This window comes from Gossypium raimondii, chromosome 10 (assembly GCF_025698545.1).
Source record: "Gossypium raimondii isolate GPD5lz chromosome 10, ASM2569854v1, whole genome shotgun sequence".
Taxonomy (NCBI): Eukaryota; Viridiplantae; Streptophyta; class Magnoliopsida; order Malvales; family Malvaceae; genus Gossypium; species Gossypium raimondii.
Genome location: NC_068574.1, coordinates 18969733 through 19041821, shown reverse-complemented (window position 1 = coordinate 19041821; position 72089 = coordinate 18969733). Strand labels below are relative to the sequence as shown.

At 33.0% G+C, this 72089-nt stretch overlaps 5 protein-coding genes across 7 annotated transcripts in view; 3 read left to right on the top strand and 2 right to left on the bottom strand.

Annotated features, from left to right (window-relative positions):
• The window catches only part of LOC105778019 (berberine bridge enzyme-like 8), a 1926-nt gene extending 1844 nt beyond the window's left edge, over nucleotides 1-82 (top strand). Inside the window, exon 1 of the mRNA XM_012601567.2 lies at nucleotides 1-82. This exon is cut by the window's left edge and continues 1844 nt beyond it. The gene's annotated coding sequence lies outside the window, so the exon portion shown is untranslated.
• Nucleotides 83-38528: 38446 nt separating this feature from the next.
• LOC105778573 (aspartate aminotransferase, mitochondrial) lies at nucleotides 38529-41541 on the top strand. 2 transcript variants are annotated; one of them, XM_052621823.1, is made up of 10 exons: nucleotides 38529-38953; nucleotides 39035-39120; nucleotides 39407-39531; nucleotides 39659-39810; nucleotides 39962-40066; nucleotides 40154-40326; nucleotides 40606-40765; nucleotides 40864-40959; nucleotides 41049-41143; nucleotides 41256-41541. In XM_052621823.1, exons 1-10 carry the CDS (start codon nucleotides 38651-38653, stop codon nucleotides 41437-41439), a joined length of 1479 nt encoding a protein of 492 aa, XP_052477783.1. In that variant the 5' UTR covers nucleotides 38529-38650; the 3' UTR covers nucleotides 41440-41541. The 2 variants fall into 2 exon arrangements, with proteins under 2 accessions (XP_052477783.1, XP_052477784.1); XM_052621824.1 differs by having other exon boundaries at nucleotides 39407-39609; nucleotides 39701-39810.
• Nucleotides 41542-42983: 1442 nt separating this feature from the next.
• Nucleotides 42984-43995, bottom strand: LOC105774929 (uncharacterized). Its single transcript, XM_012597496.2, has one exon. It carries the CDS (start codon nucleotides 43820-43822, stop codon nucleotides 43277-43279), a length of 546 nt encoding a protein of 181 aa, XP_012452950.1. The 5' UTR covers nucleotides 43823-43995; the 3' UTR covers nucleotides 42984-43276.
• Nucleotides 43996-48656: 4661 nt separating this feature from the next.
• On the top strand, nucleotides 48657-52079 carry LOC105777683 (uncharacterized). 2 transcript variants are annotated; one of them, XM_012601051.2, is made up of 6 exons: nucleotides 48657-48803; nucleotides 49378-49488; nucleotides 50216-50403; nucleotides 50569-50766; nucleotides 51085-51144; nucleotides 51770-52079. In XM_012601051.2, exons 1-6 carry the CDS (start codon nucleotides 48791-48793, stop codon nucleotides 51899-51901), a joined length of 702 nt encoding a protein of 233 aa, XP_012456505.1. In that variant the 5' UTR covers nucleotides 48657-48790; the 3' UTR covers nucleotides 51902-52079. The 2 variants fall into 2 exon arrangements, with proteins under 2 accessions (XP_012456505.1, XP_012456506.1); XM_012601052.2 differs by lacking the exon at nucleotides 48657-48803 and adding an exon at nucleotides 48847-49007.
• A 7170-nt stretch (nucleotides 52080-59249) lies between these two features.
• Nucleotides 59250-61096, bottom strand: LOC105778291 (CBL-interacting serine/threonine-protein kinase 14). The gene has a single exon (XM_012601973.2). The coding sequence runs from the start codon at nucleotides 60827-60829 to the stop codon at nucleotides 59546-59548; it is 1284 nt and encodes a 427-aa protein (XP_012457427.1). The 5' UTR covers nucleotides 60830-61096; the 3' UTR covers nucleotides 59250-59545.
• Nucleotides 61097-72089: the final 10993 nt, after the last annotated feature.

Here is a 72089-nt window from a genome sequence, read left to right as displayed (position 1 = left end):
TTTTGTTGGTTGGATAAGAAGGAAAATAATTGTGAGCTCACTTGTATTTAAATAAATCATTTATGAATATTGTTTGATATAATTTTGTAAAGTTCACAATATTTTATTTTTACGGCATGTTTTGGGGTATAATTGATTTCCATCATTAATGTCACGGTTCTCAATGTCCAATATTCTAGTATTTTCATTGAGATTTGTGGCAGCGATAATTGTTTAGGGTATGGCTTCTATCCTTACACCGACTTAGCTTTTTGGTAGTTTGTCACACTTTATTAAGCCATATGTGGTCTCTTTGTAATGGCCGGAAATTATCAATACACACTAAAATACAAACACTTAGCGCTAAATGCTTGACTCGGTTAAATCGAGTAAAATAATTTGAGTTAATTAAATTGATAAATCTTAATTTATTATTTTAGTTTGATTTTAAAAATTTTTGAATTGAGTAAAATAAAATAAGATTTGAATCGAATTGAATTGAATAAAGTAAAATTATTTGAATTAAGTTAAAATATTTAAACATATCAAATTAAAATTTTATTACCAATTAATTTCATGTTATAACACATATATCTGAAACCAAATTTATTTAAAATTCTTTCAAAGTAAAATAAGAAGAAAAAATACTAAACTTGAATTGGTAATTTAATTGCTTATACCCTCAAATTTATAATTTTGAAGAAAAAAATTAAAGTTATATATTTTTAGAATTTTTATTTTTTCATATTTATAATTTCTAAAAAATAAATGCACAACTACTTTGATCAAAGTTTCCTTACCTGCCTTTGGAAGGCTTTTTTACCTGTATATTATAAAATAAAATAAAAATACTTAAATGGTATTGTCGAAACCATTTTTTTGAAATTTGAAAAATGGGGATCGGCTTTGAAAATAAAAATAAGGAAATGGGAGTCGCCACCGATCTTTTATTAAGGTGTGATCGGTTCACCATTAAAATTAAATTTTAGGTCTGCGAGATTTAAGAAAATAGGTCCGGGAGTCAGTTACGTACGAGGAAGGGTTAGCACCCTCGTAACGCCCAAAATTGGTACCGAATCGATTGTTTAATGTCTTAATGTCTAAATTTTGAAAAGATTTTAAAATGTGATCCTTTTATCTTGAATTTGAATAAACCGCGGTGAATAATAAGAGGCACTCATTTCGAATAAATTGCCACACTCAGTGAGTTAGGGTGCGACAATTCAATCATCAAAATTAAGCATGTCTTTTTAATTTTTATAATCCGTGTCTTTTGAGAAGGTCATTTGGTCATTTAAGTCTAACGAGAAATCAAAATCCAGTGAGTTAGGGTTCAATTTCTCGAAATTCCTAAACATCAAACATTGCCTTTATTTTAAAATCAGGATAACAGAATGTCACATTCAGTAAGGTAGGATCCAACATCCTGAAATCCTAGATGCTTCGTTTTTAAATTGTACGGTTTTAATAAAATAAGCACATAGCGATCTAAATTCATCGAGAAGAATTGAAACCCAGTAAGTTAGGGTACAATTCTCTCAAGAAATATAAACGCTAGGTTTTTATTGTGAAATAGAATGATTGTTGTGCTTTAAAATAAAACAATTCTTACAAACGAATTATGATAGAAGAGCGAAACATAATGCAAGAGATAAATAGCAGCTTAAACGTACACTAAGGAGCAATTAAGCAAGTAATAGGCAAATACAAACAAGATTAACACCAATAATCTTAATCATTTTAAGCAAATATCAAAATCAATATTCAAAAGCTAAATAAATTTATTACCAAATAATTTTTAAAAGATACTTCAAGATAAAAAGATCCTATATATAAAAGTTCTAAAATATATTACGATGCAAGTTAAGAATAGATTTGAAATAAAATAACCATTGAATAGTTGAATTTGAAATATATTCAAGCGAATTTCATACATATATTAATTTAATAAAAGCAATACATATAAGATAAAAACATTACAGTAATAATACATATATACATAAATATTAAAGTATATAAAGGATTCAAAGTGAGTTCTTTTCTTTTTAAAAATAAAATCAATTTGAAATGAACACATAAACACATCAATAACATTTTAATAGGCATAATAAGGTCAGAATAATGATATACCAAAGAAAAGAATAATTTAATAAGTCATACATAAGAATACTAGCATTAAGAAAAATGTTACATCAAACATGTAGTTCATATATATAAAAAGGGTGAATTTTAAGATATAATATGAAATAAAACATTAAAATACATACAAGTTATATCAAATTTTCATAAAATATATATATTAACAAATGATGAATTAAATAATAAGATGTTACATTTGAAAACAAAAGTTTATAATGAATTTCTAAAAATAATGTCTAATAAATTTAAAATAATATTAATTTGAAATATTAAAATGATACTAAAAATAAACTACGTCAAAATAAAAACTAATTTAATTTTAAATTAAGTTAATAAAAGCTTAGTCGAAATTGAAATGAAATAAAATAAAAAACGAAATAAAAGAAAATAATGGAACAAAATTACATTGAAATTAAAACAAAATTTAATTGGTAGCAAACATAAATAAAAGTAAAAGGAAGATAAAATTTGTAATGGATTAAAACCGAGGACTAAAAGCGCAAATAAACGATAAGTGCAAGGATTCAAATCGATTGATAAAACGACGTCGTTTGTCTTTGGATCGAAATGAAAATAAAATAAAATGTGTGGTACGATTTTAAAACACGAAGAAGAAACGATTTGAAATAAAATCTAATGCGAAGGACTTATTATGCAATAAACCCATGAACAAAAGCACGCGGATCCCGCCTTCGGTCGGGTCACCGCTGGTTGCAAGCCTCTAAACGCGTCGTTTATAACATTCTATAGAGACTAAATTAAACCCTAAAATCAGCAGATGTTTTGATCGTTTTTAAAAAAAAACTAAAGACCTCAATGCTTCCAAGCGCCGCTCCGTCCTTCTGTATCCCCGTCCGATCTTCGACGATGACAAACTGGACAAGGATTCGGCGCCGCGACAAAGGTAATAACCTTTAACTCTTCTTCTGTTTCGTTTTCTTAGGCGGTAAATAAAACAAATCACAGAACTAAAAAACGAAAGAGGAACAGAAAAAAAAAACTCAAAATCACCTTCTCAAATCTGATTTTTTTTCTTTTCTTGATTTTTTTCTGTATTTTAGTGTGAGTAATTAAAAAGAGGAATCCTCAGTACATCAAGAAATAAGGCTTTTATAGCCAAAAAATGAAAAAAAAACTCTATTCTATTTTCTTTTTCTTTTTCTGTTATCCTTATTTTCTCTGCATTTTTTTTGTTGTTTTCTGTTTGCTGCGTTGTTCTTGTTCCATTTGTTACAGGTACGGCCTGGAGGAGGTACGTGTGGACCTGGCGCGGAGGCGCAGCACGCGCGGGGTCTGACTCTGCTGTGGCGCGAGGGCAAAAAAACTGCTGCTGCTGAGGCGCGAGAGTATTTCAGAAACCCTAGGGGTTTTTGGGATTCGGGCCGTTTAGTTTGGCCTTAATTGGGTTCAGGCTGTAGCTGGGTTTAGGCTTGTTGGGCTATTCGGGTCTTAATATTTGGGCTTGAATTTTGGGTTTAATAATTTGGGGTTTAGTGGGTCTGAGTATTTAGTTTGGGCTTTTGGGTTTTATTAAATTTGTAATACTGGACTATATTATTTGGACCATTGGACCTTAAATTATAATTTTATTTATTTGGCTTTTTATTTTTATTTACATGTTTTTTTTATATGCATGTGGGCCGGGCATAAATTGGGTATTACAGGTATATCAGACAGATTATGTACCGAAATGGTACATCCAAGCAAGTGGAGGGTGGTGCATAGGCAGCATCACCCTAAAAATCTAACATGTTTGACTATATATATATATATATATATATATATATAAATAGTAGTGCCTACTTGATAGGCGACACCACATTTGCACCGGAATAGTATAGAACCCGTATTTTTATACGGACGTAGTGCGGGGGTATGGTGCCTACTTGATAGGCAGCACCAGTGACCCCTATTTGATAGGCGGCACCAATACCAAATCCCCCTCATCCTGCTCAATACTAAATGTCTGTTAAAAAAAAAGTAGAACATAAGGAAGAAGAGAGGGAGAAGAAAGAAAGAAAGAAAAGGTATTTTTATTTTTATTGTTATTTTCAAATAGAATAAATTATGATGAGAAAAAAATATTTTGTTAGTATTATATAGTTTGTTTAGTGTTATTTTTTTGTTTTGTTTTAAAGTTATTTTGTTTATTGTGATTTGTTAGATTATAAATGTAAATTTATATTAATTTTAAAGTTATTTTGTTAGTAAGTTTTGTGTTTAGATTAATTATTTGTTTAAGGTTTATTGTGATTTGTTAGGTTATGAATCTTATGTTTTAAAATTTTTAATATATTTGAAAGTTATTTTGTTAGTAACTATTATAAAGTAATTGTTAGTTAGTGATAACAACAGAAAAAAATAAATAAATACTGAAAATCGAAATAAAAATATTTTCTGTCATAGATATTGTTAGAAATGGCAATAAATTTGATATTGCCTCATGAGACAATAACTTCAGCACAAAGGGAGAATGTTGATAAGATGAAGAGAGAATTGCAAGATTACAGAATGAAACCAGAAAAAGACATCGTTCAACACCTTATTACTGTAAATCAAAAGATGCAAAAAATGTTATGGAAGGGTCATGAACTGATTAAAAAGAATAAAGTGCAATACTTAACCCTTAGAGGGACATTAATAGAATGGGAGCATCAAATCATTTTAGACCAACTTTGGAAGATATTGGTACCACGAACCTATTGGAATCTAGTTATATACTTCGTTAAGTTTATAATCTCTTATGGTGCAAGGAAAATAGTGAGACAAAGTGTAGGTTCAGAAAAGTTGACTGGGAAGCAAAATGTGTTTGACATACTATGGATGGATAAATTAGTTGTTAGGAAATTACCAAGAGAATTTCTAAATTCAATACCCATTATAAAGATTGAAGAGGAAGAAGATCCTGAGGAATTTCCAAATTGGATTGTCGAAGATGAATTTGAAGATAATTCAAAATTTAATATAGAGAATTTCCCAGAGGAAGATATAAGATCGGAGATGGAAGAAAACGTAGAAATGAATTTAAGTGGTTAAATGTAAAGATAAATGTTGTTTATGTACAAAATGATAACTGAAAAAGTCTGAACTTATGAATGAAAAAAAATTGCATATTGATATAATTTTGGTCTCTTTTTATTCATTAAACTTTTTATGTAAGTATTTTTTTTGCTGTTAGAAATTGTTTTGAGAATTTTTATTTATTTTTTAACTGATTGAGTATTGAAAATGAATAATCAGTTTTTCGTATGTGTTTATTTCGATGGAATAATCTTAACAACAGCCGTTGGATGTATATTTGAATGTCGCCAACAAATAACAATGTGATTTAATAGAAATGTCTCGTTCGATGATATGAAGGAAAATATTAGCACAAAAATTGTTAAACGTTGTGGGAGAAGGATCTCGAAACTTTTTTACAAGTTTCCAGTTTCGACTGATCCCATCAAATTAGAGGTGAGAAAAACTCGATTCGACTCGAAAAAATCGGAAAGAAATTCAAATTTCAAGTTAAACGAATCGAGTTATTCGAGTTAATCGAAGCAACTCGAATTTTTTTTCGAATTTCGAGTTCGAATCGAGTTGAGTTTTTGAATTCGAATAATTCGAATAATTCGAATAATTCGAATATCAAACTATAATATTTTTCATTTTTACCCTAAACTCCCAAACTTTTTTACTTTTCCCTCAAAACTTTTACTCCTTCCCACTTTCCCCCCAAAACTTTTACTCCCCTCCCCTCCCAACCCCCCAATCTATCCAAAATCCATTTCCCACCAAAATTTTACTCTTCCATTTACTTTTTCTCAAAATTTTACTCCCAAAAACCCTCAAAACCTTTTATTTTCCCCCCAAATTTTTACTCCCTCCCACTTTTCTCCTAAAACTTTTATTCTCTTCCCATCCCACCTCCCATCTACCCCAAACCCTCCCCCTCCAAATTTTTTTAATATTTTCCCTCCAAAATTTTACTCCCCCTATTTACTTTCCCTCAAACTTTTATTCCCAAAACTTTTATTTTCCCCTAAACTTTTACTTCTCACCCTTTACTCTCAAATAAAAATCAAAATTATCCAAAAAAATCACTAAATATAAATAGTAATAATTTTATTTATATATACTATCTATATTATTAAATTAAATTTTAAATTTTAAATTTTAAATTATTTATATTATTGAATTGTTTAGTCATATTGAATATTTATATTAAAATTGAATTCTTAATTATGCCATAAAATATTAGTGTTAAAATTTTATATTGGTATCAATTTCACATTTTATTTTTAAAATAAATTTTATTAAAAATCATATTTTTATATTTAATATATTTTTAATTCCAAAATACATAGTGACAAGAATCAAGATAATTGAAACAACTAAGCAAACAAATAAGCTAACTAGTATATAAAAATTAATAAATAAATTATGAGGTGATGAAAGTTAATAAAAAATTTGATTAAGTTGGACAAATTTTATTACGATGGGTAACAATGGTTATAAGGACCTAAAATTATTTTTTAAAATTTAACTCGAACAAATATATTCGATTCGATTCGATTCGAATTCCATCTCACTCGACTCGATTCGAGAAAACTTCAAATAAAGTTAGGATGATAAAATGAGATTCGAAAACTCGATTAACTCAAAAAATTTTGATTCGATTTGATTCGATTCGATCGAATACTCACCCCTACATCAAATTCATTGAAATAGAACTTGTAGATGATGAAGACGTGGAGATAATGATCGCTTTTTATTGTGGGAATCGGAGTGACCAAAATGCGCCGATTCAGTTATTTGCTGAGTTAGTTGGTATGGAGCCAACTGAAGATCTTACTGTATTAGGTGAAGAACATGGAGCTCAAGAACCGTGTATGGTGGCTCCAATATCGTACGTTGATAGTCAATCGACTATACACAAGATCAATATCGATCTTAATGTTGCACCGGATATTGATGTGGTTGGTGATGATGGATACGATAGTAGTGATCCTTGTGATCACGATGTCGATAATGATAGTGATCCCGATGTGGACAAGATCCCCGATAATATTGACGATGAATACGTGAATGACGATGGAAACATTAATACGTCTTCAGTTGGGAACTAGATTCGACGTATTGTGATACACAATAATCCTGGGGCACACATGTCGCTCATAGACCCTGATGCGGCGCATGTAGCCGAGTTCCCAGAGTACCCTGAAATACTACCTGCTCACTAGCTGGCTGTAGATTCTGATCCTAAGGAGTTGTTCGTAGGCCAGAGATTTGAAAATAAGGAAGAGTGCGTATTTTCTATTAAGCGGTATAACATGAATATATCAGTGGACTACAAAGTCGCAGTGTCTAAACCGACATTATATATTGGGGAGTGTTGGAAGTCTGTAGAAGGCTACAATTGACGGGACAAGCCGCATTTATTCAAAAGTAACATATGTGAAAGATACGAAAATTTGTTGGGCCTCACACATGTACATCAACATGTATGACAGAAGATCATCGAAAACTTGATTCCAATACTATCTGTACGTGTATCATGCCAATGGTGAAGGACATACCGACCATTAAAGTTTTGGTACTGATTACCGAAATACAGGCACGATTCTAATATCGAGTATCATACCGAAAGGCATGGATAGCTAAACAGCCGGCAATAAAGCAGTTGTACGGGGATTTCGATGCGTCGTACAATGAGCTACAGGGATGGATAGCCGTTATGCGGGAGAACATGTCTGGGACTGTCATTGAGTTACAGGCACGACCTTATTACGGCCCGGATAACCAACAACAACCAGGAAAAAGAATTTTCCATCGGATGTTCTAGGCGTTTGATCTATGTGTGTGCGTATTTCCCAATTGTAAGCTGTTTGTGCAAGTAGATGGGACTTGGCTATACAGAAAATATACACAGATCCTACTTCTTGTGATTGCTTAAGACGGGAACAAGAACGTGCTCCCGATAGGATTTGCCATCGTAGATAAAGAGAATATGGAATCGTGGGAATTCTTCCTTACTAACTTGTTGAGGTATGTTATTAGCAACGATAATATTTGCATCATCTTCAATAAAGGGAAAGGATTAATAACTGCTATTAGGCGTTCCGGTGTGCCATGGATATCCATTTACTACATTCGGCAAATCGCGACTAACTTCCATCGAGATTATAAGAATGCAGACTGGCAGAGACAAGTTGTGAGAATGGGTAAAGGATAACCTTATCTTTTCAATATAAGTTTTAATGTTTTAGGGCAGTACTGTAACTTATCTTTTCTTAATAAATACATAGAGCATGAGCTAGAGCCACACATTTTCCACCAAAAAATGACTCAACTTAAGAGTGCCATGGAGGGTCAAACGAACATATCTTTCTGATAGTGGTTGGGTACCACGGAGCCATGGAAATGGGCTCAAAGTTTCGGCAAAGGCTTTTGCTATGATCATATGACTACAAACTTGGCAGAGGGAATCAACTCCGTGTTGTTGAAAACACGACATCTTCCGATTTCATCTATCTTCGCGGTTACATTCTACAGGTTGGCTACCTTGATGCCAATAATGGGTCAACAACAAGTCAACCAGATAGAGGGGCCACGTGTTTGTTGAAGATGTCAGGGATGCAATGTATTTAATCTATACTACAAAGTTTGTTCCAATTTTTAATGTTGCAATTAATTTAATTTATGACCAGAAAGTTTGTTCCAAGTTTTAATATTGCAATTAATCTAATTAAATAAATACAAAGATAGTATTTTTCTTGATTTATATTTTTTTAGAATAAAAAAGTTCAAACTTTGTAATATTTAAATTGCAAGAAACCCCTAAAATTGATGGTTTGATGGTGTGGTCCTAGGGGTATATTTCTGCGAGGGTTGACATTCACGTTGTGTGTGATTGAGGTAATCAACATTCTCTTCAGTCGTAGGTGGTGGTGTACGAAATATAGAAGAAAAATTATATGCCTCGAATGCCATCGATGAACTTGAGCCGAGAGGGGTGCTATAATACGGTGGATACGAACCGAGAGGAGTGCTATACTGCGGTGGTACCAGACTGAAGATATCAAACCTGAAATGATATTCGAGTCTTGACGAGCCCGGGAAATAGTCATTTACCTAAAACACTGGATGATAAGAACTATCCCTGAAATGTGTATGCGACCGCTTGGGCTATAGCTCGGGCTCTGGCTTTTGCTCTGGCTCGGGCTCTAGCTCGTATGCCTCAAATCGATTCATGTGCGGAGGGACTACTGTCGATTGCCCACCAAGTAAATATGGTTTTACAAGACTAGGGGACCATTATATGTACTCTAACGATGCCTCCAAATCGAAAGAAATATCCATCTGAGGTCTCCGTTCCATCCGATTATGCCACACTATAATATATTTCTGGTGAACAACTGTAACACCCCTAACCTGAATCCGTGGCAGGAATAGAGTTACAGACCATTCCCGGAGTTTACAGAGTAATTAATCATACATTTTATATAATATAACATTCATATCATAAATGAATCGAAATCATACATATTGTCCATGATACGAGCCCTCAGTGCCCAAAATACACATTAGAAACAAGTCGGGACTAGATTGAGTACTCAAACAATTTTTCAGAAAATTTTGAAATTTTTTCAAAGTTGCAGAGGATACACAACCGTGTGGCCAGGCCGTGTGACTCACATGGTCAGGAGACACGTCCGTGTCTCAGGGACGCAATGGTTGCAAATTGTCGGATAACGAGGTCGATAAATGTAGAAATATATTCACGACGTCTTGAAACGTTTCAAGTTATAGAGACCATCAGTCGTCGACCCGGTATACCACCTAGGTCCTATGGAGTTTATCTCCGAAACAAACGGTGCGATTGTAAGAGGTTCCGAACACTTCATTATCCATGTGCGCATGTCGTGGCAGCATGTGCTAAAGTCTCGCTCAATATTGAACAATTTATCGATGATGTGTACACCCTCGAGCGCACATTGCATGTCTAGAAGAATAAGTTTCCCGTCTTGCCTGACATGTTTATGTGGGAGGTGCCTCCGACGACTTTCGAGTTTGTCCCAGACAAAAGGTCGCGTGGGAATCCGAAAGGTCGTCCGCAATTATCCAAAATCTGTAATGAAATGGAAATTAGGGAGAAATTCGAAGGTAAGTGTTGTGGATTATGCAGATTAGCTGGTCATAATTGGAGTAAATACCCGCAGCGAAACTACCATATTGGACAATTGTCACGATTGGGTAGGAATTGAGTTTATGTAATCCAATGTACCTAATTTATATTACAAAGTTTGTTTCAAGTTTTAATGTTGTAATGTATTTAATTTATATTATAGAGTTTGTTCCAAGTTATAATGTTGTAATGTATTTAACTTATATTACAAAGTTTGTTCCAAGTTTTAATGTTGTAATGTATTTAATTTATACTACAAAGTTTGTTCCAAGTTTTAATGTTGCAATTAATCTAATTTATGACCACAAAATTTGTTCCAAGTTTTAATATTGCAATTAATCTAATTAAATAAATACAAAGATTATATTTTTCTTGATTTATATTTTTTAAGAATAAAAAAGTACAAACTTTGTAATATTTAAATTGCAAGAAACCCCTAAAATTGATGGTTTAATGGTTTGGTCCTAGGGGTATATTTCTGCGGGGGTCGACGTTCACGTTGTGGGTGATTGAGGCAATCGACATACTCTTCAGTCGCAGGTGGGGGTGTGCGAAACATAAAAGAAAATATATATGCCCAGAAACTCCATCGATGAACTTGAGCCGGAAGGAGTGCTGTAATGCGGTGAATACGGACTGAGAGGGGTGCTATACTGCGGTGGTACCGGACTAAAGATATCAAACCCGAAATTATATTCGAGTCCTGACGAGCCCGGGAAATAGTCATTGACCTATAACTCTGGATGATAAGAACTATCCCAAAAATGTGTATGCGACCACTTGGGCTATAGCTCGGGCTCTGGCTCAGGCTCTAGCTCGTATGCCCCAAATTGATGCATGTGCGGGGGGACTACAGTTGATTGCCCACCAAGTAAATATGGTTTTCCCAGACTAGAGAATCATTATATGTACTCTAACGATGCTTCCAAATCGAAAGAAATATCCATCTAAGGTCTCCGCGTCATCCGATTATGCCACACTACAATATATTTCTGTTGAACAACTGTAACACCCCAAACCTGAATCCGTCGCAAGAACAGGATTACAGACCATTATTGGAGTTTACAGATCAATTAATCATACATTTCATATAATATAACATTCATATCGAAAATGAATCGAAATCATACATATTGTCCATTATACGAGCCCTCAGTGCCCAAAATACACGTTAGAAACAAGTCGGGACTAGATTGGGTACTTAAAGAAATTTTCAAAAAATTTTGAATTTTTTTCAAAGTTGCAGAGGATACACGGCCGTGTTGCCAGGCCGTGTAACTCACACGGTCAAGAGACACGTCCGTGTCTCAAGCCGTGTGGGCATTCGAAATAGGGACACTTAGCCGTGTCCCAACCTGTGTCCATACCCGTGTAACTCTCTGACTTGGGCCACATGGCCAAGTTACACACCTGTGTGCTAGGCCATGTTGAGCATATTGACATACGCAATTTTAAAGATATAGGAGACACACGGTTGTGTAACCTGGCCGTGTGTCACACACAACTAAGACACACGCCTATGTCTCTGCTCGTGTGGACAAAAATAGGCAATTTTTAAGCCAGATTTCTCACCCAGTTTGGTACCAACCTAAACACAAAAATTTGCATATCAATAAACCATAACAAGACATTCAAATCAAGATAAAATCAAGTCTTAAATATAAAATATCACCACATACAACCAACTATCCAAACTCACCTAAATGACCAAATACATATATGCATATTCAAACCACATTTTAGTTTCTTTCATTCTACCACATCAATCACACATCAAACATGATAATGCCACTTATATATATGCATCAAAATATACCAAACTCAAGCCATATAAGTGACTAATCTCAACAAAACAATTATATGCCAACATTGGCCAAATTAACCTATACATGCCATTATAACTGGAATTAATTTGCTGAAAGTACCAAAAGTGCCGATGGATAGTGTGAAGTAGCTCTGAACAGCTTCCAACTCGTACGAGCTTCCGAATTACTATAAAATATGGAAAATAACACAAAGTAAGCATTTAAGCTTAGTAAGTTTGTATAATTCAGAATTTAACTTACCATTTATTCATATTTAAGGTAAGCATACAAATATATCCAAACCAGCCAAAAGCCTAAACACATATCATCAACATGTTAGCCATGTAAATAATATATAGGATCCAACACACATGGATGAATTCATCAAGTAATCACATTTCACGAATTTCGTGTATATATCAGTAATAGGTTATATCAAATTCATATAATTTCATAACAGAACTATGCCCGTTAAACCATTTAAAATATCGTTGGATGCACGGGTAGTACACATGAAGTGTACTAAAATGTAAACCGTCAATTTATATATATGTATGCTCATACGAGCTGTAAACGGGAAGCTCTTCTGAGCTAAATAACAGAAAGCTTATGTAAGCTGAATAACGGGAAATTCATGCGAGCTGAGTATCGGGAAGCTCATTAGAGCTGTGGTGAGTCTGCAACACATGCAAGATCCCAACCAAATCGGTAACCCTAATGACATGTCATTTGTATCCTACAAATTTCATAAGGTTCACACGAGACTCGATAATCATCGAATATGAAATCGGTATTTATTCATGGTAATTGTACAATTCACAAAAAAAAATCAATTTAACACATATAAATGTATAATTTATTTACACAAACTTACCATGACAAATGTACGTAGATACGAAGGCGACTAATTTGATATTTTTCCTTTATCTCGATCTAACTCCGTACTAGGTCTATCAAGATCTATACGAATGAATTTAACTCAATTTTATATAATTCATATTCAATTTAGTCCAGCACATATTGTATCAGCCCGTTTTCAGTGCTATCGAAACAGTGGTTTTGAGACCACAAATTTGAGTCTAAAAAGAAAATTATTTTAACATTATTTCATAGTCTGCATTATGATTGAAATATCATATAAAAAATTTGTAAAGAAATTTTACCAATTACATGTTTAATTTAATAGAAAGGACCAAATGCATAAAGTTTAAAAGTTGGATTCTAGTTGCTATAGGTATCAAATAGCTATAGAACTAAAAATTTGAGGTCCTTATATGGTAAATAGACCAATTAGTGGAGTTAGTAGATAAGTTTGATGATTCATAATTGGAAATTTAAGAAAAGGAAAGGACTAAATTGGAAAGAGAAATAATTATAGATGATAAAATTTAATATCATCTTATTTCATCCTCTTTCCCAAATCAAAATATATGGAAACCCTAGCTATGGAATTTGTGTTTTGAGCAAACTTATTTGGCTCAATTAGGTTTGTTTTCTTGTCCCGTTTTTAGTAATTTTTTCTAATATCGTAATAACTTAATCTATCTATCTTGGGGATTAATTTGTAAATTTATCAAAGTGTTAGGGTTTTTCCTTGGCTGAGTATGTATGAGTTATGAACTTTTATGGTATAAAATGAAAGGTTGTTGATAGATAAACAACTTTTGTAAATGGAATTTTGATGAAATTATGATTTAGGGACTAAATTGAAAAAATATAAAATTCATGGAAAAATTCTAAATTTTGTGAAATACATGGGCTGCTATTGTTACATGAGAAAATCGAATAGGCTTGGAATATGGATTAAATTGTATGAATTTCATTTTTCGAGCCTAGGGATAAAATTGTAATTAATTAAAAGTATAGGGGCAAAATGGTAATTTTTCCTAAGCTATGAATTGGATTGAATTGAGTATGAGTTGTATTAAATTAATGTTAAATGCATTCGTATAGATTCGGATAGACCAAATACGAAGTTAGATCAAGGAAAAGAAAAAGTCTCGGATTAGTATATTTTACATACACGAACTATTATCGAGGTAAGTTCATGTAACTAAATTGTATATTTATATGATTGAATGGAATGTTGTGTATGTGAATTGTGTAATTGCCATGTATGAAAATAAATCACATATCCGCAATTGTCCGACAAATATTAAGTCCCGTTTGAATAAATGAGCATCGATGGATACAGGGTTCCCGAATTGGTTGTGGTCCTGCATGTGTTGCGGGCACATCACAGCTCAAAAGAGTGTACCGTTATTAGCTCCCATGAGCTTCTTATTATATGGTTATTGCGTGCTTCCCGTTAATAGCCCTTCGGAGCATCCGGATTGGTTGTGATCCTACATGTCTATCGAGTCCATTAATGGTATGGGGTTATTGTTTCCTGGCTGATTTGATATTATTACCATTTGATGAATTTGATGTGATTCCGGGTATTGACTGGTTAACTCAGCATAATGTCGTGGTAAATTGTAAACAGAAGCATATTGAGTTGAAATGTCAGAATGGTGAAATGCTCTGTATTGAATCGATAAAATGGATGGGTTGTCTAATGTGATATCAGCCATATTAGCACAGAAATATATCAGAAAAGGGTATGATACTTATCTTGCTTATGTGTTGGATACCAAAGTGTCTGAATCAAAGATTAAGTCACTGGCAGTGGTTTCTGAGTATCCTAATGTGTTTCCAGAGGAGTTACCCGGATTACCGTCGGTCAGAGAAGTTGAATTTTCTATAGATCTTATTCTGGGGACAACACCGATATCTATAGCACCCTACAAAATGGCTCCTACAGGATTAAAAGAGTTGAAAGCACAGTTGCAAGAATTGACTGATAGAGGTTTTGCTCGACCTAGTTTTTTACCTTGGGGTGCACCAGTTCTGTTGTTAAGAAAAAGGATGGATCCTTGAGATTATGTATTGACTACCGACAGCTCAACAAAGTTACAATCAAGAATAAGTATCCACTGCCTCGTATTGATGACTTGTTTGATCAGTTAAAAGGTGTCACAGTGTTTTCAAAGATTGATCTTCGTTTTGGCTACTATCAATTACGAGTGAAAGACTCGGATGTACCGAAAACAACCTTTAGAACCTAGTATGGGCATTATGAATTCCTTGTAATGCCGTTTGGTTTAACAAATGCACCTGTGGTATTTATGGATTTAATGAATAGAATTTTCAGATCGTATATGGATAGATTTGTGGTGGTATTTATTGATGATATTCTGATATATTCTCGAGATGAAACTGAGCATACTGATCATTTGAGAATTTTTTTGGAAAGTCTGCGTGAGCAACAATTGTATGCTAAATTTAGCAAATGTGAATTTTGGCTTCGAGAAGTTGGTTTTCTTAGACATATAGTATCTGCTGAGGGCATTACAGTGGATCCGAATAAAATTTCAGCAATTTTTAATTAGAAACTAGAAGCCAAAGTTTTTCTGGGATTAGTCGGTTACTATCGAAGATTTGTAAAAGAGCTTTTGATGATAGCTTCTCCGATAACACATTTGTTGCAGAAAGATGTAAAATTTGAATGGACTGATAAATGTCAGCAAGGTTTTGACCAGTTGAAAGCCCTATTGATTGAAGCATTAGTTCTAGTTCAGCCTGAATTGGGTAAAGAATTTGTGATTTACAATGATGCATCATTGAATGGTTTAGGTTGTGTCATGCAACAAGGTAAAGTAAGAGCATATGCTTCTAGACAGCATAAACCACATGAAAAGAATTACCCGATACATGACTTAGAATTGGCAGCTATTGCTTTTGCATTGAAAATCTAGCGACACTATCTGTTTGGTGAAAAATGTCATATATATACTGATCATAAAAGGTTAAAGTATCTAATGCCGCAAAAAGATTTGAATCTGAGACAGCACAGATGGCTTGAATTGTTAAAAGACTATGATTTGGTTATCAAATACCATTTGGGAAAAGCAAATGTAGTTGCAGTTACTCTGAGTAGAAAGTCTTTGTTTGTTTTACGAGCAATGAATACCCAATTGTCATTGTCTGATGATGGCTCAATAATAGCTGAGTTAAAAGTCAAGCCAACATCTCTACAGCAGATTTGTGAAGTTCAGAAAAGTGATAAAGAGTTGTAATCTAAACGAGTACAGTGTGAATTGACTTCTGATTCAGAATTTCAAATTGGACCCGATGATTATCTATTATTTCGAGGTAGAGTATGTATACCAAATAATTCAAAGCTTATACAGAAGATTTTGCACAAAGCTCATAATGGTATTATGTCTATACATCCAAGAAGTAATAAAATATATAACGATTTGAAAAACATGTACTGTGGCTTAGAATGAAACACGACATTTCTGAATTTGTATCTAGATGTTTGATATGTTAGCAAGTTAAAGCTGAACATCAGGTACCTTTGGGATTATTACAGCCAGTCACAATACCGAAATGGAAATGGGAAAGAGTTACTATGGACTTTGTATTGGGGTTACCCTTATCCCCGAAAAAGAAAGATGCCATTTCTCTCTGGACAGATTGTTTGACAAAGTCTGCACACTTTATTCCGGTACGTATGGATTTCTCTCTGGATAGATTAGTAGAGTTGTATGTTTCAGAAATTGTTAGATTACATGTACCAGTTCCTATTATTTCTGATAGAGATTTGCAATTCACATCCCTATTCTAGAACAAGTTACAAGAAACTCTAGGTACACAATTATATTTTAGTCAATCTGAACGTGTGATACAGATTCTAGAAGATATACTTAGGTGCTGTGTTCTAGAATTCGAAGGCAATTGAGAGAAATATCTGTCTGTAATCGAATTCGCATATAATAATAGCTATTAGTCAAGCATTAAAATGGCACTGTACGAAGTCTATGTGGTCATAAATATAAAACTCTATTGTATTGGATTGAGCTCAGTGAGAAAAACATACATGGGGTTGATTTGATCTGGGAAACCGAAGAAATAGTGAAAGTGATCCGAGATAGTTTAAAAGCAGCTTCTGATCGTCAGAAATCTTATGCAGATCTTAAACGAAAAGAAATAAAGTTTCAAGTTGGAGACAATGTATTCTTGAAAGTTTCGCCTTGGAAGAAAGTTCTCTGGTTTGGTCGTAAAGGAAAATTGAGTCCGCAATTTATCGAGCCATATGAAATTACTGAAAGAATCGAACCAGTTGTGTACCAATTGACTTTACCACAGAATTGAAAAGATTCACAATGTATTTCACTTGTCTATGTTACGGCGATATCGGTCAGATCCTTTACATGTTATCTCTCCGAAAGATGTTGAAATTCAGCCTCATATGACGTACGGTGAGGAACTGATCAAAATTCTAGCACGTGAGATGAAAAATTTGAGAAATAAAAAGGTAGCTCTAGTAAAAGTCCATTGGCAACGACACACTATAGAAGAAGCTACCTGGGAACTTGAGAAAACAATGAGAAAGCAATATTTGAACCTCTTTACTGGTAAGATTTTCGATGACGAAAAATTTTAAAGGGGAGAGTTGTAACAGACCATTTTCAGTGAAATCAGAATAGTGGATTCGGGACCACAAATCTGAGTCTGAAAAGAAAATTATTTTAATATTATTTCATAGTTTGCATTATGATTGAAATATCGTATGAAAAATTCGTAAAGAAATTGTACCACTTACATGTTTAATTTAATAGAAAGGACCAAATTGCATAAAGTGCAAAAGTTAGATTCTAGTAGATATACGTATCAAACAGCTATGGAATTGAAAATTTGAGGTCCTTATATGGTAAATAGACCAATTAGTGGAGTTGGTAGATAAGTGTGATGATTCATCATTGGAAATTTAAGAAAAGAAAATGACTAAACTGAAAAGAGAAATAATTAAAGATGATAAAATCTTAAATCATCTTATTTCATCATCTTTCCCAAATCAAAATCTATGAAAACCCTAGCTATGGAATTTGTGTTTTGAGCAAACTTATTTGGCTCAATTAGGTATGTTTTCTTGTCCCGTTTTTAGTAATTTTTCTATTTTCGATATCGTAATAACTTAATCTAGCTATCTCGGGTTTTAATTTGTAAATTCTCAAAGTGTTAGGGTTTTCCATGTATGAGTATGTATGAGTTATGAAGTTTTATGGTAGAAAATGAATGTTGTTGATAGATAAACAACTTTTGTAAAGGGAATTTTGATGAAATTATGATTTAGGGACTATATTGAAAAGATGTAAAATCTAGGGAAAAATTCTAAATTTTGTGAAATACATGGGCTGCTATTGCTACATGTAAAAATCTGCTATGCTTGGAATAAGGATTAAATTGTATGAATTTCATTTTCCGAGCCTAGGGACGAAATTATAATTAATTAAAAGTATAAAGACAAAATGGTAGTTTTGCCTAAGGTGTGAATTGGATTGAATTGAGAATGAATTGTATTAAATTAATGTTAAATTCATTCATATAGATCCGGATAGACCAAATACGGAGTTAGATCAAGAAAAAGAAAAAGTGTTGGATTAGTAGATTTTGCATACACGAACAATTATCAAGGTAAGTTCATGTAACTAAATTGTATATTTATATGATTGAATGAAATGTTGTGTATGTGAATTGTGTAATTACCATGTATGAAAATAAATCACATATCCGCAACTATCTAACAAATATTAAGTCTCATTTGAATAAATGAGAATCAATGGATACAGGGTTTCCGAATTGGTTATGGTCCTGCATGTGTTGTGGACGCACCACAGCTCGAAAAAACGTCTCATTATTAGCTCTCATGAGCTTCCTATTATATGGTTCTTGCGAGCTTCCCGCTAATAGCTCTTTGGAGCATCCTGATTGGTTGTGATCCTACATGTGTTGTGGACACACCGTAGCTCTTATGAGCATCCCGATATATGACTCTTCGGAGCTTCCCGGTTAAAGGCTCTTTCATGAGCTTCCCAATTAATTGGCTCTCCAGAGCTTCCTGATATTGGCTCGCTTGAACCTTCCTAATATTGGCTCGTATGAGCTTCCCATTAATGACTTTCTGGAGCTTCCGGTTACATGGCTCACATGAGCTTCCCGTTTATGTGCTCTTATAGGCATTCCCGAAAATAAATTGACGGATGATACATGAATTGACAGATTAAAGATTTGTACACTTCGTGTGTACTACCCATGTATCCATCTTATAAGGAATAATTCAACGGGCAAAGTTCTTATATGAGATAATATGAATTCGTGACGAATTATTAAGGAAATATACTTGAAATACATTAATATAATTTGTAAATGTTATATGGAATATATACGTATATGGAAATTTTGATTAATATTGAGCTCAAGCATGTTTCTTGATATTCATGTGAATTACATGACTAACATGCTTGATGAGGATATGTGTTTAGGCATTTGGCCAAATTGGTTTGAGCATGTTTATTTGCTTACCTTAAATGTGAATTAACTGGTAAGTTAAATTCAATGTTATACGAACTTACTAAGCTCTAAAGCTTACTCTATTTTATTTTCCTCTGTTCTATAGTAATTTGGAGGCTCGTTGGGTTAGAAGCTTGGCGAAGATATCATCATACTATCCATCGGCCCATTTCGGTACAAATATAAAACTAATTTTAGTTATAATGACATGTATAGGTTAATTGGCCAATGTTGGCATATAAATGTTTTGGCTGTAAATAGCCATTAGAATGGCTTATGATTAATATGTTTTGATGTATATATATAAGTAGATTTATCATGCTTGGAATATGAGTTGATTATGCATATATGCACTTTGTATGTAAGTAAATATGAGTATTAGGATGGCATAATGATAAATTGTCATTTGAGGTGCTTAAGAGCACATTGGTTGTATGTGGTAGAAGTAGTATATCATGTTTAACATATGATTTTAGTATGTTTTGAGTGCTTTCATATGGTTTGTAAATGTGTAATTTATTGTGATAGGTTGATGTCAAAAATTGAGTGAGAAATATGGCTTAGAAATTATCTTATTTCATCCACACGGGCGTGTGTCTCATCTGTGTGTAACACACGGCCTAGTACAAGGGCGTGTGACTTGGCCATGTGTTCCCTGCATCTTTAAAATTTCAAAACAAAATACTCAGAATTGATCACACGGCCTGGCACACGGGCGTGTGGCTTGGTCGTGTGACCCCTGCACCTATTTAATGCAAATCATCATGTTCACACGGCCGTGTGACTTGGACGTGTGACCCAAGTTAGAGAGTTACACCGGTATAGACACAGGCTGGGACACAGCCGCGTGCCCTATTTCGAATGCCCACATGGCCTGAGACACGGACGTGTCTCTTGGCCGTGTGAGCCGCACGGCTTGACTGACAGGCGTGTGTCCCCTACACATTGGAAAGATTTTGAGTTTTTACCAAAAAATTCTCTAAGTACCCGATTTAGTCTCGACTTGTTTCTAATGTATGTTTGGGCATCGATGGCTCATACAAGGATCATTATGATAGAATTTTGGTATGAATGCTATGTGATTTGAAATGTTTATTTATTTGATCTGTAAATTCTAGTAATGCTCTGTAACCCTGTTCCGGCAACATTTATGGGTTAAGGGTGTTACACATATTTTTGGCCTAGTCCCTAGGCTCGAAAAATGACTTTCATGCAATTTAGTCCTTATTTAGGCCTAGTCAATTTTTATACATATTAATTGTAGCCCACATAATTCACAATTTTATAATTTTATCATAAATTTATCATCATTTTCAATTTAATCCCTAATTGATAATTTCATCAAAATTCTCTTTACAAAAGTTGTTTATCTAACAACAACCTTTTATTTTCTATCTTAAAACTTCAAAATTCAAGCATACTCATCAATGGAAAAGCCCTAATACTTTAACAGTTTTGTAAATTAATCCTCGAGCTAGCTAGATTAAGTTACTACGATCTCGAAAACATAGAAATCATTAAAAACGGGACAATAATACTTACCTAAATAAGTAAAATAAGTTTTCTAAAACTCAAACTTCCACGGCTAGGTTTTTCTTTTATTTTTGATGGATGATGATGAAAATGATAATAGTTTATTTTATTTTATTTTATTTATTTATCATCATTTTATCATTAATTTTCCAAAGTTAACCTTAATAGTTTATTAAATTTCTAATGATGAATAATCATTCTTATCCACTAACTACTCTAAATGGTCTATTTACGATAAAAGGGTCTCCAATTTCAAATTCTATAGTTATTTAATACTAACACTATTAGAACTCAACTTTTGGACTTAATGCAATTTAGTCCTTTTTTATCAAATTAGGTATGTAAATGGTAAAATTTCCTAGCGAAGTTTTTATACTGTATTTCTATCATATAGTACACCATATAATAATAAAATAATTTTTTCTCTGACTTCAGATTTGTGGTCCCGAAACCACTGTTCCGATTTCACTGAAAACGGTTTGTTACAACAACCCCCAATTATTTCTATGTTTTCCTCTCTTGTTAATCCCGTGGATCTTCCCCAACTGCATTGGCAGAGCTGGGATATACTGGATGCAACCAAATTGCCAGAGTACTCGATCCCCGTTATACCACTCGACTGTCTGAAAATTGATAATTGGTGCGTTAATGCACCACAGGTGTGAATGAATGTGGACAGACAAGGGTATAATAGCTACAATTTTCGGTCTTTGATACGACATCCAAATGAACTACACGATTAATAACATGGTTAAAATTTAACATGGTTCGAGTAACATATACAAAGTAATTACATGTCACGAATATTGGAATAGCTTACCTCTTCCCCGGCATGTTGTTCAATCATCAGACAATATGTTGGGACAGTGTATGACCTCCCGATACCCGGATTTGTACTCCATCTACTAAAATAAATTACATGTTAGAATAGTATCATTCGAATAGTCTCGTTAGAAAAAAATTCAATTAATTGCTATAACAAGTAAAATTTTATCACATGTTCACCAGTGGAAATACGTATGCTTGGTGCCTAACCGATGCCAAGAATGGCATTCGGTAAAGAGCCTAAGATTGCAGCAATATGAGGCATCTACCTATGTCTATGGCATCAGGCTTTGTCATCCGAAAAAGCTCACGATACAACATAGCCAGAACTGTGGAACCCCAACTAAACGAGCAAACATTCTGCAAATAAGTTAATAGGGGTAAATACATCAAATGAACCCTGTTGTTGTTTGCATCCAGCATCAGTACATCCCCTATAATATACATAATGTATGCTCAAGCTGCGCACATCACCTCCTGCTCAGTGGCATTAATTGATAAATGTTCAAAATTGGCTTTCAGCCATGAAAATCTCAAAATTGTAAATTTGGACTCAGCATCATTGGGCAAGACTCCTAATAGGCTATAACAAAGGGCAACTGACTCAGGTATTATACTTACGCCCGTTACAACACTCCCGTCGATTGGGAGCCCAACTTGCAATGCAACATCCTCCAGCGTGATAGTGCACTCCCCACACGGCAAATGAAAAGTGTGGGCCTCCGGACGCTAACGCTTGACCAATGAGGATATTAAATCGAACCCCAAATCAAACGTTTGGATCAATGTTGCTAACCCAAATCTGGCTAACTCCAAGTATGCCATCAGTCATTCATCCAGGAGATATCCTAAACTATTCACCCGACCCCTCAATGCGCGGTACGGGTCTTGACACTATTAAATTATAGAAAATAGTTATTATAATATAATTTATTTTCGTAAATGACGTAGAACTTTTTTTAAGGGAACCCGTGATTAACAAATAACAATATATTACCATATTATTAACTGTGTTCGATACATGATCATCGTTCTTAATCAATGAACCCATTTCGATACCTACAATTTCAAAACAAATTTCGATAATTAATTTCTAAGTTTTATGCTTTTAAATATTTATCAAAATACCTAAATTTTATATATTGCTTTTAATTACAAAAATACCAAACAGTTTTGTCCACATCATATTTTTTGCTATACTACATTAACAAAATAAATATATCTTATAAATTCCAATTCAAACTCCAACTCAATGGTCCCATTCACAAATTTCATCTCAATGGTCTAATATTTTACCTACATAAAAATAAAAAATAATATTAAAATAATAAAATAACATGCCAATATAAAATATAACAAAAACATAATATAAATTATCTCAATATAATAAATACGAATATTGTTATGATTATTTTAAAATGATAATAAGTAAACTGTGTTGGTTTAAAATATAATATATATATATATATATATAATAACTTGGCAACTTAATTATTGTCAAAAAAATTTCCATAGAAGGATTCAAGAAATTTCATTTATAATATTTATAAAAAATAAAATTTAAAAACATAAACTCTTATTCCCAATTATAAAATCTAAAAAATTAGAACATGTGAATTATTATTCCTAATTTATCTCATAAATTCCAACTCAATGTCCTATTCACAAATTCCATCTCAATGGTCACATCTTTTACCTACATAAAAATAAAAAAAATTATATTAAAATAATAAAATAACATGCCAAATAAATTACATAAAAATAAATCTAATAAACCTAAAACACACATAACAAATAAATTACATAAAAATAAAACATTCTTTATACATAACATAAATAGGCTTTTTACTTCAATAAACATTAAAAAAACTTATGAATGAATGAAAATATAAAATAAATACAAACATACATTAATAGTTCTTTTAACCAAATAATACCTTACAAAAATAAAATTAAAAATTAAATCCAAATAAATCAACAATAACAACAAAAACAAATTAACATTTATTAAAAAAATTACCTTTTATGATTTTTTTTAACACCAAATCTTTTTAAACCCTAAACATAATTCTTTCTTCCCTTTCTCCTTCTCTTTTTAATTTTTTTCCTTATCTTTCTCCTTCCCTCTCTCTATTCTTCTTCTTCTTCTTCTTCTTTTTCTTCTTCTTCTTCTTCTTCTTCTTCTTCTTCTTCTTCTTCTTCTTCTTCTTCTTCTCCTTCTTCTTCCGACTAAAATGAGATATTGGGGACCTTATAATGGTCCCAAAACACAAGTTACGGGTATAGTCCCGTCCTATTGCTGCCACCGGTGCAGGAGTCAGAGGTGTGTCACTTATGAGGTGGGCATCACCAACCTGGTGCCTCCTGTCAAATAGGCATGACCAGTGGGTATGCCGCCTTTCTCTTAGGCTTCACCAGTCCTCTTGTCCCATCAATGACAACGGGTCGACAGTGGGTCTGGGTGGGTCATGTTTTGGTCATATATGGGTTGTAATTGACCCGTATTACTTTTGTTGTCGCATATTTAGATGGCATTTCCCATTTTATATATATATATTCTTTTTGTAGTCAAACATGTCAGATTTTTAGGGTGGTGCACTTGCTTGGTTTTACACATCAATAATTGGCGATCACCTTCAGCAACTGGCATTAACAATACAAGTTGGCTCTCATTGCCCAGTTCTTCTACTTACTCCGTTGCATCACTCAAGCCTAACACCCCACAAATAGTGCATTATTCTCCGTGACTTTATCTTGCTTACTACCAAATTTTTCGAATTCAGTGACACACTGCCAACCACTGTCCATCATTCTGTCTGGTTCCAATTGTGTCATCCAACAACTCCAGTGCTCAAATATCAACCTCTTAATGGCAGCCAAAAGCTAATTTTGCTACCAATACTTCTACCACACCATGGATTTTGGACAACAACGCTTCTCACCATGTTACTTCTGACTTGAACAATCTATCACTTCATGCACCATACCCAGGCTCCAACGATATTATGATTGGAGATGCCACTACTTTTCTAATCACTCATACTGGTTCCACATCTCTCCAAACTTTTGATGCTCAATTTACCTTAAATAATGTTCTTTCTGTTCTACATATGAAAAGAACTTAATTTCAATTTCCCAATTTTGCATCTCTAACAATGTTTCTATTGAATTCTTACCTCATTTTTTTTCTTATGAAGGAACTTCGTATGGGGCCAACGCTTTTGACGATTCAAACTAAGGATAGTGTATATGAGTGACCAACCTCTTCCCCAACTTCCTCCCCCTTTGCTTTTTCTAGTGTCAAGACCACTTCAACCGAGTGACATCATCAATCGGGACACTTTGCCTTTCTTATCTTACAACATGTTTTCTCTAGGTTCAACTTAGATTTATCATATTTCTTAGTTTCACCTTTTTCATATAATGCATGTCATTGTAACAAGAGTCATAAGCTTTCATTCTCTACGTCTACTTTAGTTTCCAATCGACCACTTCAAATAGGTTTTTCTAATGCTTGGACCTCACAAGTTATTTCCCATGATAACTTTAAATATTAAGTTATTTGTATTGATCATTTTACCAAGTATATTTGGTTTTGGCCCTTCAAACAAAAATCGAAAGTAAAAGAGATTTTCATCAAATTTAAAGTAATCGTGGAAAACCATTTTGATCAAAAAATCAAAACAATGTATCCGTGTAACACCCTTCACCCATCCTCGTCATCGGAGTCAAGTTATGGGATGCTACAACAAATAATTGAACAGCTACATGGGATTTTAAATCAAGAATTCATTTAAACATTCCATAATTCTTATACATTCACAAAAAATAATGCTATGCAAACAAAATTCAGTTTAAATTGAGCTTACAAAAGCTCTAAAATATACCCGGAATCAATCAAGGGCTATTTTGAAACTTTTACAAAAAGAAGGGTAATAGTGTAAAGTAGGGGTCACAAAGTCGTGTGTCAGTCGTGTAATAAGCTGAAATCGTATGACATTGGAGTCACATGGTTGTGTATCCAGGTCGTGTAACTGACTGTGATCATGTGGATCAAAGTGTAAAAATTCAACAAAAGTCACGCGACCATATGGTTGGACCGTGTAACTGACTAAGACCATGTGAAAAGTGAAGTGACCAAATCTACAGTACTCACACGAGTATATGACCAGCTCTTATGACAAACTAAAACCATGTGTACAAATTCCCCCTAAATTCTAGTGAGCACACGGTCGTGTCACCTGCCCATGCGTGACACATAACCGTGTGTCAACCTATGTAATGCAAATCCAACTTCTAAAAATGACCAAGAATGCATCTTTCATCCAACATAAACATGTCCAGAACTTGCACATTTCCAAGCCAAAACATAAATTACAACAACTCCCTAAGTATACAACCAATATGCCACATTTGGCACCAACACAAACATCAAACATAAGTCATCACAAATCATACCTAACCCTTAATCATTTCATACCGTAAGGTAGATTATATGCATATCATCTTCTAAGCTTTGCCATTCACATTTGCATTACTATATACCACAACTTTGCAAACAACCAGTCCAGTCCAATTGTTTTTGTTTTGTTTTATTTCAATAAGATTTCTCTTTTAAATTTTTTTCCATTGTTTATGAGTAGTTAGATTTAAATTAGCTTTAGGAAGATAATTAATTCAATGTTTGCATCGTGAGACTTGAATTCATACTTATATTTTTCATTTTAGTATTCGTTAATTCTCTAATTATGAGATAAATTCAATCATCTCACAACGTTATTTTAGCATCAAATTGAAAAGAGCGCCTATCATTTCAATGTTGGACGACATACAATTGGTGAATTGATATGATCCATAATTATAGTATTTTTTCCACCAAAAAATAAATTGATGTGACCAATTGAGTAAGTGGTTGGATCTATTAAAGGAGTTAACAATCAAGTTTAAACAATTCGTATAGTTGAGGTCATTGATTTGAGTCGGGTTCTTCTAGTTCGCAAGGTTGTCAAGGAATTAAATCATGGATGTTGCTTTGAAGGTTATTTACTTGGTAAGGGTTAGCTGTTAGGTTGTTCATGCAATTAATTTACCACTATAGAAGAACTAAGAGGTTTGAGATTGTTTCTCGATTTCTATAATCGACTTATCGATTGGAAGAGAAAATTCATTATCAAGGATCAACTTAACGCTGGAGTCAAAATCAAGCCCAAAGCTAGAGTTACCGTTTTACCGGTTTATTCCATTTTATTTATTTTTACTTCATATTTATTTTTATTTGATTTCTATTCTTTTCAAATTTCTTCCCCCTTTGTTTTTTGTACATGTTGACGCGAGTCGTGGGCACGAAAGTTGTTCGCGATACATATTTGGTTAGATTACTCTCTGTAGAATCGAGCACAATCCTCATACTATAAATTAATTTTGGTTTTGAAACTTAAGATTTATTTTTAATAAATTTGATACTGTAAATGCTTATATAGCATAATTTAATTAGAAAGGATTATATCCATGTAGTAGGAATGACATACCTAATAAGTAATTTTACTTAAATGTTAATGTATTGATGAATTATTTTTCTATATCCACGAGTCGTATTATGATCTCTTTTACTTACAATTATTTTAAAACACGGGCTAAAACGCGTCTCTAGGGGAGCAATTATGCCACATCAACAAAACCTTAAACCTTAAACTAATCGTAGGAGGGATCGCACGAGGCACCATCGGGGAGCTCTTCTCATTACCAATCCCCATCGCCTTATGGGATTCAAACACCTCCGCATTCTTTATTCTATCAAGGTGGGTCATCCTCCCAACACCCACAACCACAACCCCCGCCGGAAGTTGAACCAATGAGAAATCCAGCGCGTAACTGTCGACGACACCCATGTGGCACTGATTCTGATCGACACCAATATTGATTTTTTTATAATATATTTGTACAAATTGTTTTTATATTGTTTCATTTAATAAAATGAAAATTATTTTTAATATTTTAATAGTAATTTATTTTATATTTTTAATAAAATAGAAGTTCTTTTGAATAAGGCAATATTTTTAATATTTTTATATTTATAATAAAAGAGAAATAATGCAACATAGTTTTATTACAGCAACTATCAACTATTTTGATTTGGACATGATCGAATTGTATGACCTGGGTTCCTACACCATCCGCACAACTTCTGTTGGTTCGTTCTTTCCCGGATATCCATATTGTTACATGTTTTACTCGAGCAAGGTTGACCTTTTGGTTTGCAACGCAATTCTTTATCTGGTAACAACTTAAACAGAGCAAGCGATATAGACGGCCACTTACGTTCATTTGAGACCGGTGGGAATACGTGTCTCCACACATTGTACATGTATTCTATTTTGTACACTTCGTCAACATATCTCATGGGATCTAAACGGAGATTCTGACAAGAGCGCATGAACAACGAAGTGCGTCAAACGTCCCACAGTTGCAAGTCCTATTTCTCAGGTGTATATGATATTGCTCACCTGTAATACCTTGGTTCGGTCTGTCAAACTCCGTCACACGAAACCATAGGCTGTCGCAATCGTGACACACTGTGTGCTTGGTATTGGCCCGCGCCTTCTCCTTGTTAGTTTCTTGCAATACCTTCCAGCACCACACATGGCCTCCCTGTATTTGGCCTTTTATAACTCGCTGCTCGCTTTGGAAATAGTGCCGCTAAACGAAAATATGTCTCTCGCACAACTAAGGTTATCGGCAAATGACACGTTCCTTTTAGAATATAATTTATGCATTCAGCCAAGTTTGAGTTCATATGACTATATCGTAGGCCGCCGTCATATGCTTGTGTCCACTATTCAAAAGGTATGTTACAGAGGTAGTCTGTGTCTTGTTCGCTAACTAAACGCAAAATCATCAATATCTCATGAAAACGGTCCTTATTGATCTCGTACCCTGCCAATATAAGTTGATAGCGAAAATTACATACCACTCTTCCATTCAGAAAAAATTGAATATTACAAACAAAATTATATTAATGGAGATTAAATACCCATGTTGGTCACTTGTTGTCATTCAGTGGTAGACCGATATTGCCCGTAGTAGTTGGACGCAACGTGCCTTAGACAATACCAATGGTGTGTGCGATCCCATAGGCTTCCCTGTCACTCAATTACGGCTAGTATTCCAGTGCCCCGATCCGATATAACACAAATATCAAGTTGGGGGCAGACATGCTTCCTTAACCTAGAAAAAAAGAAATCTCAATCATCACCTGACTCTCCCGGTGTTATTGCAAAAGTAATTGGAAGGATTCTCCCACCGCCATCCTGTGCCACAGCTAGCAATAATCGATGGGTATATCTACCATACATAAAGGTACTGTCAATTTGTACTAATGGCTTGTAGTACACAAATGCGTCCCAACATTACTTAAAGCTCCAAAATAGACGCTTGAACACTTGGCATCCACGGAGCAATCGGTCGTTGTAGTACGCAGGTGTCATTTCAAGGTCTATTATGCAACCTAGGACGTACCTCTCCAGCACCTGACACCACTGTAACACCTCATTATATAAAGCGTTCCACCCACTATGCATCTTTTTCAACGCCTTTTGCTTAGCTATCCAAGCCTTGTAGTAAGAGATCGTGTACCTCAATTGGCTACGAATATTGGCAATTAAGACCGACAAAGAAATCCTGAGATCCGCCTTCACCGTCGGTAGTATTAAGCTAGCTAACATATATGAATCCATCTTGGGATGATCTTGTGAAACACCTGTCAACGAAGTACGTTAAATAATGTAACATTACGTAATAACAATATTATTCAAAAACCCTAAACACCCAATGATATTATACCGGCAACACATATATGTAGACCTTTATACTTTTTTTATCTCCCATAAGCTTGTCTTTTTCCTAACCGAAGCCATGATTTTCCATGAACATATACTATTTTGCACTACACACTTGGCCTCGAACTCCTCGGATTTAGATTTAACCACGTTGTAGTTAACCTCATTCATGATGCTATGTTGTTTCAATGCACCAAGAAAACTATCCTTACTGGAAAACTCTTACCAACTTCCAATTCACCCAAACCTAGTGATGATCTTGTACGGTCACGCCTTCTGTGTGGTAGATCTGGAAACTCCAACGCATCATCTGCCGATAGGTCGACATTATGCATGTGGGCTGGAGGCGAGTACGCCCTGAATCACGGATATTCTTCTTCTTCATCTGAACCCCTTCAACATCTTTAGGTCCGGTTGGAACAGGCTCTGGTTTAAAAAATAATGCAACTTCTGCACCATCGGGGCCGAGCTCTTGAGGTGGATCCACATCAGACTCATCATCCAACCCACCATCATCTACAACGTACGAGGTACCCTCGCCGGTGGACATCGTAGGGAGTACATCATCCCTTCTTGTGGACGTTTCCTAACATCCCCAATCAGATGTGGATTGTCAACCACTAGAAGTTGATGTCATTCCCTAGTACGTATTTCCAGCATCGAACATCGACCCACCGAGGTGCATGTCCCATCTACTAACCGAGTGTTGTGCAAGGGTTGTGTATTTCATACTGCTACCAAATACGAGCACTTCCGTGTTTTGCCTCCCACTAACGGAGTGTCAGGCAGGGGTCGTGTATTCCTCTCAAACAGCAGTAGATGTTGAAGTCACAAATGCTTAATTTGGTGATGAAAATTGTACATATAACTCAAGATAGGGTGATCCACTAGCGGGATGAGTCTGCACCATCGCCTCCTAGCTATGACCACCTTTGATATCAAATGAGTCATATGTCACGGGATCAACCGAAGCATAAAATTGATACTTAATAGACGAAACTTTCATTGGCGTCGTTTCGAAAATTTTATGCCTAATTCTTTTACGAAGTTCTGTTAAATCTATGTTCTGATTAAAAACCAATTGCGTTGTATTCTCCGATAAAAAAATAATACCGTTCTCGGTGTTACGGACCTCACCATCATAGTAAATAACAATACTAATACATTCACTCATCTTCAATTTCTATTCTACTTAGCCTCCTTAAATTTTCTTGCTGTAACTTATGCAACCTGAGAATGAAATTTGGCTCATTTATAGTCTAAGGTCAAATAGGAACTCTTGTAGAAAAACAGCGTCCACATGGGAGCTTTTTTCATCAATTTTACTGACAGTGTATCCTGCTTGAAGCATTTTTGACACCATTTGTTCAGAATCGTCTTCTCAAAATTATTTTTTAGGAACTACTGTAGAAAAAGAGCGTCCATGTGGGAGCTTTTTTCAGTAATTTTGCTGACAGTGCATCCTGCTTGAAGTGCTTTTTACATTATCTTTTCAGAACCGTCTTCTCAAAATTATTTTTTCAAAAACTACTGTAGAAAAAAACAAAAGTTTTTATATTGTCAATATAATTTTCCTTAAACCCTACACACAAATTTATTTTTAAAAAAAACTAAACTATAATTTAATTAATTTTCTTAAAAACCCTAATCCTTAATTTTATTTATTTATTTAAAACCCAAAAACCTAATTTAATTAATTTTTTTAAAAACCCTAAACCTACCAAAAACCCTAAATTATTTTAAAAAAACCTTAAAACCCTAAACCAAAAAATCCTAGGGACTAAACATGCAAAAAGCCCTAACCCTAGAAAAACATAGGCTAAAACGCCTCCATGGGGGAGGGATTTTGCCACGTCAACAAAGCGCGTCCACGTGGGTGCGTTTTGCTGAAATTTTCCCCAAAAACGTTCCTATGTGGACCGTTTTGCTAAAATCGGCCTTTTTCAGTAAATAATAAAAAAATTGGCCCATTTTTATAAATAAAGTTAGAAATGAGCCTTTATTAGTAAAATGGTCTTAAATAATACATATAATTATTATCATAACAATAATGAATAAAAAATTAGGTCTAACTTTATGATGTGGGCTTCTTCATTGTCTACACATAATGTTAAAAGGCCTTCGAATATTGACACTTCACACTATTTCATTTATTATTATAAGAAGTGATCAAACCTAATTTTTTTATCCTTCCACTATGCCTATATAAGATATAATCTTTATATTATATACTTATATTTGGCACCTCTCCTTTTGCATTATAAGAAATAATCAAATATCATTTTAGTCTTGGATGTGGATTTAATATTTATATTTTAATTTTAAAAATATTTTATATTTTATATTTTATAATATTTTAATTAATCCAAATAATTAATATTGTTAATTACATTAATTAAATTTTTAAAATGGCTTTTTAAAATACTATTTTATCAAATTTTTCAACATGATGAATTAGAATTAGAATAATTATTATTTTTAAATATACATAAGCTATTGGAATTATTAAGAATGCTAATTATTTAGACTAACTAATTATATAACTCATTTTTCTCTTTTCTTAGTCATTATAAGATAGTGGTAAATTTGTAATTTCAATCTCTTTATTATGCTTACATTTGAGATTTAATCATTATATTTTGATTTGATATAATTTGGTCCTCTAATTTTATAATGATATTAGTTAGTCCAAATAATTAACATCTTCAACAATTCGATTACATTGATGATGTAAATTTCTCTTCAACGCGACAATCTAATACAAAAATAATTCTACATGAAACTAGAATTGATATTTTTAAGAAAAAAATCAACCTCAACATTTTAACCGGAATAATTAACGGAATCAACTTTTTTTACTAGCTAATGATATTATATAAAAGAATAAAAAGTATAGATACAAATCCCAAATTTAAATATAGTAGATGAATCATAACTGTAACACCCCTTACCCGTATTCGATGTCGGAATAGGGTACGAGATTTTACCATAACATATACACTTTTAACCGTAGTAAACCGAGTTGTAAAATTTCATCTAAATTAAAACTTTCAAATTGTTATTCTTGAGTCGTTAATTAGGGTTTACTTGCTAAATATACTCACAATCTTTCACTTTCTCGTCGTATGAATTTATAAATTTTCACTTACTTGTTGAATTAAATCCGAGTACACGAATTGATCTGTATCATTACATATTCTCATATCGTCAAATTTTCCTTTTAACTATTGTAGTATATCAATAGTTCATTATCCGTAAGCTAATTGTCACATATATATACATTATCCATTCATCTCCCATACAGCTAACAAAATTAGCCACAAAGATAGTACAAAATTTCTCTATTCGATATAAACCAAAACCTGTTATTTCTTTTCCAACAAACCTTACTAAATATACACTTTATACTAACCCAAGTGTTTAATCATTCATCCATGACATAAATATATTTTATCCATCATTGCGAATATAGATATGCTTCACAAATCGTAATTCACCTCACACACTAACCGTATTAATTTTATCATTTGTCAAATAGATTACAAAATAAGTTATATAACAAAATATAGATACATTTTAAACCACACAAATAAACAAATTTTCATGATATTACATGATTATCACATATCAAAGACAAATGTTCTTGACATTTCCATCACATAAACCGAATTAATCAATGCAACTCAATGATATATTCATCCATATATCATTATTGTCACACACACACACACACACACACACACACATATATATATATATATATATATATATATATATATATATATATCATGACTAAATTTCTTAAACATTTGATCAATTGCTTTTTAATACATAATAGTTCCTTCGAACCAATACGTATTTACCATTCAATTTAACATTTACCGATTATAATCGGGCATATGACCATTTATACACAATTCATTCATACATTTTATTGTCCTCCTCCTCCTCTCCATCCACATCCTTTATGTATATAGCATGCTAAAATAGCATTATACATAATTTCACTATCCACTTATATTTAAATTTAAAGCTGTCTAGTCGAATTATAGTCACTAAATTATTTTTATCTAAAGCTACAGAGCTCCAAATTAAGTTTCGTTAATTTTAACCAAAACTAGACTCACATATATTCTAAACATAAAATTTTTAGAATTTTTGGTTTAGCCAATTAGTACAGTTTATTCTTCAAACTCTCCCCTGTTTCACTACTCAACAACTCTAACCCCTCTTCACTAAAATTTTTTTTATCTCTTTGTACAGAATTCAAATGATGTTCTTGTTTGTTTCTCTTGAAAATAGACTGAATGAGGAATTCAAGAATGTAAATTACAAGCCATAATTATTTTTGTACAATTTTTAGTGATTTTCCAAAGTTGGAACAGGGGATTTCGAAATCAATTCAGTCCTGTTTCACTAAAATTCAAATATTTCAAAATATATAACTCTTTTGCTTACTCTGTTTCTTTCTTGTGAAAATAGACTCACTCAGATTCAATTTCATATATTATTCAACCTCCAATTCATTTTCCACCAATTATGGTGATTTTTCAAAGTTGCTCAACTGTTGTTTTTTAAAACTGTTTTATTTCTAGATTTACTTTTTGTAGTTTTGATATTTCATACCTTCTTACACATGGGTCGATTAAATATCAAACCCAGTATTCCTCACATAATCTTGTCCATTTCATATGTACATTCACCTTTCCAATTTCCCTGTTGAACACTTAGAATATTATCCGTTACTTGGTGGATTCAGCACTTAGCAACAACATTAAATTCAGTGATACGGGGAATCAGCACATAGCAACCCCTTTCACAATCAAGGATACGGTGGAATCAGCACTTAGCAACCACCTTTATATTCAATGATACGGGGAATCAGCACATAGCAATCCCTTTCACAATCAAAGATAGGGTGAAATCAGCACATAGCAACCACCTTTAGATTCAATAATTCGGGGAATCAGCACTTAGCAACCCCTTTTTATTCAATGTATTCCGGTCTATTCCGAGTGTTCAGTCGGAAACCTTGTTTTTCAACATTTTACCACATTTCTCAAACTTAACCAACTTCTTATATTCTACATCAAATATTTATTCTATATTCAATCAAATCTCAAAAATTTATTGAATAACATTAAAATAATACATAAATTCACATACATACTTACTTTGGTGCAACAATATAGAAATTTAGCAATTTAGTCTTTAATCTTTAATCTTTTCTTTTCTCCGATCAAGGTAGATTCCACATCTTTCTTGAACTATAATAACACATTTGACTTATTTAACATGCACATTCATCAAAACAGTCCTTAACTCAAACTTTAGAAAAATTACAATTTTGCCCCTAAACTTTTACATATTTACACTTTAGCCTCAAAGCTCAAAAATTAAACTTCCTCTCTTATTCTTATGTTTTATGACATACTGAACATTTTTCCCTTCTAAGCCAACATCAAATTCCCACTCTAACACTTACTTATGAGCATTAGGTATTTTTACCAATTATGTCGTTTTACTCGTTTTCGCTGAAAATCGATTAGCAAAAATCGTTTAACATAACTCTAAGCTTCATATCCTGTCATGAAACATCAAAATTCACACTTTTCATCTATGGGTAATTTTTCAAACATAAATTCTAGCTCGAATTAATAGTAGAATTAGATTATGCAATTTACCGGGATTCTAAAAATATAAAGAACAAGAAAAACGGGGCTAGAACGGACTTACCATGAAGCTTGGAAGATGAACAAACCCTAACCATGGTGTTCCCTTGCTACAGTCGGCCATGGAGGAAAGAATTGAAGAAGATGATAACTTATTTCATGTTGTTTTGTCTTTATTCATTAATTAAGGCATTTTACCAAAATGCACTTAAATAGCTTACTTACTAACCATGTCTATTTTTGTCCATAATAACCAATGGTCTAATTTCCATTTAAGGACCTCTAATTTAAAATTTCATAGCAATTTGACACCTCTAGCTTCTAGAACTCAACTTTTGCACTTTTTACAATTTAGTCCTTTTGACTAAATTGAGTGCTCAAACGTCGAAATTTCGAACGAAATTTTCACGAAATTTTTCCGTGAAATTGTAGACCATAAAAATATAATAAGAATTAAAATTTTTCTCATTGGATTTGTGGTCCCGAAACCACTGTTCCGACTAGGCCTAAAATCAGGCTGTTACAATAACCATAATTTGATCTAAAACAATATATGCCTAACATAGTCATTTGTTGTTTGGTTTAATAAAAAAGTTTGATATTTTAAAAAAAAAGATTAATTTGATTTAATTGATATAAATAATGAGAAAATATTTATTACATCACCAGTAAAATTTTTAATTTCCATAAGCAAGAGTGGGTTGATGACAAGTGTTTATAGGGTATAATAAAAATAATTTTTACGAAAAATATATAAAAAAAAAGTGAAACACTAAAGTTAAAAAAGTAAACTACTATACCGGATCTTACCCATAAATAATCATATAATTACCCAAAGGTTTAAGGGTGTAAAAGATCTTTAATTTAAAAAAAAAAAGCAATTAAGCCCCCTTTCTTTTCACTCACTTGAGTACTTCAACTTTCACAATCCATCAAAAAAACCCTCAAACTTAAAAAAAAAAAAAAAGCAATTAAGCCCCTACTTTTTTTTTTTGCACTCAATTGGTACTTGAACTTTCAAAATGCATAAAAAAGGCCCTGAAACTTTTTCAAAAAAGTAATTAAGCCCCTACTTTTTTTGCATTTAATTGGATACTTGAACCACCCCTAATTTTTTCAGTTAAAGCCACAACATGTCACAACCACAGTGTGACATGTGGCCAAAAAAATGATTAAAAATAAAAATCAACAAAATTTATACAAATGATTAAATTTGAATACAAAAAACATTAAAAATTAGAATAATAATAATAATTGTAAAAAATATAAAATATAGAAAAAATTATAGAATTTTATAAAGTCGTTAGAATATTATAATATGTAAATAAATATAAGATTTTTTTAAAAAAATTATAAAAATTATCTTACTAAAAGAAGCATTTTATAATTTTTTTAAAATTTTATTGATTTTTATTTTTTATCATTTTTCGCCATATGTCACACTGTGTTGCAATACATGATGGCTTTAACTGGAAAAAAATTAGGGGTAGTTAGCTTTAATGGTAAACGTTTGAAGTTAATGGTTAAAGGGGGTTTTTTATGCATTTTTATAAGTTTTTATGATTTTTATAAAATTTTACAATATTTTATATTTTTCTACGATTTTTATATTTTTTATTTTTTATAACTTTTATTAATTATATTTTTTTGTCACATGTCACACCGTAGTTGTGACACGCGGTGGCTTTAACTGAAAAAATTAGAGGTAGTTAACTTTAACGGTTAACTATTAAAGTTAACGGTCAAATAGTCTTTTTGATGCATTTTACAGTTAAAGTACCTAATTTAGTGTAAAAAAATCAGGAGCTTAATTACTTTTTTTGAAAAAATTTGAGTGATTTTTTAATGCATTTTAAAAGTTCAAGTACCCAATTGAGTGTAAAAAAATAACATGGGCTTAATTGTTTTAAAAAAAAAAGATTGAGGGTCTTTTTTATGCATTTTGAAAGTTCAAGTACCCAATTGAGTAAAAAAATTAATGGTTTAATTGCTTTTTTAAAAAAGTTTGAAGGCGTTTTACTGGAGGTGATCATGGGTCGGGCCCAAGTAAACATTTAGGCCCAACCTAAAAAATGGGCCTAAAATTTGCCCAAGCCCAGATAAAAATATTAAAACCCGGGCCCAGCCCGATCTGGCCCAGCCCACCCATATTAAATTTTTTATATTATATTATTTTTTTACATAATTTTTAAATATATATAATACATGAAAATACTAAAAATATTAAAATAAATATTTCCGAACAAATTGAAAATAAATTTTAAAAAATATGTATACTTAAAAATATTAAGATAGATGCAACTTAATAAGAAAATGTCTCTAAAATAATAAAGAAATTAACAATAAAACAAGTGTCATACAATATCCAAACAACAACAACAACAAAATAGTAATAACATAATAGTGAAATGGTAGCAAAATTGGGAGAAAACAATAAGAAATATCATTAAAATAATAAAAAATAGTAGATATTTTTTGTTATTTAGTGAAATCGGGCCAGACAAAAAATGTCTTACTCGAGGCTTGGCCCATTTTTAAAACGGTCATTATTTTTTTGTCCAAGCTCATATTTTAAAGCTTATATTTTTATCTAAATCTTCTCACTTTTCGAGTGAGTCTTCAGGTTAGAGTAGTAGGTGGCATAGCACATGAGAAGGTATACTTTTTACACCATAAGTCTTACCCAAAACATCATTGTCCAACACGTCTGGCTTTTCTTTTTCTCTTCCACATTGTTTTGTCAAACTAAAATTAAAAGGTTAAAGTGCTTGAGACATCCTTGTATTAGGAATTATATTAAATTATTATTAAATGGACCATTTTAATTATATAATATTAAAAAATCAAACAAGTCTAAATTGTAATAGATTTAATATTTAAAGTATAAAAAATATCTTGAAATTTTTTTTTTCAGTTGTAGTTCAATTTCAAATAAAAATTTTGTTTACAAAACTATAAAAACTTTAAAATATTAATTTTTTTAAACCATACTTGTTAAATCTATTCAAATTTAACATTATTTAATTTTTTTAATAATACAAAAATTAAATTATCCGTATAATAGTATAGGGACTAATTTGATAAGTTGTGAAGTTACATACACAAAGAATAAAATAATAATAATTAAATAAAAGCGGCAGTCAAAAGGAAGAATCCGACCCTCACCCACATCTGCAATTCTGTTGGCCACACAGCGAGAGAATGAAAGAAACAAAACCAACGAACAAAACTGAAAAAGCCCACTGAAAAACCAAAGATGAAAGCTCCCTTCTTTTTGAACAAATACACAAGACCATGGAAGACGAACCACACCATTGTTTTTCCTTTCTTCCAACCTTCCTTCCTCTTCATATACTTATTTATACACCTAATCCTGTGTTACCTGAACACAGCAGAACCAAATCAGCGGCAGTTTTTTTCCATATCTTGACGATGATTATTTCCCGATTTCTAAGACGAGGAATCTTAACTTCCACCAGCCCCACTCGACGACGGTCATGGTGGGATCATGTCACTCCGGCTCTTAAAGACCCCATCAATGCTGTCACCGACGCCTTTCTTGCTGATCCTTGTCCTTACAAGATTAATCTTGGAGTGGTACCTTTTTTTTTCTCATCACAATTGCTTGTTCAATTTTTAGGGGATAGCAAGAATAATCTTGGGTCCGAGATTTTTCAGGGAGCTTACAGGGATGATAAAGGGAAACCGGTTGTGCTTCAACGCGTTAGAGAAGCGGAAGGCAAGATTGGGGCTACCAATTTCCTGTGAGTTTCTTTTTCATTATGTTAGGATATTATTATGGGATATTATTTTTAGGAATATATTGTACATTATTGTATATATTTAGGCATATCTTTCCTATTCTTGTCATTCTCATTTATGACTCTGCCAAATCATGTTAAGTTCTGAAATTGTTTGTCCTTTTTAATTATTAATTTGCTCTTCATCCCAAACTTGGCAGCAAAATCTTATTCTCACAATTTGATTTCATCATTTTTATATCTAAAGTCATAATGTCTTCTTCTCTGATCTTCTGAGATGCATTGGCAGGGAGTCGACATCTACAGCTATTAGCTCGAAATTGGTTGAGGAGAGTGCAAAATTGATATATAGGGAAGATTCGGATGTCATAAAAGAAAGAAGGTTTATCGGAATCCCGGCTCTATCTGGAACTAGTGCGTGTTGTATCTTTGCCGAGTTTCAGAAACGATTTTACCCTGATTCAACAATATATTTTCCTGATCCAACATGGTTTAAATAAGTTGTCTTGTACCATTTTTCATTCCATTCTATTGTTTCCAGTTATACAAAACCTAAGGTGGAGTCACATTTTATTCTCGCTCCCCAGTCACCGCAATATTTGGGGAGATGCTCATGTTCCGGGCCGAACCTTTCACTACTACCATCCTGATTCTAAGGGTTTAAACTTTGTGGCACTCATTGATGATGTCAAGGTACAATATTTGATATTGCATTTGCATTTTTGCCGCCGGAAACTTGTACCCTACGGAACACTACAATATTGCGTACTTGTGAAAATACTGTTAAATGTGTCAGCTATTGACTGCTTTTGTTTTATTTTATTTTATTTTATGGTTCCTATAGAATGCACCAGATGGTTCTTTCTTCTTACTTCATCCTTGTGCCCATAACCCAACTGGGGTTGACCCTACGGATGAGCAGTGGCGAGAAATCTCATCTCTGTTCAAGGTAACGGCAATAATTATATCATGTTTGAAACATAATTTCTCTTATATCTATTGTTGCTTCAAAATTCTTGCCTTGACCATGTTTTAGGTAAAGAATCATTTTCCCTTCTTTGACGTCGCTTATCAAGGTTTTGCAAGCGGGGATGTAGAGAGGGATGCCCAAGCTATTAGAATTTTTCTTGAAGATGGCCATTCAATCGGTTGTGCGCAATCTTTTGCGAAAAACTTGGGTTTGTATGGACATCGAGTGGGTTGTCTCAGGTCAGCCAATGTTCTTCATTTTTGTTTACATTCCGATGGATATATATATACACATTTACTTCTCTGAACTTGTACCGTGCATATAATCATGCAAATGTAATGTATATGCATTTATCCACATCGCTACTATTAACCTTGCTCATGTAAGAGAGCATTAAATCTAATAATATCAATGGTAATTTATTGTTCGCTAGGAGGCTCAAGTTTTCAGCGATCACTCTGTATTCTGGTTTGGTCCATATGATTCTTCAGTAATCTTACCCGCATTGATTGTTTCAGTATTCTCTACAATGACAAAATCCAAGCAGTGGTGATCAAGAGCCAACTAAAGCAGATTTCTAACACTATGTATGGCAGTCCACCAATTCACAGTATATCACTAGTCTCAAAAATCTTGAGCAATCCAAACATTAAGGCCCTTTGGCTCAAAGAGGTTAAGGTAAGTTCCCTTTTCCGGTTGCTCCTCTTTACTTCACTTTACGTTATTACAGGGACGATTGGCCTGATGCATGTGTAATCATATCTACTTGTTATAAGGTTATGGCAACTCGTATTCAAATAATGAGAGCTACTCTACGGGAAGCTCTTGAGAGATTACGGTCTCCCCTCAATTGGCAACACATAACTAACCAGGTCAGTAATGTAACCAGAAATTTTCTGGATGCTCCTCGAAATGCTCCTGTATTTTGCATATTAACTCATCAGGATATGCAAAATTGCAGGTTAGAATGTTTTGCTTCTCTGGATTAACTCCTGCAGAGGTCGATCAGCTTGCAAAGGAATTTCGTATATACATGACACATGATGGACGCATAAGGTATATTTATCATATAAAACATCGGTTTTATTCTTGAAGGTTAAGGCTTGTTACTCTGTAATGCCTTACAATTATGAACTAATCTGAACTTCATCATGCGGTAACATGGCAGCATGGCTGGTGTGACAACAAAGAATGTTGATTATGTAGCAAGAGCTATTCATGAAGTCACTGCCTCCGATCGCGACACCAAGATATTACATAACATTGGTGCATATAAGGTTAATACTGATATATGCTCAACTTCCCTTGGTACTAATAAAACAAGAGCAAGGGGAATGAATTTAGCCTTGTAATATGCACACATATAATTCTTTTAGGTTGTACCATATATGTTGCAGAAAATTGAAACTTGTTTTTTTTTTTTGGAAAAAGAAAGAAAGATGACATTAAAACAAGTTAGACATCACAAAACCTGCATGTCTATGTTTTCAAATTTTCAAAGGCAAAATTATTTTTTATATACAATATTAGAGTTTGGACGAGGGTAACACAGTTGGAAATCGGTGACAAATAGATGTCGGGACAAAAATTTTAATTAAAAAAATATTAATTATATTATTTTTAATAATAGAGCGGGTTATTGGACCCACCTATATCGGGCTTGGGCAAAGAAATTAAAAATGCCATACAGAAATGGTCCACCGTCAATCCTATCTCACATGGATGGATCCCTTGTAGACAAGCCTAGGTCAGCACCTGGAAAACTGCCGACAATTTAGCTTCAAGAATAAGTGCTTGGTTTTTGTTGTTAGGTATACACTTTTGACCCTGGGGGTAAAAAGGATAGGACTGGGACTGGGATGTCTTAGCCGTACAATTTTCAATAATATTTTCATCTTCCTTGATTTGATTGCTTTTGTATTTGTCAAGTTGTTACAGTCTTTCCACAAAGTAAAATAATGGAGCGATTCATTCTTTTTTCAATCAAAATTAAGGACCAAAATCCCAATTTTGCATTCCGTATAGTCTATTAATTAGAAAGGCACATGAGGTTTCCCCTCATTCAAATGGGACAAGATTTGTGTACTGTGGAAGGAGAAAGGAAGTGCAGAAAGATTCCAAAAATCACACCCCAAATTAAATATGAATATAGGAACCTTTATTTATGCTACATAAATGTATTAAATTATGAGACCATCAACCACCAAGTAAATTATGCAACAAAATCTTAGTGTCCTTTCAAACACTTTGATTCTTTTGTTCATTAAATTCATACAACATGAGCATTAAGTAGTTTATATCAATGTAGGGTACACTATATGATCATATTCCCAAAGAAAACCTCAGCTGGTGCACAAAATTATTAATCAGCACCATGCGAAGGAAACACTTCCCTAACAGTTCCTAAAATTTGTGGCTGAAATTTGTCTATGAATTCTTTTGAGTTTCAGGGGCTGTCTGTTATATAACATTTTCCCTCCTTATTTAGTTTAGGATTAACTAGATATTTCAATTTCTAAACTTGACCGAGTTGTAGTGTTGTTATCTACTAAGATCCTTGCTCACTAAAACCAAATTTTAAAATATTTCCTTAATGAACTTTAAGCACTCTCAATAAACTCTCCGAATCAATCAGAGAGTTAAATTCCTCTCAATAGTTACTTGTTTTTTTTCTTTTTCTGAAGTTGGGAAAATGATGCGCATGTATTGTTGAATGTTGCATGGAATGTAAGAGTTAAGCATATATGTGGGGGTGGGTGCATTAAACCCCATGTTTGTAACATAATAATAGTGACTATGGAGGAAGGTAAATGTACCTCTCTCATATAAAACATATGATTAATAAGTTCATTGGGCTTTGTTACTCTTTAAATGCAAAATTTTTACAACTACTATATATCTATTATTAACGAAAACATATTTATTAACAGTAAGACACAACTGAGAAAATTACAACTAATTTTTTTCGGCAATAGTAAATGATTTAGTACCATAAATTCTGCAGTTTTGGGTGTTTTCACAGCTTTAACTAACCATAGACCAACTAAAATACATTCCTAGATGGTTGCAATTACAAAGTAAATGAACACAAACGTGAGAGAGATTCTCATCCACCAAATCTGTATGTTTACTCAGATACATGTTAAACAGCTGAGGATATATGTTCAGCAGCCGTATCATCCACGAAGCTTACCGATACTTCCCCCTACCAATATCGGAACATAGAGTGGAAGTTGGTGACCCAATGGCTGCAGTATCAGCTTCATCATCTGGGGTAAAAAATCGACTCCTCTTCTGGTATTTTTTGGGTCTTATTGCAAGAAACATTGGTGAAGAAGAAGGAGGAGGAGGAGGTGATGTAGGCACTAGACTGCTGGTTTTCTTCAAACTGATCATCTTTGGGAATAATGCCTGGAAAAGACCAGATCTTGAGTGCTTATTCTTGATGGGTTTGGAGTTGGAGTTGGAGTAGTATGATGGAGGAGGAGTGAGAGGAGGAATGGATGTATCAGAGAATGTGTATTTGGGTGTCCCAGGCTGAGACTCCCACATGAAAGGGACAGCACCGGGTAGTCCGCCATAGTAGACCCTGAAAGAAGGATTGGCGACAGAGACCCTGAAAGAAGGATTGGCGACAGAGTTTTCCTTAGATAAAAGCCTGGAAAAGAACTTGTCATCTTGCTTAATTTCGAGACTCTTATTATGGGGAAGATGATCAGGACTTGTGGTAAACATCTTGGGATGAAATTTGTGGTGGTGGTGGTGGTATTTTTTGGGGTTTCAGTGATCATTTGGTTTAGGGGATTATATGACGGAAAAGAATCCCAGAGCCAGAGAGGAAGGCTTTAGGCTTGAAGATCTCTCTACTTTTGGGGTTATATAATATTAGAGAAGCAGGACCAGCAGAAGTGAAGTGAAATCAGAAGTAAAGACATGTCAAAATATTACTTTACATGACTTATCCAAAAGAAAAAGAAAAAAAAGCAATATTGCGGTATCCATCACCAAAGCTTTTTCACTCACACTTCAATTTTACTATTACAATAAATTATTATAAATATTAATTAATTGTTTTAATAAATAAATTGAATTCAATCCACCGCAATAATTTTAGGGGTAAATTACACATAAAAGTCCTATTTTTTTAAAATTTACCGAAATGGACCCGGTATTTTATTATTCACCGGAATGGGCCATTTTCCCCAAAATTGCATCCACGTCAGCGCGATGTCAGGGGATGTGTCAGCAAATCGCGTCCACGTCAGCGCGATTACTAACGTGGCAACAAATCGCGTCCACGTAAGTGCGATTTGTTGACGTGGAAGCAATAATTCATGAACAGTTTATGTTTTTTAGCTTGGAAAACTTTGAAAGGCCATAACTTTTGGCTCGGTTGTCCGATTGAGAAGATTTTTTTTATTTCGAATAACTTTTCGAGATCTACGCGCTGACAAACGGCCGAAGGCGGTTTGCCGCAGTTTTCGTCGAAAAAGATCCTTTTTTGCCTCTAAATTTTAATTTTTCGGTTTAAAATTGAATTTTGAAACATTCAAATCATTATTTTCCTTATTTATTTGAAGTAAACACCGGATTTTTTTATACAGAATTGTTGTATTATTTTTTTTATTTGACACGTGTATGGAATATGTCCGATAAATCATTAGAACTTAAGTAATATAATTAAGATAATAACAGTATTTCTATAATATGTTAATTAATTAGTTTAGCTTAGTTGGTTAAGATGCTTGCTCTTTTCCCTTAGTACCTTGGTTCAAATCTTGTTGGTAATAATTTTGAATCTTTTTTGTACTTGTTGCATTTATTTTTTAATCAATTAACTCTTCAATATTACATTAATATGTATTATTAGGGCAAAATACCAAAAAAGGGCAAATTACACAAAGCCCTATTTTTTAAAATTTACGAAATAGGCCGGTATTTTATTATTTACCGGAATGGGCCATTTTCCCCAAAATCGCGTGCACGTCAGCGCGATGTCAGGGGACGTGTCAGCAAATCGCATGGACGTCAGCGTGTTTTGCTGATGTGTCAGAAAATCGCGTCCTCGTAGGCGCAATTCTTGTCCACGTAAGCAAAGCGCGCTGAAGTGGACACGATTTGCTGGCACGTCCCCTGACATCGCGCTGACGTGGACGCGATTTTGGGGAAAATGGCCCATTCCGGTAAATAATAAAATATCGGGCCCATTTCGGTAAATTTTAAAAAAATAGGGCTTTTTTTGATAGTTTGCCCTAATTTTAGATTAAATCCACGCACATGGTGAGATTTAAATATGTGGATCTCAAAATCATCAAAAGCTCCATCTTATAAGATTTATTTTCACTTTAACGGCTTTGGCAATATGATCAGTTATTCGAGACTCAAGATTATTTCATTTTCTATTAATGCTAGAATGTACAATAGTTAAATAGGATCTTTTTCTTCTTGAGACCTTTAATTTTTTTCATCATGTGAGAGTCCGAATTAATTCATGTTTATCTACTTCTATCCATGTGTGGAGGGGGGAGAAACCTTTGTACTCAGCTACAAAATTTATTTTGCATTTTTTAGTGGTTTCATTTTTCTATTAATAGGAGTTTTGAGTCTTGATTTATATTGTTCTAATGAATCACCATTAAATTTTGAAACATTATCTAATTAAACATATTATAATTAAGATGAGATTTAGCTAAGTATATGATATTTCAACTCAAAGTGAGATAGAAATATATATGTTCAATTTTTTAACAACTTTTCATATATTTCAAACATCATGCCACGTATACATAGGTACAATAATTTTAAAAAACATAGGTGCAACATTGTTTTGAAGATTTTTCATAATTTGGTTATGACAATGGAACCACCTAGGTTTTGTTTTTTCTCGAAAGTAGTTTAAGTTAGTGTTGTGTTATTGGAAGTAGTTGCAACTCAAGATATTTAGACGTTATGCTTTTAGCTTCCCATTGAATAACATTCGTAGGAATAATGACTTAATTCGGTCGTGGGGCCTTCGCTATTAAAGAAGCTGGTTCTGTATCCGTCAGGGCGTTTACGTGAAGCTCGACCATCAATCACCATTTGGCACTGCTGCTGCCACGCCCACCATCATCAGTTGTCACCATGAATGTCGATTTTTTCGTCAAAATTAACATAGAACAATCTTACCAACAGGAAATAAAGTGAGAATGTCTTTTTTTTTCTTTAAAATTACTATTATAATAATATCTTCACTCCATATATTAATGGTTAACATTTGATATATTGGTAGGATATTTTTTTTATTTTATAAATAATTTTAAATTTTTGTTATATATATATTTTTTAAAATATTTTTTAATAATTTACTATATTCATTTAAAATACTTGTTAAATTTCTAATTTTATTTATAGAATCTAAAAATTCTAACGTAGTAAATCAAATATAATTGATGGCTGGCCTGCGGAAGAAAAAGCTGAAGCAGAGAAGATATTGCAGGCTAATCAAAGCTGACAAAAAGTGCTTGTGCATATATATATATCTGGCCTCACTTGCTGTTGCCCCACCGGCAGCGCTAGGATACTGTAGATGGACCAAGAAAGAAAGATTTAGCTGGGGCAATAGCCAGGGGAGAATTCGGATTGCTAGTTAGAACTAAATTATAGATTAATTAAAATATATACTATTATATTAATTTATTTTTTTAAGTTAATAATTAAAATATAAATTTATTAATAGTTTAATAATGTAGTTTACTCTTATATTTTTTATCGGGTTAAGATTGGGCAAAAGATAAGTTATCAATGCCGTATTGATGGATGTGTCGGTTTTGTCTTGGTACTAGTACGTACTGGTACAAATATATTTCGATGTACCGCTTCGGATTTATTGATATTTTTAAGTATTTTTCACATATATAATTATAGTATTCTTGATAAATTATATATATTTAAATCATTTTCACTTATATTTATAATTTTTTTTAGTTTCTTAATAAATTATATATTATTTTGGTCAAAAATAAGTTATATATTATATATACATACATATATATCTCAATTAATCCTTAAAAATATATTTATCTGTAAATATAAGTTTTAAAATCATTAATTATGTTCAATAATATAATTTAATAATTGTTAATTTTAAATATAATTGTAGAAAAAATGCTTAAGATAAAAGAAAATTTAAAATATTAAAATTTTGTACCAACTAGTGCAGGCCAATGCACCGGTAAGAGCAAAGCCAGACAATTATTTTAGGGGAGACCAAAATTAAATTGTAATTTTTATGATAGTAAAAATACAATTTCACCATTTTGATAGCCTATATATTTATAATTTTTAAATGATTAAATCAAAATTTTATCATTTTTAGGGGGGCAAAGTGCAATTTTATCATTACTAATTTTTAAAAAAATTAAGAGTTTAAATGAAAAATTTTCTATTTTAAGAGAATCAAGGCCCCTACCAGTCCCCCTAGGTACACCCTGTGCACTGATATAAGTTAGTATTGATCAGAACAAATCAAATGCACCAAAATGGTCAAAACCCAACAAAATTTTAACTAAAATGGAATACAAACTACTTGGTATCAATTTAAAACTGAAATAATATACATTAATCGATACAACCGGTACCGATATAGTACCAACAACCATTGTAAAATATGTTTATGAACATGGTTTCAATGAACCAAACACTTTGATATACTGAAGTTGTAACTCTCAAATTTAATTGGGAACGTGTTGCAGATATTATGTGTGAAGTTGTGTTTGTTATGAACCTAAATTTGATAATATTTAATAATACACCATATATTGTTAAAATTTTGATCATTTTAATATTATCATATTAGGACATCATACAATCCAAGTATGTTTTCGTCTCGATAAGCCAAGTCAAGTACTAAATATATAAATATTTTCTTAAAACAAGAAAAGAAAGGTTCTCCACTTCTCTTTTAGATTACTAAGTTGGTTATCCAATTTTAAAGGCGTTTTATTTTGATTACACAAAAAAAATTTCTTTCAAATTTGTCCACATAGTCAGAGATAGCTTTCATTTTAATCACACAAACATTAAATCCTTAACACTAATGGATTGTAAACATCACATCATATTTATAGTTTCATTTTGGCCAGCCAACTTCTTAGCTATTTTCATTTTGGTCACTCAAAAATATCTTCTTCTTTTTTTAAGTATGGATCTAGGTAAACAAAATCAAGGATTAAAGTGAAAAACAATAGAAATTAAAATAATGGATTAAAAATTGAAATTATACTTGCTTACTCCTCGCCTGAAAGTTGTAAATTTTATTCAATATTGAAGTTTCAATGATTTATTAGTATAATTTCTAAGTTAAATTAATTAGTTGAAATTGAACCTTGAAAATTATTATATTCAATTCAAGTTCATTAGGACATTTATGAATATCTTTTCCATTTAAAAATGTTACACCATCAACTTTAAAAAAAAATTAATGTTATTAATAATTAAATTTAAATTTTAAAATTCAAAGTATAAAAATTTTTAAATTACTGATATATTAAGTTCTAATAATAGAAAGAATATAGTAATTTGTAGCATATTTTGACCAAAAATTTACAAATAAATATGGTGGTAGATGAGTTTAAAAGGGGCAGCGCCAACGACAATTCCACGCCTTTGCCCAATCCGACACTCACAGGGAATTAATAATACGATCTCCCTCTGCCGCTGACTATGATTTCCAAAGGTACAACTCTTCTCTTCTATCCTCTGTTTCTATTTTCATTATATCTCATCTGTTTTTCCTCTCCATTGCTTAATTTTGTGCAAAATCTTTGATGGGATTTTCTTCTAGTATTTCTTTGTTGAAACTTGAAAGCTTTGGTTTCTCTTTCATCCTACATGTTGTGGTTTAGTTTCAAGTATTGAAACACAAAAAATATGAATTGTTGTAAGTATTGGGTTTTGGAATAATCTGCTTTTGAATTGTTGCTGCTGTTATACTTTTGCTTGTTCTGGAGCTACTACCGGTCTTTTGGCATCTGGGTTGTGTGAAGCCCAGTCCAAAAGCTAACTGATAAGTGAAATTTGAGATATAGCTAGTAATTAAGGATAATATTAGTTTTTGTATTGGGTTCTATCACTTTTCAGACTATGGTCGCACCTTTCAAGTGATATGTGTATTAGTTTAAAATTTTGTCTATTGTTGTCATAGGATCTTTTACCTTTGGATATGTTCATGTAAAAGACATTTTACTTTTTCATCAAGTACTCTTCGTTTGAATTATGTGATTCTCATGCTATTTAATGAATAACTCCAGGCATTATGGATGTGAGAGTTGGGCTCTTATTCCTCTTTGTATTGGGTGCAAGCTGGGTATGCGATGCTAGACAACTAGAAGCCGCTCCGGTAGTACTCTCTGGTGCATCAGGTAATTCTGTTAAGAGTTTTGGTAATCATTGTTGATGTTATCGTCTCTTTTCGGTATCTACAAGATTCTCTTTTCTTTTTCCCAGTCCTAAGAGAGGCTGCTTAAGTTCGCTTGTTTAATTGTAATAATACCTGAAAGATGATGCAGAACGTTACTCCCTTAATGGTTTAATAATCCATATTCAGATGAAGTTACAGCTTAATGATGGTTGAACTAAATCTATTGGTGAATATGTTCCAAGGTCCCTTAAGTTTACTTGCTTGTGAAAATGTATGAATTGAGTTATCTATTAATAATTACCAGCTAAATTTTGAACTATGTTGGAAATTTGAGATAGGGCTTGCAATTGGAGGTCTTGGGACAAGTTTGGGATTTGGTTATAGGTCTGGCTTTTATAGGTTCTGAACATTTTTATTTTTGGCCTTTCAAGATCATCTTGGGCTGAGCTTAGATCGCTTATTGCCAAAAATTCAGGTTGATATATCCCTTGCTTATTGCATCATGAGTTACTATCTATATTTAACAGACGCTTGAAATTTTGATACTTTTGCCAAGAAGTGTTTACTGATGTTAATGAGATCCCTAAATGATTGCTCATTGAAGATGTGCAGATACATGCCTTTCTCCAATAAGAAATAGATTTGCAAACTGTATAACTTTTTAACTTGAGATTGTACAATGGAAGTGAGAAAACAATCAAGTGTAATCAAACAGAATCCTGGTTCAGTTGTGCAGACAAACCAGGGGCAAGATGAGGAAGTAGTAGAAAACATTGTTTGGAAGGACAATGTGTGCACATTGTGTGAGGAATTTGCTACTGAGGCAATTGATTTCCTTTCACAAAACAAGACCCAGACTGAGATAGTTGAGGTGCTTCGCAAGAGTTGCTCTCGTATTCCTTCTTTTGAGCAGCAGGTACTCGTCTAGCTCAGTTAAATGGTGGTGGCTTATTGAATATTCAAATCAACTTGATGTATGTGGCTATCTTTAAATGAAAGAAAAAAAAAAAAAACAAAATGATCTTTATGTCCTCTTTCTAAGTGCAAAATACTAAATCTCCATCTGACCTGTTCTGCCTAGTGCATCACACTGGTGGACTACTATGTTCCTCTCTTCTTTGTGGAAATCTCTTCAATACAACCTGAAGTTTTGTGTAAAGAGGTCAACCTATGTCAGAAATTTGCACTTATCTCTACACAAATCCGTGAAGATTGCTGTGGGGTGTGCCACCATGCTGTTTCAGAAGTACTAACCAAATTGAAAGATCCTGATACACAGGTTTGCATTACTCCATCTTTTTTAAAACTACATGTCTCTTCAAGTTTTTATCTTATGAATAATTGGATATCCTTGATACCTGTACTTTTGAGTTGCTTTGCTAAAATATAGACTTCCTCGTTGACATATAATGTATGTGCTATCAGTTTGTTAGTGAGAGGTGATGTATTGCTACTCCGCTGTGGTATTTCCTGTTGTTTGATACGATATGCCTATTGCTAAAGGAGGATCGTGTGGATTATTACAACTATATACCTTTTGCAATATAACAGATAGCAATATTGCTAATTTGTTACACCTTTTCTGCCTTGATTCCAGCTGGAGATAATTGAGCTCCTTTTGAAGGGTTGTGATTCAGTGCAGAATTACGTGAAAAAGGTTGGTGTATTTGAAGAACTTAGGTAAAAGTATCATGAAGGCCCTTGTATTAGAAGTTAGATTGCATTTTGTTCCCTCTACCCAAAAAATGAACAAATTAGTCCATTTAGTTAGATCTAAGAGAAAACTGATCCTTCTGTTAAAAATTCCTGTCATTTCTACGGTTAAAAATTGGTCATTGTATGTTAGAAAGAGGTGCACATGACACCTCACGTGTAACTATCTGATTATTTCGTCAGTGACACCGGCTTTTAACAATAAAAATGGATGAAACTTTTAACAGAAATGATTAGTTTGCTGTTTAATCTAATATATAGGGACTAATTTACTCATTTTTTTAGTAAAAGGGGTAAAATGCAATCTAACTCCTAGTACAAGGGCCTCCATGATACTTTTACCAAGAACTTACTAGTGCTCTTGACAGCAATTTTATATGCATCTGTAAAATCTTCACATGTAGAATAACCATCCTTTTGATTCAAGTTATTGCATTTAAAGGTCAGATTAACAATTATGAAATTTTCCTCACTTGATTGCTCTCCTGCCTGTTTATTGGTTTTGTTTTCACCCTCTTACTGTGAGCATCGTGTGACTCTAATCTGCCATCGTGTGTTCTTCATGTCAGTGTAAAAGCCTAGTTTTCGAGTACGGGCCTCTGATCCTTGCGAATACAGAGCATTTTCTGGAAACAACTGATGTTTGCACCATACTCCACGCCTGTAATGGCGCGAAGCAAACACTGGTGGCAGATTCATAATTGTAGCCTCAAACCACAAGGAAATGCTGTTTGTAAAATAAGTATTTATAATGCTCACTGATGTGCAGTTGTGCAATGCATAAGAAGTATAAACATTGAACTGATTGTAAGATATGAAATGCTCGAATTCGATTGCTTCTGCTAGTTATCCAAATATTTGCTCAAGTTTTTTTCTTCACCCAGCAATGCTTAAGTTTTAACTTTTATGGCCCTTTATGATAAAGTGAATCTCATCAAGTTTGGTTCCTTACAAGATAAAGAGTCACGTTTTTGACAGGAGTATCTTTGTCATTCGATAAATATGAGTTCTTTTTCATGAATATGATGAGAATAGAAGAAGTGAGTAAAATTCGATTCGATTCGAAAAGTAATTTGATTTTTGAGTTAATTGAATGAGTTATTTGAGTCAACTCGAATAAGTAATTCGAGTTCGAGTTGAGTTTTACAATTCAAATAATTTGACTATCAAATTGGTATAAATACTCCTTTAATCCCTGCCAATTTTAAAATGATTAAATTGGTCTCTTTTAACAAAACTTACAAAAAGTTTTTAACAATTTTAAAAATTTAAAATATTTAAAATTTAAAATGTTTATAAAATTCCAAAATTATATTTTGAAAAATTATAAAGTTTTTTAAAAAATATTTAAAGAATATAAAAAAGTTAAAATTAAAAAAGTTAAAATGATAATTTTGGGACCTAAATGATAGTTTTTATTACTCGCTTTTAAAAAGTTTTCAAATATATATGGTTCCAAATTTATGTGCTTTAACCTAGAATTGGTTATAATGTAACAAAATTTTAATTTGATATGTTTAATTTTTTAATTTAAATCGAAAAATTTCATTCGACTCGATTCGAAAAAATTTAAATCAAGTTAGAATGATAAAATAGAATTTATCAATTTGATTAACTCAAAAAAAATTCTGTTTACCTATCTGTATTTATGCCCAAATGGTAACTCATTAAATGAGAATGAAACTTGGAATCAGTGTAGGTTATATTGTATTGAGACGTGCTAGTCTTACTTACAAAATGTGGCCTCAAAATTTCATGTACCAATAAGAACCCTAATTAATTCACTTAATCCATTTTAACACTTAATTAGGGCCGAAGGCAATCAGTAACTTGACCGTAAAATTATATTTTTAACTGTGAATAATTTATTATTCATTTTTATTTTTCTTAAATAATATTTTTTATTTTAGTTTTACAGTTAAAATTAGTTCTTTATTATTATTGTGGTTGAAAAGTACTTTTCGAAGTGACTTTGAAAGTGTGATAAAAATGCTCTGAAAAATGCAATTTACTAATTTTTAATGTTCTACATTGCTGTAAAAACTATGGTTGAAGGTTAAAATGTTTTTTTTTTTACATACTAGCGGAAAGTTAAAAATTAGTTAAATTATATTATATTTAATTAATTTACTATGGAATTAATATTTTGTACACTAATAATGTACTTTTTTATTCCACAAGCAACCTTGTCTTAATTTTTTTAATATTTATCTTTTGATATTTTACTATACTCCTATAGGACATTTATCAATCCTTAACCATGCTTGTGGAGTCTAAAAACTCCACTTGCATTGTAACAAATATTATGTGTTTAAATAATGTTACATGAAGTATAAATTTTAATTACTTTTAAGTAATTAATACAAATTATTTGTAAATTAATTATACATAAAATATTTTAAAAGTTAAATAAAACAATAAATTATATTTAAATAATTTAATATAATGATACATAAAAATAAATTAATTTAATTTTTTATATACTTTTAATTGTTTATATAAATAAGAGTATTTTGATAATTTTTAGGGTTTTTTACCCAAATAATATAAAATAATTAAATAAATATTGAAATGGAATAAAGACATTAATATTTTCGAATCTAAGCAGGAGCTACAGTAAAAAATCAGTGCCGCCTAACCAATCGGCAGCACCCCTCTCCCTAGCCACGGTCACATCAGCTTTTAAAAAAAATATTTTTTATGGGCGGTATTGTACTAATCTCTTGGTGCTATTCTTTCATCACGAGAAAGGAAAAATAATGGTTTTGGTCTTTCTATTATGTTTGAATTTAAAATTTAGTTCTTTAGTGTAATTTGGTAGTGAAAATAGGTAACACTATTAATTATTCCAATTTTATAACTTAGATTCTTAATTTCAAACCCGCCAAGGTTAGGGGCGCACCCGCACGATGTGGACGACGTGAAATGTCTGGACTGGTCTAGCCCTTCTAGGCCTGCGAATATTTTAGCCCAATATGTAATTTTATTTTTCCTTAATAGAGCTTATCACTTCAATTAAAAGGACAAATATTAAATTGAGTTTAATGGCTCATTTAATTCAGACGTTAATTTGGGTTTTAATGGCTTCTTAATTCACGGACGTTAATTGCTCCATTAGTCAAAATTTCCAAAAGTTCTTTCATTTTGAATATTTTATTTAAATCGAAATAATCTGCAGGAGAAAATACGCACTAAATTTTTCTCTATTTTTCTTGCAAAAATTTTGAAATCTGTTCACTGCATATTTCAAACCTGTTTTCGGTGATAGAAGAAAGCTAGGGTATAGTTCATTGATCATTGCAATCATGCTACTGCCGTGCTCATCTCGTTAAGTTTATATAAAAAATTATATAACATAAATTTATATAAAAAATGATTTAAAGATTAAATGAAGCATTAGTTGAGATGGAAAAAACACTGAAAATTATAATGTTTTGTGTTTAAATTCTATTAAATGCATTTTCTATACACATATGATTTAAAATGACAAAAGTATTCCTTTTAATGTCATTAAAATTATTCTTACAATAATATCTATAACAAATTTCAAATTATCATAAATAAAATTGAGAGAAGAAAGGAATCAAATTTGTTCGACTATTTAAGTAAGGTGCCATAGTTTTTTTCAATACAAGTGAAAAGTACAATACAAAGAGGAAGGAGTTTACAAATATAAGGATTAAATTCTCGACCTCATGCTAATCAATTTGAGATTTACATAAGACAAAAATTTTCAAAAAGAGTAAACTATACAGATAATCTTCCAACTTTCAAAAGTTTTATTTTAGATATCCAAAAAATTTACAAAATGAATACTCAAATTATAAAATTTGTTCGTTTTAATCACTTCCGTTAAAATTACAAACAAAATCTTGCATAACATTCCAACTAATTTTTTTTTCACCTTCAATATTAATATATACCTCATTATTTTACATTCAAATAATTTATTTTCATTTTAAAACCCTCCCATCCATGAAAGCACATGTCAAAGCTTAAAAAACAAAAAGGAAACATCCATGATGGCGGCTAAAGCCATGAGAGTAGAGACTCAATGGGTATGACCTGCTCTGAGTCGGTAAATTCTGTAGTTAATGACTCAATTTCGTCTTTTTATTTTATTCATTCAAATATTAAATTTTTAATTAACGATTAATCATAAATGTAATAAGGCCCAATTGGCCCAGACCATTACAAAACAAAAATAAACTAAACCTAGGCCCAAACCCTAACAGCCCACTAACTAAATTGCAGCAGAAACCCTAAGCAAGAAACCACCAGCCGCCGCAACTACCGTGCACCCCTCTTTGTGCGCCACGAGCCTGCACACTACCCCCTCCGCAACAGTAGCCGCCATTCGCGCGAGTTGCGCCTCCACGTACGGGCGCACTCCACGGCCACCGAACCTGCGAAAAAAGGGACGACAACGCAAAGAATAACAGAGTAACAAAGCGCAACGAATATTGAAGAGAAGATTTTTTTTTGCTTATTTTATTGTCCTTTTTCGGCTATTTAAAGGCCGATTTAAATCATGTAACGGGGGGGAATTTGGATTGTAAAAGACACTGAAAATAGGGAGGAGACACTGATAACGGAGAGAAACAGGAAAAAGTTGAAAGAAACACTGAATACAAAGTTTTTTTTTCCTTTTGAAGGTGAATCGGATTTTTTTTCCCTTATATATATATATATTTATTTTCTTTTTTCTTAACAGAAATAGTAGTAGAGGGGAGCGGGGGCACACCTGAAACGCCTTGCGGGTTCGCCGTCGGAGGGCTCTCCTCCTTCGTGGCCGTCGGATCCGAGAGGAAAAAGGGGGGCCAAGAGTCGTCTTTTTTGGGCCAAAGGTGTTCGGCTTTCGAAGGGGATTTAAAACGGGTTTTAAAAAAAGTGGCTTTTTGACTCCCCACCGCCGTACACGGCGGTGCCGGTGCCGGCGACCGGTGGCCGGCGCAGTGGCCACTCGCCGGAGTTTGGCCGGATTCTGGGCCTGCGTGAGAGGAGAGGGAACTTTTATTTTTCCTGAAATGGAAAGGAAAATGAATTTTTTTTTCCTAAAAACATTGCATTTATAGCTTACCCAAAACGGCACCGTTTTGGGCCAAGGGGTAAGCACAAAAACGGCGTCGTTTCAGCCCTACGACCCGCGCGGTGACCCGACCCGGGGAAGGATCCGCGCATTTCTGTAAAAAGGGTCAATTGCACGTTTGGTCCTCTGCTTTATGGGGGGTGTTTAAATCAGTTTTTTTTTTAAAATTGGGCCGTGTGTTTTAATATTGTTTCAATTTGGTGCATGTTGCTGCGCAGCATTTGGGAGGTTTGGATAAATTGACTTTTTGATCCTCCTACTGTTGCGCGCATCTTAATTTGGTCCTTTTCTTTAGTTTCCATCTTTAAATTTGGTTTCAAAACTTCATTTTTTTAATTTAATCCTTAATTTGTTGTTTTATTTTTTATGTTATTAATTATGCTATATTTATTATTATTATTATTATTATTATTATTATTATCCTTACTATATATATTCATATTTGCATATTCTTTGCAGTAATATATACATACATTTTTTAAACGATTTTATAAACACATGCACCTTACATATATACATTTTATTATCATTCTATTTGCATAACTTTCATATACTTTTATGTGCATTTATATTTTATATAGATATACATTGTTGTAACATATTTATTTCCTATATTTTATGATTTAAAGCATACATGCATTTTCTAATATATACGTACATACTCTTCTTTATTTTTCTTTATATTTCATTATTTTATATACATATATACATACATTTTATTTAGAAATTACTATAAGTTTTGTTTTCTATACTTCATCTTTTTATATATACTTATGTACCCGTTTTAATATGTGCATATACATGTTTTCAAAATTTATTTATATATTATATTTATATTTTGAAGCATATATATATAATCTAAAGTGGGTATTTGTTTCATAATGGTACATTAACTTTTTAATGTACCTTTCGGAATATATATTTTGGTCTCGTCTAAGCATTAAAATCATCATATTTTATAAATTTCTAAAATATTTGGCATTCATGATTCTCGAGAAAATAATCGTATCCTAACTTACTGGATTGCGATTACTTTTTGATGAATTTAGAGAGCCCAGTATTTGTTTTGCAATAAATTCACAGATTTCAAATAAAGTTTATTCTCGGGGATTCAAAAATGTTGGGTCCTAACTTACTAGTCCTGATATTTTGACTTCTCGAAATAAGAATTTTCAAAAGCAAAAGGCAATATTCGGGTATTTTGAAGATTTAAAAACATTGTGCCCTAACTCACTGGGTGTGGTGTTTTATTTCTTTGAAATAAGAATGTCTTATTATTTTGATTCATTCATGAAATAAAAAGTTTCCTTTTAAAATCTTTTCAAATTTTCGACACCAAGACATTAAAAAAAATCAATTTGGTACCAATTTTGGGCGTTACGAGGGTGCTAATCCTTCCTCGTGCGTAACTGACTCCCGAACCTGTTTTCTCAAATTTCGTAGGCCAAAATTATTTTTTAAGGTGGGCCGATCACACCTTAATAAAGGATCGGTGGCGACTCCAATTTTTGTTTTTTAAAGTCAACAACAAAATTTTTGTTTTCAAAAAAACGGTTTCGACAATAAAAATTATATTATATTTACACTTTTATTTTAATTACGTAAATTTTTTTTAAAGTATTAATTAAGATAAAAAAACATTCATGATTAAAGTGAAAAAAACGATAGAAATTAAAATAATGCATTAAGAAAATTATCAAATTTTAATTATTTACCTCTAGCCGAAAGTTCTAAATTTCCTTTTTTATATTAAAATTTTAAATATCAAAATTAATTAAATAAATTATTATTTTAACAATTATTTGCTCTTTTGACACAATGCATAGAACTACCTATGACCTTTTCTCAACCCATAAATAAGAGGATAATATGTCTCAACGTACTCAAATTCACGTCCTCCTACATTGGCATCAATACTTATGGCAGTCGAAATAAGACTCAACAATTATTGAAAATTTTTATCCATTAATAATATCAACAGATTTATTATTATAATATTAAAGTTTATGAAATTCTGTTTATAAAATTTTAAATCTTATTTTATATTTTCAAATTTTATAATGTGATGGGCTTTTAGTGCTTAAATGATTGGATAAGAAAAGGAAATTAAAATAGGATAGGGGAGAGAGGAGCATCAGAATGATTTGTAGGAAAGGGATTTGCTCCACTCCTTCACTCAATGTCTTAGGGATGAAGTAAGAATTAGTTGGTTTTCTGCGTAATTAACATACCCAAATGTGCCATGAAATAGTAAATAAAATCTCCCATTCATTTCACCAATCTCTAAAATCTCAATCTTCTCCAAGATTCAACTTTTAATCAACATTTTAGGCTTACTTTTCATATTACTGTTTAGTAAATCCAAATTTATATTTAAAAAATAGGTCGTAAGTTTTCAATGAAAAAATGGATTGTATTCAAGAATTAAACATAAAAATGTCGCTAAATTAAAGAAATATGCTGATTTTTTTCAATAAGGGGTTTGAATTGTTGATTTTAGAAAAAGAAAAGAAAAATGCGCCATCTCCCAAAGTTAGGATTCTTAATTTTGATAGGTTTATGGTTTTTTTTAAAGAATGTGATACGATGAAAGTTCATAAGTAAGTTTGAGGGGATAGTGATGTGACAACGCGCCTTAAAACACATACATTTCATATGGCATGGTGGGATAATACCATTAACTCATCAACTCATCTTGAGAAAGTGTTATCGTTTCCAGCCAACATTCAAAAAGTCATCAGAGAAAAGTGCGTCCAGCTGAACACGCTTTTCTTTTCTATCTCTAAAATCAACTGATTTCCTTAATTTAATAGAAAAACCAAAACCCTAATTAAAAAAATCAGCATAATTTAGCCTAAACATCTCTATTTTGATTTTACAATATGATTAGAATATTTTATCAATTGACAATTTCTTTAAAAAAAAAGGGAACCCAATGAAGTGAACTAAAAGCAAAGGGAGAATTAATAGGAATAACTTGAAATCAAAGTTCAAATCCGGGCAAAAATATAATACAGGAAACCCGGTCGGTGAATTGGATTTGCTCCGATTTGTCGGACAATTTACACAAGACATTATTATATCACACAAAACATTCACATTTTGCTTTGTTTCCTTGTTTTTAACTTTTCTGGCTGTATATGTACATAGTATACTACAACCGCCGAGAACATTTTCCCGGCAGGTTCTCTGATTTACTGTAAAGACTTCACAATTTCATCATCTATTAATTACCCAGAAACCTACCTTGCCTTGCTTAATTTCTATATGCCAAATCGGAAAGTTTTGGCCATAACTTATCTTTCCAAATGTCGCCGCTTGGCTCGACGTTAATCTCCCGCCGCCCCACCTCCACAACCACCAAATTTTCAGTTAGCTGAAGTATATCTACGGCGAGAACAAAATCACAATTATGTCCTTCTAATAGTATCGCATTTTCTCTTCTCTTCTTCACCTTCACGTTCTCCATTCCTCTGATCTCTTCCTCGATTCTCTCTATTATTCTTTCCGGTTTCTCCCCCGATATAAACCGCTCTCTTTGGACTGAAAGCTCTGCCGCGTCGAACAAACCGGAGAGGTCGAAACCGGATGAAAATGAGATTATATCGAAGGCGTTTAAGCACTTGGTGCCCGGGCCCTGGGTTTCTTCTTTATATTCAAAATCTTCAACATGGAATTTGATTTCTTTGTAACCTTTCTTGAACCAAGGGTCGTTCATGATTTCATCGACGGTGATCCTTGTTTCAGGATTAGGGTCGAGAAGCCGACATATGAACCGCCGGAGATCAGGGGATGTCCACTTCGGGAACCGGAATTCGCCTTTATAGATTCTATGGTACATCACCATCAGATTGGGATCGTTGAACGGCAAATATCCGGCGTGGAGGACATATAAAATGATGCCGCATGACCAAACATCCACTTTGGCACCGTCGTATCCTTTCTTTGCTAGAACCTCAGGCGCCACGTAAGCTGGGGTTCCGCATAAAGTATGGAGGAGGCCATCGGGTCGGATCTGTTCCTTCACCGCACTGAGTCCGAAATCGGTTACTTTTAAATTCCAGTTTTCGTCGAGGAGGAGATTTTCGGGTTTCAAATCGCGGTGAAAGACGCCCCTCGAGTGACAAAATCGGACGGTTGAAATCAACTGCTGGAAATAGCGACGGCTGAGATCTTCGCTGAAACGTCCCCTGGCAATCCGGGTGAACAACTCCCCGCCTTTGGCGAACTCCATGACGAAATAAACCTTAGCCTTCGTAGCCAACACCTCAATGAGCTTGACGATGTTAGGGTGGCGCAACCGTCTCATGATAGCGATCTCTCTCTTGACCTGCTCCATGAACCCGCCTTTCACAACTTTCTGTTTGCTCACGGCTTTGATGGCCACGCTCTGCCCTGTCCTCACGTTGCGAGCGTGGTAAACTTTTGCAAAGGCCCCGCATCCCAGTAACTTCCCAATTTCGTATTTCCCAAACAAGGTGATATCCGACAGCTCACTGGTTATGCTGCTGCAACTGCCCGCCTCTTCCATTTCCGGCATTGTTGGCAAACCCAAAGAACCAACCTTCCGTTAAATCTTTAACAACACCCCCATGAAACAGAGTATTAAAAAAAGTCTAACTCAAAAAAGAAAAAGGGGGTTTACTCCACTTCCCCTCTTTTTTTTTCCTTTCTGGGTTCAACCTTCTCTTTCAAGGAAAACAAACAATTAAATGTTTCCCAACAGGAAAAGATTGAAAAAAAACAAAAAACAAAGAAGAGAAAGAAGCAGGGAAGTTTAAACTGAAACTTTGTTACAGGGGAGAGCTTTGATGACAACTGAATAGGACTGCTTTTTGAAGCTATTTATAAATGGTGGATTGGGTTACTTTTGTCTTTTCACTCAACTGGACACGTGGATTTTTATGTTTCTTTGAACGTTTAATTCTAATTAAATATGGTTTTGAATGAAATAGTAAATTTGGATCATTAAAGTTTTTATTCATATGTCAATATTTTTACATTCACGGCTTGGAGAAATCGTTTAGCCTCATCTGCACCTTAATATTTTATATCAAAATAATATTTATTATTTTATAATATAAATAATTTTAATAAAATTAGTATAGTAGCATAGATATTACCAATTAATCACACATCAACTCAAACAGTTGTGATTGAATTAAACAATTATTGATTTTAAACTAAAACTGTAATCCAAGGCAAAAGTTAAAATTTTAATTTTGATTTTTGAAAATATATTTTCTAATAAAATTATATTTTATCCTCCAAATAAATTTTCTATTTTATGACTAAAATTATCATTTTATATTTTGAAAACATTTTACAATTTATGAACAATTTTAAATTTAAAGCTTGTGTGAGAGCAAAGGCAAGGACAAAATTCAGCCACCCAGGTGTCATAAGTTTGTGTAAAGTTGATGTTAAAATAGTAATACCAAATCATAGGGATTAACGAATTACATGAATCAATTTTAATGACTGACGATTTCTATTTTAACTACAAAAAGAGAAAACGAGAATTTACGGTTTCAAACTATATCTTTCATTTTACTTTGGCTCCAAAAAAACATATCATTTCACTTTATTTAAAAAGGAGAAATTTGTCAAAATATTTTTATTCATTATCCTTAATCATCGTTAACAAGTTGATATTCACATTTAATAAATAAGTTTTAATATTCATTTGATTAAACTTTTCTCTTTTTTTTTTTTTCAAGTTGTTTGTTTCTTCTTCATTGTTTTACCCATCAACGGTGCCAATCTCCTATCTAGTTACTGCCTGTTTTTTTTTTCCCTCCCACCAACTCTCTCTTTCTTTATTCTCCTCATTCACTCTCTATGTCGTTTCTCTTTTCCAATTGTATATATTTTTTATAGATATCTTCACAATTTGCGATGGATAGATGACACAATGTCTATTTTCACTAAATCTCTATGGCTACCTACAGTTTCTCTTGGAAATTGAGTTGGTTGTAGATATTCAAATGGTGGCTTTTCATCAGCTTCTTTATCTGTTAATATTTTGAGAGTATTTTAGAATAATAAAAGATTACACGAGTCGATTTAGACCAATGTTGTCTTAAGTACTATATGTTTTTTTTTGTTTCTTTTCCATTATTTAATAAGTCTTCACTTTTAGAAGTTTTTGTCGTATTTAGTATAAGTGTTTTAGTCTTGCTTATGCATGTAGTATTATTTTTGCAAGTGATTTTAGGGATGATTTTGTCATTGCCCTTTCTAGTTTTGGTGGATGTTCAACTTTTTTGCTGATTTTGCCCTATTGTTTGGGACCATCCAAGGCTGATTTCCTCATGATGTTAACTGATTGCAATCACTTCAGATGTGTCATGCTTGAGCTGTGACAGAGTTTATTGTCAACATGTCATAATGTTCTATTGATGCTAAGGTTTAAGCCTTTGTCTTATTGATGGAGCTTATCCTTTATCGCCAACAATGGGTGTTTGTTGTTTTTTTTTTTCTTTTCCCCGAATTGTATGGTCTCATTTAGACCTACTTATGGGTCGGGCCACCGGCCTGACCCGAAGGCCCGTCCGAAATGTGAGAAGGTTTTGGCAAAAATATAGGCTCGAAAAATGAGCTTGGACAAAAAAATAAGGTCCATTTAAAAAACCGGTCAGGCCTTGGGTAAGTCATTTTTGGCCCGGGTCCGAATTCACTAAAGGACAAAAAAATCTGGTTTTTTTAATATTATTTTCTTATTGTTTTCTCCCTATTTTGTGACCATTTTACTATTATGTTGTTACTATTTTGTTGTTATTGTTTGGACATTGTATAAACCTTATTTTATTATTACTTTTGTTATTATTTTAAAGACATTTGTTAATTTTGTTATTATTTTAGAGGCATTTGTTTGTTAAGTTGCATCTATCTTAGTGTTATTTAAGTATATATATTTTTTAAAATTTATTTTCAATTTATTGGGAAATATTTATTTTGATGTTTTTAGTATTTTTGATGTATTATATATATTTTAAAATTATATAAAAAATAATATGGGCGGGCCGGGTCGGGCCCGGGTTTTAGCATTTTTATCTGGGTTGGGCTTGGGCAAAATTTTAGGCCCATTTTTCAGGCCGGGCTGGGCCCGAGCCTAACAAATGGGCCTAAATTTTTAGTTGAGCCCGGCCCGGCCTGGCCCATGCACACCTCTAGTCTCATTCATGGAATGAATTAATGAAATTTTCCTTTAAAAAAAAAGATAAGTCCTACATGGGTCCTATACATTTGAATGGTGATGATTATAGTGTTGAATATTAATAAATGAAAAAGTAATGGAGTGGGTTTTAACCAGTAAAAATACCATGGAGACCTCTGTACTAGGAGTCAAATTGCATTTGCCCATTTACTAAAAAAATTGAAAAATTAGTCCATGTAAGTTAGATCAATGAGCAAATTGGTAATTTCTGTTAAAAATTTCATCCCTTTGTACTGTTAAAAGTTGGTGTGGCAGATAAAATAACTAGACAATGACACATGGTGTCACGTGTACCTTATCTTGACGTATAGGGACCCCATTTTTAATAGTAAAAATGGATGAAATTTTTAACAGAATGACCAATTTTCTCTTTGATCTAACATACGAGAACTAATTTACCCATATTTTTAGTAGAGTGGCTAAAATGCAATCCAACTTCTAATATAGAAGCCTTTATGATACTTTTATCGATGTTAACCCATATTTTTAGTTAATTCCTTGGGAAATCTGAATTTTTCACCAACAATAGCATATAATATAATTTCTCTTCTATTGGTAAGGTATGAAATCGAATCCCCCAAAGGAAAAACAAATTGAGTTTTAGAAACTCATCACTTTCGACAACTAGTAATTGCAACAACTTTACGTACTAAAATATAAATTAAAGGGTTAATTATTTTTATGTCTTAACTTGACAATGATTATTAGGAGCTGAATTTTTTAAGATTAAATTAGTCCTAAATTAGGTAATTGTTCTCACACGTTAGAGTTTAAACTCTATTTTATCTAAGTTAGTCTTTTAACTTCAAAATTATTTTTACATCGAGGTTTGAACTTTTTCGATCCACCTTCTTTTAAGGACATATTAAGGACTAACTTGGATAAAAAAATTTCAAACCCTAACATTTGTCAAGTTTAAGAATTAATTTTGACAAAAGAATTTAGACCTCAATTTAAGAGCACTTATAAAAAAAATACAGATTTGGTTATAAATGAATTTATAGCATGCTTAGTTACTTAATTTGGATATGCATTACTACTCAGCTGCAAATTTATTTATTTCCATGCTCAAGTGACAATTAGGTTTAATGGAGTTGTGTTGATCAACCACATCCATGACTCCCAATTCTCAAATCAACAATGTTTGTGTTGTCATTTAAATGTTAAATTTTGAGTTGACATATACTTAGTGTTAATGGTAATTATTGGATTCCATTTTGATGATTTTAAATAGATAGCATTGTTGGGTTTGTAATTCAAGTTAAGTATATATGTGTGTTAATGATGTGTATATGTGGTTATCTTTGGTATGCCATGGTTGATATATGAAGATTATGTATAATTTGTGTGTTGCTTGCTTGTCAAGTAAGCTAATTTGAAGTTTAGATATGGTAACTTCTGAGCATATTGGTGTCCATAATATTTGAATGTGTACAGGTGAGTCATGATTTTGGTTTGGTAATGTTTAAGGTCAAAATAGGTGAATTTTGAAGTGATTTTTGGGTCCAAACATAGTTATTTTGGTACGAGAGGCTAATTGTTTTGATACAAATAAGTTAATAAGAAAATTTAATTTTACACCGATATTAATAAATCTTTTCAGCAAACCGAATATTGAATATTATAATAAAAACTAATAAAAATTAAATTTTCATGACAACAAATAGGAAATCAAAACAAAATAGATTGACAAAAATAACGATTTTGATTTGTTTTTTTTTTGAAAAAAGAAGACATTAAATCCATTATTCAAATCCAAAATCAATGCAAAATATTTGATTGCTCTTATAGTAAATAAGAGAAATCTTTGGAAAACTAAAATTCAGGTGAGGAGCTTACATGTGTCTTCTAACAATATTGCCAAGTGTCAACCAATAAACTTTGCCAACAAAACTTACTTTAATTGTGTATAAATATATGATACCAACAGTTGTTACATTTTACTTTTGATCAAATAATTAAAATATTGAATGTAATTCTGGTAGGAAATTTTAAAATATTAATTGTGACATTTTAATTATTAAATAAATAAAGAAACAGAAGTGATAACTTGAGAAGTAAGATGACCCTACAGAAAATAATAATTTAATTGTTTTACTGAATTTTGAATTATATATGGCCAAAAAATATGACAGCAAAGAAGTCACCAATGGTGGATTCCCAGAATCTTCATTTTGGTAGGTATCTTCTGCCTACTCATTCCAGAAATCTCTACTGCAAATTCATTGTCAATTTTCTTTTTATTTAGTTTCACATGCTATCAACAAGTGTGGGACACATACCTATCCATTTAAATACCTCATATTAAGGGTTTTTTCATCAATAATATAAAAATAAATAAATATTAGAATAGGATGAGGAGATTAATATTTACGAGAATAGGTAAATGCAACAGTGGAATATCGGTGCTACCTCACCAATCGGTGACACCCGTATTTAATACCAAAAATATGATTTTTTAACGGTATATGAAAAAACAAAAAAAATAATTTTTTTTGGTGCCGTCGATTTGTCAAGCGGCACCCAAATATTTTTTAAACTTTTTTTAGCTAAAACGGTAAAAAACGAATAATAATTTTTTATTGGTGCCGCCGATCAGTCAAGTTGCACCCGAATATTTAAAAAAAATTAAAGCTAAAATGGTAAAAAAATAGGTATAATAATTTTTTTCAGGTATTGGAACCCGGGCCCATGACTGACGAGTCACATCCATGGCAAGCAATGATTGGTCATCGGCTCGAGTTCCAATACCCAAAAAAATTATTTTACCAAATTTTTTTAACCGTAAAAAATTTGTTTGATTATTATATTATTTATTATTATAAAAGGGGGTTGATTTGATCTCCAACCCCCAAACATCCATTGCAAAGAGAAAAAAAAAATCTAAAGCTCCTCCCTTCCCCCCCTCTATTGCAGTTAAGTTTTGAAGTTCCTCTCCTCCCCTATCAATTAAGTTTCTTCACTAATTGTTTTAGTATTTTAATTTTTTATATTACAATTTATCTTGTTTGCTATGGTCTAATTATTATATTTTTATTGTTATTTTATTAAGGTTTTTTTTTGTTTTATTTTTGTAATTTAAAAAAAATAGAGAATCAATTTTTTGCAGCAATTCATTTTGATGGTGTTATTTTAGAAACAACTGTTGGTTGTATTTTTGAAACTCGTCAAAAAATTGGGATGAGATTCAATAGGATTATGTTCGTCAGTGATATGAAAAAGAAAGTTAGTGAAAAAATTTCTCGACATTGTGGAAGGAGGATGACAAAACTATTCTACAAATTTTCAGTTTCGTCAAATCCTATCAAATTTACTGAGATGGAACTTCTAGACGATGACGAAGTTGAGACAATGGTCGCATTGTATTGCCCGCCAGGGAGGTTGAACACTGAGCCGATTTAGTTATTTACTGAGTTAGAAGATGTAGAGCTCGTTGAAAATATAACACAATTAAGTCAATAATATGAGTTGAAGACACACGTACAGAGGTTCCCAGGTCGTTTGTGCACGGTTTTGACATCGATCTCGATATTGGATGTTCAAATCAGTACGGTGGTGGATTACAGATACATCTAGTCGTTATTGAAATCGATGTGCTTGGTGAAGATGGATCCGATAATAATGATTGTTCTGATCACGAAGGTGAAGATTTTAGTCACCCCAGTTTAGATGATAGCACAAACGATATTGACAACGAATGACTAAATGGTGGATTGATCACACTCCATCAGTCGAAAACCCGAGTCGTGGCATCATCATACACAATAATCTTGGGGCCCATATGTCGATCACTGATCCCGATACAATGCATGCTTCCGAGTTCCCTGAGTACCTGGATATCATACCTGGTCACCAAATGCTAGAAGATCTTGAATCAAAAGAGTTGTTCATGGGTCAAAGATTCACGAGCAAAGATGAATGTGTCGATGCCATCAAGCATTATAGTTTGAAAGTTTCTGTCGACTATAGGGTGGCTGACTCTAAACCGATGATCTATGCTGGTGAATGTTGAAAGTTGACAGAAGGGTGCAAGTGACGAATATGAGCTGCATTTATCCATATGTCCCAATAGTGAGAGATACGAAAATATGTTGGGCCTTATACATGCACTTTTTCTCATATGATGCAGGACCACCGGAAGCTTGACTTAAAAACCATCTACAACTGCATATTGGCAATGGTTAAAGATGACCCCACCATTGCTGTATCGGTACTGATTACAGAAATGCAAGAATGGTTCCACTACCGAGTTTTATACTGGAAGGCATGGTTGGTTAAACAGATGGCCATAGATTAGTTGTACGGAGACTGAGATGCTTTGTACAACGAACTCCAATGGTGGATTGTCGCAATGCGAGAGTATGTTCTAGGGACTGTCGTTGAGTTGCAAACGTTGCCTTATCACGACCGTGGTAACCAATTGCATCCAAGAAAAAGAACTTTTCATTGTATATTTTGGACGTTTGGCCCTACATTCAGGCCTTTCCCCACTGTAAGGTACTTGTGCAGGTAGATGGGATCTGGTTGTATAGGAAATATACACAGATCCTCCTCATTGCGATTGTACAAGATAGGAACTGGAACATTTTACCAATAGCCTTTGCCATTGTCGAAGGAGAGAACTCAGAGTTGTGGCAATTTTTGGCGGAGAACTTGCGGAGATATGTTGTCACTTAATACAATGTTTGCATCATTTATGATAGATTAAAGGGGCTAGTTGCCGCAATTAGGCGTTCGGGTGTTCCGTAGAAATCCGTCTACTTTATCAATCGCATTGCGATGAACTTTCACAAGGAATTTAAAAATACGAATTGGTGAAGACAAGTTGTGAAGATGGGTAATATCTGTCTCATTTTTGTTTCCCATATGTTTACAATTTTCCAATCGACATGTAACATGTTGTAACTGTTCAGGGTATGAACTGAAGCCATACCGGTTCAAATAGAGATGGGCTGATCCTGAAGTTGATATGCATGGTTAAACGACTACTACATTACAACAGTGGTTTTCGAGTATTAAGCCCTGGCAATGGGCTCGAAGTTTCGATAACGGTTCGAGATATGGTCATATAACCACCAATCTAGTGGAGGTCGTTAATGTGGTATTGCGGCGTACACATCTCCCAATTGCATCTGTATTCTTAGCTACTTTCTACTGGATGGCCACACTGATGTCGATAATGGGGCTTAGACAAGTAAAATAAATAAATGCGGGGTTCGTGTATGTCGAGGATGTTAGGAAGGCAATGACAGTCAATAGCTAAAAAGCGAGGACCATGAATGTTCAATTATATTCTTGACATTATGAAACGTTTCGGGTGACAGAGACCGTCGATTGTTACCTGGGTATCCCACTTATGTCATATGGAGTTGATATTCTAAACAGACGATGTGACTATGGGATATTCTAGACATTTCGTTACCCGTGTGTACACGTTGTTGCAACATACGCTAATGCCTCTATCAATGTCGAACAGTATATCGATAAGGTACACACGCTGGAATACAGGTTACGTATTTAAGGAAACGATTTCGGGTTAGTCCCAGACTGCAATCTCCTTAAGAAGCCCAAAGGTCGCTTGCATGTTACTCGGATAAGAAATGACATGGACATAGGAGAAATGGTCAACACTAAACATTGTGGCGTTTGCAGACCAGCGGGTCATAATTGAAGCAATTGCTCGCATCGAGGCTACCACCCGGGAGAGTCGTCTCAGTCGAATAGAATATGATTTATGTATTGAATTTTCATTCTTGTATTAACTTAAATTATTTACATTTATTTGCAGTATGTTTATATTTTTTATTGAATTTTCATTCTTGTATCAACTTCAATTATTTAGTGAACTTGTAAAATATTTGAATGAACTTTAGCTACCTGATGGCCATGTATATTTGCATGAACTTGTTTCAAACATTTCATTAATATGAGACAAATTGTAGCTTGGAATAAAATATGTCAAATTATAAACAAATAGATCATTACAATAAGTCGAATTATTTGAATTAAAACCATCAAAATTTATGGTTTGATTGGGTTGTCAGTGGGGTGTATCACTGCAGTGGCCTTCTTTGACGTTGTGGGTGCTCCTGATGATCAATGTCTGTCTCACTCGAAACTACAGTGTCATCACCCATAGGCGATCCCCGGGGTGTAATGAGCAAACTCAAAAAATAGTTGGTCACAAACATTTGCTCTTGAAGGGTGTACTACCGTAGTGGGGATGGGTTAAACTTGTCAAACATCGTTGGTGAGATCAACTGCTGATAAGAACTGCAACCGCCTATCTCTGGGTCTTTTGTGTAACCTGAGTACTTTGGGGCAAAATTGCAACCCCCTATCTCTGGGTGATAGGAACTACCGGTCGAGTGTGTATATGATAATGAAGGTGTCGACTTGGACTAGGGCTAACCTCATATCTCCAGGTGATAGGAATTGCCAATTGAGTGTGTGTATGACATCGAAGGTGTCGGATTGGGTTAGAGCTTGAGCTCGGGTGGTGGAGGAGATTGTTGATGAGGACGGGGTTGTAAAAGATGTTGTCGTTCCATAAGTGGAGGGACTAACATCAATTGACCACCGTATAAGTAGGACAACTTATTCTTTACGTACCACTCCTAGTAGTCCCTTGAGGGAATGAAGTTAGGATAACATGACACTAAATAATGCCTTCTCTCCAACCATGCATTCCATAACACAATATATGGTTGATGCTCTAACGCCTAATTCTTTACATGTTTCCCTTTGTCAATTCCGTGGACATCTTTTCCCAATTGTATAGGAACGTAATATGTTGACTACACCTGAATTGATGAAGCACCCGATCTCCGACATACCACTCCATCATTTGAAAATTTATAATGGGTGCAGTAACGCACCACACGGTTGCATGTGCTCTAGCCGACATAAGAATGATGGAAGTAACGTTCAGTGCGATATATGACATCCACACAAACTACACAATTAAACACATGGTTAGAATACTAATTACAGTGTAATTTAATAAATAAACTAATTACATGACATTAATATAGTTTAATTTTTTGAAAATAAATTACCCCATCTTCGGCGTATCCTTCGATCATCTGTCGTATATAATGAGTGTTTTTAACTTCTCAATGTTCGAACAACTATACTATCTAAAAATATAAATTAAACTCGTTAGAAAATGTTTTCATGAAAAACAATCTTAACCCAAGTTTAAATTTTATTTACCTATTCACAAGTGGGAACATATGTACTTGGTGACCCACTGATGCCAAAAATGACATCCTGTATAGCGTCTAATATTGTAGCAGTATCAGGTAGCCACATATATCGACAGTTTTATGCTTTGTCGCCTGACAAAGCTCACGATATAGCATAGCTAGTAGTGCCAAACCCCAATTGTATGAATTAACACTTTATAAATTACTAAGTGAGGGCAGGTACATCAAGTGGACTCTATTATTATTGGAATCCGGCATAAGTACCCCTATAAGTTGTAGCATATAGGCCCAAGCAGCCTGTATCTTCTCCATCTCGGTCGCATAATCTGATAATGTTTCATAATTTGCTTTCAGCCACGAAAATTTTAAACTCGTAAATTTATCAATAACATCACCGGGAGAGCGTCCAAGCAAGTCATACTAGATAGTGGCAAGATCTAGTATGCCGCTTGTACCGGTTACCGCATCACCATCCATGGGGAGCCCTAAGTGAATTGCGACATCCTCCAATGTGATGGTGCATTCCCCAAACGGTAAATGAAATGTGTGCATCTTTGGGCGCCATCGCTCAACTAGAGTTGATATTAAGTCGGCCTTCAACTAAAACACATTGATTAAAGTCACTGATCCAAATCCCGTGGCATCTAAGTAGGGCATAATCCGTGCGTTCGGACGATAGCTCGGACCATTGTGACGCGACCTTACACTTGGTACGGACCCTAATCATATTACAAAATTGGTCAAGAATGTGAAATTAAATAAAAAAAATCATGTGCAACTATGCTAAAAGATACGTACAACATTAAAACATTCTCTTATCGGTAAATGGATCATCCTAACTGTGTGATATTTTAAAGTAATTAAAGAACTAATATCGTTATCTGCAAAAACAATTAAAATTTTATTATTCAACTTAACAAATAAACAATATAAAATAGCACTTTATACTAATACTAAAATTAGTAATTTTATCTAAATTTATATTAAAAATAATATCAACCAATAAAAGGTGAAATATAATATAACTACATATCTAAAAAAAACTTTTAACACAATTTTAAGTTATTAATAATAATTATAATAAAAAATAAATATCTAATTTCTTTTGAGAGATTTTTAGCTGTAGAGGGGAAGGAGAAATCATCCAAAAGTTTATAATATAAAAAAAATTTAAAGATACAAATTAATTACTACAAACATCAACGAATACTAACTTCCATATTTTTTATTTAATTTCCAGAGATAATAAATTAAATACTAACTTTTAATAAAATATAACATATTTTAAAAATATTAAACTAGTATTAAAAATATTAATTAAATAAAAAAGAAAAGGAAACTGAAACTTACTTTCAGTGGTGGTGGGGGGAAGG

Excerpts from the sequence above, each read along its gene's own strand:
- LOC105774929 (XM_012597496.2), bottom strand. The coding sequence starts at position 43,822 with ATGTTTACCACAAGTCCTGATCATCTTCCCCATAATAAGAGTCTCGAA.
- LOC105777683 (XM_012601051.2), top strand. Across the intron at positions 49,489-50,215 it reads AGTACTCTCTGGTGCATCAG|TTGTGCAGACAAACCAGGGG; the intron begins GTAATTCTGTTA and ends ATCCTGGTTCAG. Across the intron at positions 50,404-50,568 it reads TTCCTTCTTTTGAGCAGCAG|TGCATCACACTGGTGGACTA; the intron begins GTACTCGTCTAG and ends TGTTCTGCCTAG.
- LOC105778573 (XM_052621824.1), top strand. The coding sequence starts at position 38,651 with ATGGAAGACGAACCACACCATTGTTTTTCCTTTCTTCCAACCTTCCTT. Across the intron at positions 40,960-41,048 it reads GGCAACACATAACTAACCAG|GTTAGAATGTTTTGCTTCTC; the intron begins GTCAGTAATGTA and ends GCAAAATTGCAG. Across the intron at positions 41,144-41,255 it reads ACACATGATGGACGCATAAG|CATGGCTGGTGTGACAACAA; the intron begins GTATATTTATCA and ends GTAACATGGCAG.
- LOC105778291 (XM_012601973.2), bottom strand. The coding sequence starts at position 60,829 with ATGCCGGAAATGGAAGAGGCGGGCAGTTGCAGCAGCATAACCAGTGAG.